Source organism: Microtus oregoni, unplaced genomic scaffold (assembly GCF_018167655.1).
Source record: "Microtus oregoni isolate MIOR12 unplaced genomic scaffold, Mior012 000074F_001, whole genome shotgun sequence".
Lineage (NCBI taxonomy): Eukaryota > Metazoa > Chordata > Mammalia > Rodentia > Cricetidae > Microtus > Microtus oregoni.
The window spans coordinates 356472-418103 of NW_024543988.1; the positions used below are offsets into that span (position 1 = coordinate 356472).

General features: G+C 41.3%; 2 protein-coding genes and 1 pseudogene across 4 annotated transcripts; 2 read left to right on the forward strand and 1 right to left on the reverse strand.

Annotated features, from left to right (window-relative positions):
• Positions 1-799: 799 nt before the first annotated feature.
• Positions 800-1445, reverse strand: LOC121441222 (ubiquitin-conjugating enzyme E2 L3-like). Of its 3 annotated transcripts, XM_041642379.1 has the most exons (3): positions 1419-1445; positions 1078-1322; positions 828-888 (listed from the first exon to the last, which is right to left on the reverse strand). In XM_041642379.1, exons 1-3 carry the CDS (start codon positions 1443-1445, stop codon positions 828-830), a joined length of 333 nt encoding a protein of 110 aa, XP_041498313.1. The 3 variants fall into 3 exon arrangements, with proteins under 3 accessions (XP_041498310.1, XP_041498313.1, XP_041498311.1); XM_041642376.1 differs by having other exon boundaries at positions 800-848; positions 1048-1445; XM_041642377.1 differs by having other exon boundaries at positions 1078-1445.
• Positions 1446-7092: 5647 nt separating this feature from the next.
• LOC121441212 lies at positions 7093-14567 on the forward strand (annotated as a pseudogene).
• A 46149-nt stretch (positions 14568-60716) lies between these two features.
• On the forward strand, positions 60717-61355 carry LOC121441206 (claudin-34-like). Its single transcript, XM_041642343.1, has one exon. The coding sequence runs from the start codon at positions 60717-60719 to the stop codon at positions 61353-61355; it is 639 nt and encodes a 212-aa protein (XP_041498277.1).
• The last annotated feature ends 277 nt before the right edge of the window (positions 61356-61632 follow it).

The window sequence follows — 61632 nt, forward strand, 5'->3', positions numbered from 1 at the left end:
ACTCAGGACCTTTGGAAGAGCAGGCAATGCTCTTAACCGCTGAGCCATCTCTCCAGCCCTGGAGAGAAATTTATCACACAAGTTCAAGGCATTCTCTGCTGGCAGACCCTCCCTTCAACGTCATCACAAACCTGGTATTGCAGGGTTCTCTACAAAGAAAGCCTGACCATGGGTTCAGAGCATGGGATCTGCCCACTGAGTCTGTCACTTGTGGAAACACTTTGCTAAGATTTTACGTAAAAGCAGCTTCCCTCTGCACAGACATTCTTTTGGGGGGGGTTGATATTGTTTTATAATCTTTTGTAAGTACATTACTAAGATGGCATTAGGGGACTTGAGCTATTACCCACAGGCAGTGTGGCACAAAAGGGCTACTGCTTCTATGGGGAGCTGGGGCCTTAGTCTGTGGAAGTGGAATTGAAATAAAAGAAGGCAATGGGGAGAGGGAATCACAGCTCTTTTTTTAAAACCTTCTGGGCTAACTGTACCTTTGAGTCTGGGAAGGAAAAGAAATGGCATTCTTTCAAAGTAGACTAAAGCAGTGATTTTTAAAACAAAGCAAACAGAACTAGAGCGTCTGAATGTTTTAATCCTTCTTTTCAGGTTGCCTAGACCACTTTTGATTAAGAAACTACAGAAAGTTAGTAACTGCCACAAGCGGACGCCAGGCGGTGGCACGCGTCAATTTTCCACAGAGTCCTGCTTTGCAGGGCATCTGAATGCATTGCTCAGGGGCTCTGCTGAAACTTGCTGGAATCAATCACTGATGGCAGATTTTAGTCCACAGGTCGTTTTTCCCCTATTTCTTTGTAAACTCTTCAGCATTCTTACAGAATTTTTTTACGGTCCTTAGAGTATTCAGGGTCAAAAGAATATTCTGGCTTTTGCCTTGACATGGGATAACCAACAGGTCATCTCCCACAGCTGCAGGGAGAGCTGCTGACTGGAGAGAAATTTATCACACAAGTTCAAGGCATTCTCTGCTGGCAGACCCTCCCTCCAACGTCACCACAAACCTGGTATTGCAGGGTTCTCTACAAAGAAAGCCTGACCACGGGTTCAGAGCATGGGGTCTGCCTGTTGAGTGGGTGCTCAGGCTGGGGGTCGTTCACCAGTGCTATGAGGGACTGGATTACTTGGTTGGTTTTGGTGGTTGGCTTCCAGTTTTCAGAGCTAATTACCAGCAGACAGACCTGTCCCTTCTCATCAATGTTAGGGTGGTAGATCTTGGTTTTAAATGTGATCTTGGGTGGTTTGAACGGATACTCTGCTGAAAAGCTGATTTCAATTCTGAAGGCCCCATTATCATATGGAGGGTTGTCAGAAAAAATAAGCCCTTGCCAAGTCAATAAATTAGCTTGATCAAGCTGGATGTTATGGAACTTTTTCATTCCACATTTGCTGATCTCTTCAAGCTTCTTCATCAGTCTCCTGCTGGCCGCCATCTTGGATCTGATCTAAAACTTCTTACATGGAGGAAAATTGCTGGATATTAAACCAGGGTCTTGTCCAGACTCTCCCCTCAGCCTATGAAAAAACTTTGAAACATTTTTCATCCCTTGTAAAACTCCTAAATTTTAGATATGTCATACATATTACCTGGGCATTAATTTTTGTCTGATCTTGAATTCAGCTGTGAGCAAAATGATGCTTAATTCAAGTCTAAAATCAAACAGAATCAGAAATGGCCATGAGGCTAGTTGGAGAGCTCTTGCCCAGAATGTAAAGCCTGGAGTATCATCTCAAGCCCCACAGCTAAAGAGAAAGTTGCTGCAAGCCTAATTGCTCAGCCATCCCTTCACAAGTGATTTATCAGAACGAAGGGATCTGATAAAGGCTAAACCAAAAGGCAAGGCTTTTTGGCATTATTGCTTTGTAAATAAAGTGGCTGTCCTTTGCTGTAGTTTTTTTTGCTATAGCTAACTTTCTTTCTGTTACATATTTGGGAATTAATTCCTTCAGTTCAGAACTGTTTAGTGAAAACAGTTTCCTACTGGTCAGGCCTTTGTTCCTCTCTCCTAGGTAAGTACAAAGATCTGCCTTCCTGCAATTATCTTTATCAGCAGGCATTTGGTCAGTGCTTAGGATTCAGGCAATAGAGAATTTCACTTAAGACATACACAGATCTCCAAGGACATAGAACCTGCCCAAATTGATGTTCTGGTTTTACCCCACTTAAAAGATTCTTAACTCCTTACACTCACTTTCACCTCAGCTTACTGATGATTTTAGTTCCCGACTCTCAAAGACAACAGAAGGGATAATTAACTGCAAACCAGAGAAAGACCCACAACACCCACGATCAGAGCAGCTGATAACAGCGTAGCCCAGAACTGATAATTTGGAGGTCTGGGTCTCTGCTTCACTTACAGCAGGAAGTTTACCTCCAGACATATGTCTGTACAAACTGCAGCATCTGGTGTATGTGCTATCTGATCAAGAGCTATCAGCATCGCCCAGGTTGCCTGGTTACCTCACAGCCTCTGTGCTTGCTGCGAGAAAAGAAGTGGGCGTGTTCATTTAAACAATCAATGCGCTGTTAATAATTTTACTGAAAATAAATCTTTTAGCTCTTACTAACCACCTAAAAATGTAGCATAGCTCACTAGGATTCCCTTCTAGAACTCTCTGATGATTTAATTCATTTCTTAACTAACTTTCTCCATTAAGGAGTTCACTGGATGTATACTAGCTACTCCCACCGATCGATCTCTCTCTCTCTCTCTCTCTCTCTCTCTCTCTCTCTCTCTCTCTCTCTCTCTTTCTCTCTCTCTCTCTCTCTCTCTCTCTCTCTCTCTCTCTCTCTCTCTCTCTCTCTCTCTCTCTCTCTCTCTCTCTCTCTCTCTGTGTGTGTGTGTGTGTGTGTGTGTGTGTGTGTGTGTGTGTGTAAAAACTCTCTTCTGATTTTCTATGGGGCAAAAGAATTCTGGCACTGGAACCTGCTAGGCCTGGGAAATTGCTGGTTTTAAGAATATATATGACTGGGAATGTTTGTAACAGGTGGAACACTGTAGAACAAGGACCAATGAGAAATGACGTATTGAAGAGAGAAGAATAAAAAGCATGGATAGACACAGAACCTGTTGTGAATAGGCTTCTTTACCCTCAGATTTTTGCCCTCTTTAGCTCATCCTGGCATCTTTAATGGAACCCTAAAACGGAGTTCTTAAAGGCTAGAACTTTAAGGCTCCCGTTAGAAAATGACTTTACACTAAATTCTAACTGATTATATACCATACTTAACATCTGAAATGATTGAGAACCTGTGCCTAGGAGAAACAGATACTTCAAAATAAATTATGAAACCATTCATGGAACTTATTAGAAAAAAATCTGCATGCTACATAAGACATTAGCCATGATAACTACAGAACTCCGTGGTTAGAATGATTAAAAACAATTAAAAATAAAAAATTATAAAGGAAGAGACGACTCCGTGGTTAAGAGTAAACTGCTCTTCCAGAGGATATGGTTTCTATCCTCAGCAGCCACATGGTGGCGCACAACTGCCTGGAATGCCAAATTGGAGGGTGTCTGCTGCCATCTCTTGGCCTTCTTGGACACCGGTCATGCCCATGTCCACATGGTACAAAATACCCATATCCATAAAATTTTAAATCAAATCAAAATAAATAAAAAGAAGAAGACCTAGAGTCATACTATGAAAGGAAAATGATTGCAGGGGGAATTTGAGGCTATTTTATCTTATCATATTATAAGGTACATACTCAAAAATCTTTTTACAGCTTAAAAAGGGAATATGTAATATTAGATAGTAAAAACAATAGTGCTTGGGAAAATATCTCAGTGTTAAAGCACTTGATTAGCATGCATACGACTTTGGATTTGATCCCAGTACTGCAGAAAACTCTACAAGAAATGGAAATACAAATTTCATTAAAATGAGACAGAAAAATCTATTTATATCAAATTCATTCATTAAATCAGCATCTTTTAGGTAATGCTAGGGAATAAACTCAGGGAAAACTTATTTCACTCAGATGAGTTATTTGTATTTAGACTTTATTACTCAAAATTCAAATAGTGGACTGGAGAAGTGACCCTGGTGATAATGTTTGTCTGAATCTCAGTAGCAGCACTGCCCCATAACACCTATGTAGGAGGAGGCTGCTTGTTCGTCCTGGTTGCCCAGAACCAAAATAATCACACAGAAACCATATAATTTAAATCACTGCTTGGCCCATTAGCTCTAACTTCTTATTGGCTAACTCTTACACCTCAATTTAACCCATTTCTATTAATCTGTGCATCACCACAAGGTCATGGCCTACCAGCAAAGTTTCAGTGCGTCTGTCTTCAGCAGTGGCGGCTTCATGGCATCCCTCTCTGACTCTGTCCTTCTTCTTCCCAGCATACAGCCTAACTTTCCCCGCCTACCTAAGTTCTGCCCTATCAACAGGCCAAGGCAGTTTCTTTATTCATCAATGGTAATCACAGCACACAGAGGGGACTCTCCCACATCATACCCACACACACATACACACACACACACACACACACACACACACACACACATACACACACATATAACAGGAAGAGAGAATCAATCAATTTCCTGTCTGAAGAAACCAAAACTTCAAAAGCTTAGCCAGGCTAACCTACACTTCCCACCTGTCCAGAAGCAAGGGCATCACTTGTGCCTGGGAAGACAGCCTGACCCTGCATCTACTCTGCTCCTGCCAAAATAATCATTAGTCTTTGGCCCAGCACTCATAGGCTTTGAGACTTCAGGACAAGTTATCAAACTTCAGAAGGATAGTTTCCCCTTCACTAAGGCATGTTGTCTGAATGACCCCAGGTTCTTCCCCAGTGTGGAAGGCCTGGATTTAACTTGGCATTTAACACTCTGCATTAGAGAAGCAATGCATTCTGAGAAGCATAGGCATCAGCATGACTGACATTAGAGGCCAGCTTGTCTACCTGAGAAGACTAAGTGGCATTACTCCTGGGGACTCAGATGCAGGCTCTGTTTTCGTGTAAGTGGCAGGAGTGGTGGCAGTTGTGTTGTCCTCAAGGGAGCCAGAAATCCTGCTGGATGCTTACACACTGGTAGTAGGTGCTGGCTATGCTTGCTCATCTAGGACGCTGTCTTCAGCTTTCTCACCAATCTTTGCAAATCAAAGGTTAAGAAAATAGTAGTGCTCTAGTTAAAAATCATGTACATGGCCGTCAAGAAACTCCAACACATGTACCAGCATTGCCTCTATTTTCCTTCACAAAATAAAATTGAAAGAGAGTGAAGAAACAACTCATAATGTACATTAACACTGAAAAAGACTTTTCTATTATTACATCAATTGAAATTTGGAGTTATATTTATACATTTATGGAATCAGAGTAACTTTCAGCCTGAAAGGAGATAACAAAAATGAAATGATTTCAACAGTTTATAAATATTTTGTAAGGAAAATTAATTCGCCTTAGAAAATATACACAATACCGTTTGGTACCTGTAGCATTCAATGTAAACAATTTTAGCTTACAATTTAATTATGATGCTGAGGTGGTATGTTCAGAAAGTTATTCCTGGGAAGATTTAATTTTCTTTTATTTTCAAGACAGGGTTTCTTTGTGTAGACTTGGCTCTCCTGGAACTAGCTCTGTAGATCAGGATGATCTCAAACTCTGCCTGCCTCTGCTTCCCGAGTCTGGAATAAAGGTGTGTGCTACCACCACCTGGCTTGCTTCACTACTCTCTTCTGTTTGTTCAGAAAGGATGGGAAACTACAGGGGCTAACCCAATCTTCCTCTGGAGATGTTCTGTTGCTTTTGACTTGCCATCTTCATCCAGTTTTATGGTTGAGGTTTGATTAGTTGATTTTATAACCCTCAACTTTCTCATGACACATAAAACTTCTCAGTAAGGCATTGTATGCATTGAAGTTTGCCCCAGAAAGAGACTGGTAGTCTTTGGCTGTTCACTGGATATACAGTCAGAATAAAGTCATACATACATACATACATACATACATATGCATCAAAGGCAGCTGCCATGTTGGTGCCAAAATTGAGCCTAGATTCTCTGGAAGAATAGCTAGTGTTCTTAAGCACTGAGCAATGTGTCCAGCCTCAACAAGCAGGCTTTAAAATCTTATTTTGCAATCAGACCTGATGGCACATACCTTTTTACATGCCTTTAATACCAGGTGGAACTCTGAGAGTTCCAGGCAAGCTTGGTCGGCATAGTGAGTTTCAGGACAGCCAGGGCTATGTAGAAAGACAATATCTCCAAAAAAATAAATAATTTTTTTAAAAAAAATCTTATTTGGAAGTAAAAATGGGATATTTTTGTCCTGACCAATTCTTAACCTCTCTGTTGAATACTTTTATAAAAGAATTTATGAATGTATTTGTGTGAAATTTTTGCCTTTCTTGCATTCAATTAACTCTTCTGCACAAAAGGTCAACATGAAAATTTAAAAAACAAACAAGATTGAGAGACTTCAAGTTATAATTTCTATATGAGCACACCAAAGTTATTATAGCAAAAAACATAAAAGCCTAAGGCTTAGGGAGATATGGAGGGATGAAGCAGACATGAAGCAAAACCATTCTTAAATGTCCTCCTTCTGGAAGGTGAAAGTCAACATTGCCATTAAAGTTTCTGTGGGTACTTGGAACTCAAATGGATTGTTGAGTCTCTTTCCAATCAATAAGAAAGACAATAAGATGGGGGAGGGCTCCTACTTCTATGAGAATTTGTGGTTTGCCTGCTTGTATATCTGTGTGAGGGTGCTAGATCCCTTGGAACTGGAGTTACAGACATTTGTGAGCTGCCATGTGGATCCTGGGAATTGAACCTGGGTCCTCTGGAAGAGCAGCCAGCACTCTTATCTACTGAGCTGTCTTTCTAGTCCTAGACTCCTACTTCTCACTTTCCCACAAAACACTTTTCTCCAACCAAATTTTTAAAAACTGACTGCTTGAGACAGTCTTCTGAAACCAGGGTGTCAACTAAACTATTCAGAATGCAATAGGAGAGGAGAAGAAGGTGGAAAGTGCCATAATGGCAGGCCACACTGGGATGGCAGTAACCAACTCCCTGACTACAGATGTCCTGATATGGTGAGGATGAGAGAAAGGAACGACAGGAAGGTTATGAGATGCGAAGAAGTGAGTGGAAGGAAATAAAATACATAAAGAGGAAGTGGAGCAAATGGTCCAGCAAGGCCCCTCATGGGACCTTGCACCCAGAGACAGAGATGGGTTCTAGGATGTCTAACTACGAGATCTAAAACACTTTTTGAGAGAAGAATCAACTACCTTTTGATTCTTGTTGTTTCTTGTTGGTTTTCCTTTATTTGAACAGCATGTTTGACCTGACCAATGGGAGTCTCACGCCCACCCACAATCCAACAGAAGGGAAAATAAGCTTCCGAAAACCTGGGTTTACTGAAGGGAAGAGCAATGAAATCAATTAAGAGAAAGTTTATGTCTTTTTAGGAGGTATCACATACTGTAATATTCAGTAGCACACGCAGATTGTTTATATTAAAATCCAACAGCTACTTCTGGTGGCTCTACCCGGAATGCTTTAAGTCTTAAAAGAACATTAGCACAGCACAAAATGGTTTCCAATGTTTTTATGTGGCCTTTCTTGATATGAACCTCTGTTTCAACTTTCCTGTCTCATCAATTTCTGTCTCTAGAGCTCAATCTACTAAGATATTCCAGACTGTCTTATCCATGAACTATTTTATTTGGATTTTCCATTCCTCTACTTCTTACACCAACAATTTATTTCTCTCCAACTTTCTTATGAATGAAGGGTAACTTTGAGTTTGAGGCCAGCCTGATTTACAGAGCAAGTTTCATGACAGCCAGAGCTATACAGAGAAACCCTGTCTCAAAACAAAGAATGAAGGATAAAAGAAAGCAAACTTTTTAAAATATTTCTTTTTTTATTAATTTATTTATTTATTAAAGATTTCTGCCTCCTCCCCGCCACCACCTTCCATTTCCCTCCCCCTCCCCCAGTCAAGTCCCCCTCCCTCATCAGCCCAAAGAGCAGTGAGGGTTCCCTGCCCTGTGGGAAGTCCAAGGACCTCCCACCTCCTTCCAGGTCTAGTAAGGTGAGCATCCAAATGGCCTAGGCTCCCACAAAGCCAGTATATGCAGTAGGATCAAAACCCAGTGCCATTGTTCTTGTCCTCATTGTCCACCATGTTCAGCGAGTCCGGTTTTACTCCATGCTTATTCAGACCCAGTCCATCTGGCCAGCAATATATTCTCAGAAGAATGCACAAAAGCACAGATTAAAGCTATTGTGGAGCTGCCTCCCTTCTCCTTCCCCTTCCTCTTCCTCACTCCTCTCTGGATGCCAGGTAGAATACAGTTGAAAGAAATTACAAGCAATGATGGACTCAACATAATTAATCCAATTAAGTGAACAGCTGCACTGGGTAGGATTAAGATACTGTAGACATAGTGTTTGCTCAGTGTGGCTCTTGAGTGTACCAGAGAGGCCTGTTTCAAGGATGTAAGGACTTAACACATGCAGGAGGCATATTTGTCCTGTTTGCTGGATTTAGGGTTAAAGTCACCCAGATGGCTACCACTCAGTGCCTGGGCAAGACTCATCAGTGCTATTTAAAAAGGCTTCTTCTGCTGCCCCGCTGTTCACTTTTTTTCCCATTGTTGCTTAGCTTGTTTTGCATACCATTCTTTGAGCTCAGTGGTTATCAACTTTTCTCATGTTGTGATGACCCCCTAACAATATTATTATTTTCGTTGCTACTTTTTTTTTTTTTTTTTTTTTTTTTTTTTTTTTTTTTTTTAAATATTTATTTATTTATTTATTATGTATACAATATTCTGTCTGTGTGTATGTCTGCAGGCCAGAAGAGGGCACGAGACCTCATTACAGATGGTTGTGAGCCACCATGTGGTTGCTGGGAATTGAACTCAGAACCTTTGGAAGAGCAGGCAATGCTCTTAACCACTGAGCCACCTCTCCAGCCCTTTTCGTTGCTACTTTATAACTGCAATTTTGCTACTATTATGAATCATAATGTAAGTAACTGATATGCAGGGATCTAATGTGCAACACCTAAAGGGGCTGTGACCCCATTTCAAAACAGCTGTTCTAGCTCCTTTGTTGCTTTTTCCTTTGACTTTGCTTCTTACAATCTTAAAGGTAGAGATTACACTACTGAAGACAAGACACACAACTAAAGAGACTGTAGTAAGTCTTAATATTGAAGACTCTCATTCCAGATGTGTTATGAAATATTCCTTTACACTGTGTGAAGATGTGTCACTTTGATTGGTTTAATAAAAAGCTAAATAGCTAATAGCTAGATAGGAGGCATAGCAGGAACTTCTTGGCAGAGAGAGCTCTGGAAGAAGAAAGGGGTATTGTGAGCTGCATGCAGAGGGAGCAAGACAGGTAGGAGGAGAGGTAAAAGCCACGAGGCATGTGGCAATATGCAGATGAATAAATATGAGTTAATTTAAGTTCTAAGAGCTAGTGGGACAAGCCTAAGCTATAGGCCGAGCTTTCATAATTGATAATAAGTCTCCGTTTCATTATTTGTTAACTGGCAGCCCAAAGAAAAAGCCTCCTACACAGGTGTGAAAAGTATCTTCCAGCAATGTAAAAGATACAAACCTGAGCCTTTTGATTATCTTCTATATCAGATTCACAAGCTGGTACCATAGCCTCAAGAACATGAAGAACAAGGAGCCTCCTTCTTAAGTTATCAACTAGATGAGTGTCTGGTGGGCAGTGGACATACTTTTCTTGTTATCAACATGAATCACCTTCAGATTTAAAGTTAAATTCACATAAAAAAATTTCTAAGATTTCTATTGCTGTGATTAAACATTATACTTTGGGAGGGAAGGGTTTATTTTAGCTTATGATACCATATCACAGTTCATCACTGAAGGCAATCGGGACCAGGAACTCATGCAGGGCAGAAACCTGAAGACAGAAGCTGATGCCAAGGTCATGGAGGAGTTCTGCTTACTGGCTTGTTGGCCAAGGCTAGCTCAGCCTGCTTTCTTATAGAACTCAGGACTACCAGCCCAGGGGTTGCTCCACGCAGGAGACTGAGCCCACTCACACCAATAACTAATTTAAAAACTGTCCTGCAGGACTACCTACAGTCCCTTCTTATGGTGGAATTTTCTTAATTGAGGTACCCTCCACTGTGAGAACTGTAGCTTGTGTTAAGTAGACATAAAACTAGCTAGCACATAAGGCTACAAAGCATTTTGTAAACGAAATAAGACTGCATTTTGACCTGTTATCACATGAATTCTAGACCCAATCTATGCCTGTTAGTATATATAACTCATGTTCATATATCAAGTTATATATTTATTGGACAAGCACTGCAACCACCGGTGTCAGTAGTGGAATATGTATTTCATACGCTTTAATCCTGAATCCAGATAACTCAATTTAACACAGAAATGGAGACTCAGAAAGGTTAATAATTTGACCAAAACTCCATACTTCAACTGAAGTAGAATATTTAAAAGGTCTATAAATCTTTAAAGCTCAACAATAAACCAAGCAGTGGTGGCACACGCTTTTAATCCTAGCACTCAGGAGGCAGAAGCAGGCAGATCTCTGTGAGTTCAAGGACAGCCTGGTCTAAGTGAGTTCCAGGACAGGATCCAAAGGAGGGCTGGAGAGATGGCTCAGAGGTTAAGAGCACTGGCTGTTCTTCCAGAGGTCCTGAGTTCAATTCCCAGCAACCACATGGTGGCTCACAACCATCTGTAATGAGATCTCGTGCCCTCTTCTGGCCTGTAGGCAAAATGTGGGCAGAACACTGTATACGTAATAAATAAATAAAATCATGAAAAAAGTATACAGAGAAACTCTGTCTCGAAAAAAAGTTCAAGAATATAGTCTTATTCCCTTGTTCTAGTTCATGTCTTATTCCAGAGCTTGATGGGTTTTTTCTATTTTATTAAGGCTTCATACATCTATATATTATATGTTGAACATAATACCCCTCAATGGATAGTAAGCTATTTTTAGTTTTCTAAAGTTCAAAAAGATAGAAACAAGATATTGGTGCATAGACATAACTGATAAGATCATATAAAAATAAATGATTATCTTTTATGTTATGTTTTAGGAGCATAATATTGACCCTCTCCCATGGGCACCATATCCCAGCCCACACCTCCTGTAGCTTTACTGGAGGCCAGGCCAGATCTAGGGACCCAAGACCAATGCCTAGCCCAAATGTCATCAGAGAAGATTCACTCAGCAACTGATGGAAACAGATGCAGAGACCCACAGTTAAACATTAGTCAGATCTCAGGGAATCCTGTGGAGAATAGGGAGAAAGGATATAGGAGCCAGAGGGGTCAAGGCCACCACAAGAAAACCCACAGCATCAACTAATCTGGCCTCACAGGGTCTCACTGGGACTGAACCTACAATCAGTGAGCCTGCTTATGGGACTGACTTAGGTACTCTTCGTTTATGTTACAACAATGTAACTTGGTCTTTGTGTGAGACTCCTAACAGTGAGAGCAGGGACTATCTCTGACTGTGTTGCCTGTTTGGGGGAGCCTATTCCTCCTACGAGGTTGCCTCATCCAGCCTTAACAGAAAAACAGGAGCCTAGTCCCACAGCAACTTGACACACCCCTGCTGCCTGATATCCATGGGCCCACCTTGAATATGGGCAGCACCATCCCACGTGCTGAGGCCCAGAATGAAACAATAGAGAAAAAGAAAAAGTGAGCTAACACTAGCATTCATCTCTCTCTGCTTCCTAACTGGCCATGCCTTCTCACTATGATGAACTAAAACGTTAAACCAGAACCCCAAATTAGTCTTATTTTAAAAGGTTCTTCTTATTAGGTGTGTGGTGACTAATACCTAGTACAGTGTACAAACACTTATACTTCAGAATTGCTTTTGGCAATATCTCAGTGACAATCAGATTGAAATATATCAGAAAAGAATATCAGCAACTTAATTTAACATCTAATATTTTCTTAAGATTTTATTTCTCTGCCAAGTGATTGTGATTATGGCATACACCTTTAATCCCAGCACTCTGGAGGCAGAGGCAAATGGATCTCTGTGAGTTTGAGGGCAGCATAGTCTACAGAGGCATTTCCAGGACACCCAGGGCTATACCAAGAGACACTGTCTCAAAAAAAACAAAACAAAACAAGAAAAAGATATACATCTCTTCCTGTGAGATGATGCCAGGTTCAAATCAACATTTCATTGACTGATCTATTACAAGAAAAAAATAAAGATTAACTATGAAAGATTTTTAATTAACATTTAATAAGACATTAAAATAAAAAATAATCCATACAGTTAAAAAATGTCCTACTTATTCACTAACCAAGTTAGGCAAACAACAATCTGTTTCTGAATACCTACTGTAAGTGAGTGTGTATACACATAATTTCAGAGACACTAACTCAAGCAAAAAGATAAGGGAGAAAGTGATAGAACAGGAGACTTGGCATCCTCATATGACCTCTGCATGCGTGGAAGCACACACACACACACACACACACACACACTTACATTTATACACCACACACACATGTACTCACAGAGAGTAAGCTGTTTGTAAAATGAAATGTATGATCCTAAACACAGCAATAAATTCTCCAGTGATGACAAAGAATATTCCCAACAGAATTGTTCATAACAGCCATAGACACAGAGTTAAAAGAAACAATATGCTGAAAGGTATTAGAATATGAAAGAATTTTAAAGTCATGGTAAAGGGCCAGAATCAGATATAAATACTACATCTGGTATAGATAAAGGCATATCAAATACCCAGAAAGTGAAATTTAGATATAGAGGAAAACAGTCATCACTTAGGACAGATTTCTTAAACTATGGGGTTATTACTACATGAAGGAGGTCATCAAAAGGTTTCTGAATGCAAAATAACCAGAATTAATTCCAGGCCAAACCTATGAATGAATTCAAGACACCCTTGATAGTGCTCATCTGTGTAGCATGCTGGGCCTTCACCGAGGTCTTAGTTTTTAACATATAATGTGTACTCTAAACAACACATGCCCAGATACAATCAGATCAAAGAACCCTGCCCATAACTACTTGGCTAAAAGTCAAGACTATTTTTGGTCGTGAGCCTAGCCTTTAGTGGTTGAGTCACTTCTCAGGAGGCAGAGGCAGGCAGGTGAATCTTGAAGTTTAAGGCCAGCTTCACCTACAGAGTGAGTTTCAGGATAGCCAGGACTTCACAGAGAAACTCTGTCTCAAAAAAATATTCAAGAGTATTTTATGTTGCTGTGGCTTGGTATGGGGCAGGCTCAGCCTGCATAGGCTGAGACCACTCTCAGGCTTCCAAGGACCAATTTGAGGATTCTGTGGGAACCTGATCCAGCTTGTGCTGTGGGATACTGCTGTTGTACACTGTAAAGATTTGTCACTCATCTTGGCTTAATAAAATGCTGATTGACCAGTAGCCAGGCAGGAAGTATAGGCAGGGTGACCAGACTAGGAGAATTCTGGGAAGAAGAAAGGCAGATATGGAGTAGCAAGTCAGACGTAGAGGAAGCAAGATGAGAATGCCTTATTCAGAAAAGGTACCAAGCCCGGTGGCTAAACATAGATAAGAATTATGGGTTAGGCGGCCACTTCCGGGCCGGGCTTGCCGCCGGCCGCCGCTGTCCTGTTGCGCGCCCTGAAGCGCCTGGCCCCGCGGGGGTGCCAGCCCTCGACCGTGCTGGTCCTGCCCGCGCGCGGCCGCAAAACCCGCCACGACCCGCCTGCCAAGTCCAAGGTCCGGCGCGTGAAGATGCCGCCCGCAGTGGACCCCGCGGAATTCTTCGTGTTGACCGAGCGCTATCGGCAGTACCGGCAGACCGTGGGCGCGCTCAGGCAAGAGTTCGCGTCGGAAGTGCGCAGGAAAGCGTATGAGGCCCGGTCCGGGGTCCTGGCTGAGCGCAGGGTGCGGGAGGCCGCCAAGGAACACCGGGCGCTCATGGCCTGGAACCAGGAGGAGAACAGGCGGCTGCAGCAGCTAAGGATAGCTAGGTTGCAGCTGGAAGCACGGGACCAGGAGCTGCGACAGGCCGAGCACCAGGCCCAGCGGGCCCGGGAAAAATAGGCGTGGGTGCAACTGAAAGAGCAAGAAGTCCTCCAGCTGCAGGAAGAGGCCAAAAACTTCATCACCTGCGAGAACCTGGAGGCACGGATAGAAGAAGCGCTGGACTCCCCGAAGAACTACAACTGGGCCATCACCAGAGAAGGGCAGGTGGTCAGGAACTGAGCACAGAGGCTCCTAAGAGCCCAGAATAGGGACAGTGCTTGCCAAGGAGCCCCGTGTGCGTCCTATGGCAGACGGCTGAGCCTTTCCTAGAGCAGCCCCCACCCACCCCAGATTCTGAGCGAACCACCTGACCGGAAGTTGTTCCGACACTACATACAAACTCAGGACAGCATCAGTCTCTGGGAAGTTCCTGTCACACAAAAGATCAAGCTGGACTACATCCCCTCTAGCAGCCAAGCTATCTTCTGAGTCTCACGGAGGACTGTGAACCAAATGGTCGCTGCTTTTCTAAGTAAAGTTTTACTGGAGAAAAAAAAAAAGAATTATGGGTTAATGTAAATTGTAAGAGCTAGTTAGTAATAACCATGAGCAATAGTCCAAACAGTTTATAATTAATATAAGTCTCTGTGTGTTTATTTGGGACTGAATGACTTTGGGACCTGGCAGAACAGAAACTTCTGTCAACAAGCTTGGTGTCTAGAATTCATGTAACTACAGCACTCAGCAGTTTATTGGGTTGCATGTGGCTGGTGGTGACAGTCTCTAAGGTGTGGCCCATGCAAAGACAGTTCAGAGGCCAGAACTGATGTGAGCATCTGCCTTGGCATGCACAGGGATCCCTGCAAGTGCTCCATATAACACAGCCACAGAGGGCCAAACCTGCCTGCCACGTGAGAAGAAGCATGAAACCATCGGAAGTCTGAGGAGGCAGCAAGGAGCATCATGGCCACCCATGAGATCCTGTACAGCCCAGCATTAATCTGAGCTGTTTCGCTGGAAGCTCAGCTCTGCAGTTGCAAAAGAGCTAGAATCTCTTTTTCTGCCTACCCACCTTGGTGCCTCCACAGTTTACTGCACCCCAGCTTCTCTGGTCACATCCTCTGAGGCCTGAGAACATCACCTCTGCCCCTTTGTAATCACTTTAGAGTAGGAAGATCCCGAAACTATTTAGTGAAATATGACTGGGTGTGACCTCAGTCTCTGCACATTGGGGATGTATTACAGAAACACACATGGGTATAATGCTACAGAAAGATGTTGTAGTAAACCAGGATGCAAGTTCTACTAGGCAAGACCACACATTGTTATACTACTATAATTGTCCACTTGGATGTGCCATTGCAGCCACAAGTATCAATGACAGTACACACTAATTTATCAGAGAGACAGTGGCCATGTCTGTAGTTGCAAAGCAGCATACTTGAATATACTTGCATCACTACACACGGATGTCTCTGTACAGTTTAAAAGATGAATGAATTAGTGCAGAAACAGAGCACTGCATCTGATGTCCTAGAGTCTAGTAGTTACTCTAGTAACTACTTCATTAGCTCTAGTATCCTTATGGGGTGCTCTAGTATCAGTATGGGGTGCACATGGAGTACAGCCATTCTTCCTGTTGTGCCTTTACATCCATCTGCACAATGTTCTCGTCCATTCAGTTGCACTGCTCTACTCCTACAAAGGTATTTAGTCGTTGCTGTTCTAGTTCAAGCGCATGCTGTGCCGAACAAATACAGCTGTCTACTTTGTTTTTAGTGTGCATCAGTTTATGTGGCAGCAGTAGTACATTTGTTTTTCCAAAGTAGTGCTGTAATAATAGATCTGTGTGCTCTGCTCTCCTAGTACATCTGTGTGTCAAGATGTTAAAGTATATCCTGGTGTACTCATGTCTAGTACATCCACATGTCCTGTTGTAGTATCACATTTGAGTGTGTTTTGTAAAAGTTCATCTGTGGATGACTGTCCATGTGTACTGCCACACAAGGACACCCATTTACACTCCTGTTCATGGACATCTATGTCTTCTGATGTACTAGTAAATACATGAACACACTGACTAGGACATCATTGTACACTGCTCTACTTTGGCACTAATACATCTATGTCCATGTGCAGTGCAATAAGAGTAAGTTTATGCAAACCTCTTTACTATTAAATTGATGTGCACTGCTGATCCATCAAGATTATGCACAGAGAAGTAGTCATACATTTCATGTTTGGTGCTGTACACATACGTTCATGTGCACTGCTGTAATAGAACATTGAGACGCATGGAACAATTATTATAAACCTGTGCGCTGCTGTTCTAGTACAGGCTTGTGAACTGATGTGGGAGTATACCTTTGAGCTCTCTTGTATTAGTTTGTGCACATCTGTTTATGTTGCATTAGTAGCAGTCCAGATTTGCTGGCACACTGATGTGCATTGCTTTAGTAAGATACACATGTGTGCTTTTGTACTATTGTATCCATGGAAAGTGCTGTACTTGCACACCCTTGTGTGTTCCTGTCTAGTACTTCCATGGGTGTTGGTTTGCTAGTATATCCATATGTGTGCTGGCTAGTTTCATGTCGACTTGACACAAGTTAAAGCCATCAGAGAGTATGGAACTTCAATTGAGAAATTCCTCCATCAGATTGGGCTGTAAGCACACCTGTAGAGCATTTTCTCCTTCTTTCTTTCTTTATTTTTTTTCTTTCTTTCTTTATTTTGGGAGTGGGGTTTGAGACAAAGTTTCTCTATGTAGCCCTGCCTGTCCTGGAACATTCTCTGCAAACCAGGCTGGCCTCAAACTCACAGAGATTTACCTGCCTCTGCCTGCTGAGTGCTGGGATTAAAGGCATGCACCCTACCACTTGGTAAGCATTTTCTAGTTAGTGACTGATGGGGGAAGGCCCAGCCCATTGAGGGTAGTTCCATCTGTGCTGGCTAGTCTTACGGCAACTTGTCGCACAAACTAGAGCTATCAGAAAGCATGCCATGGACCGTCTCTCGTGGAGCTCGAGAACGGAGGGAGAACAAGGGTGAAGGCTAAGGAGAACCTAGGATTCGGCGAATGACAGACAGACACAACTCAGGTTGAGGTTAGAATCTGCTGCATTTTATTCAAATCAAAGCATAATATTTATATTACTACAGAACAGAAACTAAATGCAATCAAATAAGGAAGTTGGCACACTTCCCTTACAGCAATAGACAGAAATTACATATACACAGGCTATCTCTATACTTAGAATTTTCTTGCGGTTGTGGCTAAGGACATAGCAATCTTCTTCTTAAAAAACTGTCTCAGGCACAGAGGCGCAGCGGCGGCAGCGCCAGACTCACAGAGGCGCAGCGGCGGCGGCGCCAGACGCGGCGCAGCGGCGGCCAGACCCAAGCGGCTGGGACAGGCGTGCAATAAGGAGAGCAGATCGCCCTACTACAATTGAATCAAAGAGGTAGGCCTTTGGTTGGCCAGGTCACTGGCACAAGGGGAGCCTGGTCCTGTCCTGAAGATCCTTCGGAGGGGTGAGAGGGTTCTTGGCCTGCAGCAGGAACCACAAAAGAGAGTGAGGGCATTTTGTAAGCGGAGCCCTTGGCCAGCAGGGAAACCTGATCCGGTTTCTAAAGGATCCATTGGATAGGATCAATAGGAGGAGATGGGCAGGCGCCAAGGCAAGAACTCACCCAATAATCCGAAAAACAACATGAAAACATCAGAACCCAATGATCTTACAACAGAAGTATTTGAACAACCTAACACAGAAGAAGTGGAAAAAATCGACTTTATGAAGATAATAGAGTCCCTTAAACAACATGTAAAAAATGCCCTTATAGAAATGGATGAGAAGTATAACAAAAAGTTTGAAGAAATGAGTAAATACGTACATGATACCCTGGGAAACCAAGAAAAAACCATCAAACAGGTAATGGAAACAGTTCAAGAATTGAAAACTGAAATGAAGGCAAAGAAGAAAATACAAACTGAGGACCAGCTGGATATGGAAAATCTAGGCCAACGAGCAGAGTCTACAGAAACAAGCATAATCAATAGAATACAAGAGCTAGAAGAAAGACTCTCAGATGCTGAGGACACCATAGAGAAAATAAACGAACAGATCAAAGAAAACAGCAAAGCCAACAAATTCTCAACACAAAACATTCAGGAACTATGGGACACAATAAAAAAAACCAAACCTAAGAATAATAGGAATAGAAGAAGGAGAAGAGTCACAGCTCAAAGGCTCAGAAAATATTTTCAACAAAATTATGGAAGAAAACTTTCCCAACTTAAAGAAAGATATTCATTTAAATATTCAAGAAGCATACAGAACACCAAACAGACTGGATCAAAGAAAAACATCTCCTCGCCATATAATAATCAAAACACAAAATATACAGGTTAAAGAAAGAATATTAAGAGCTGCAAAAGAAAAAGGGCAAGTAACTTATAAAGGTAAACCGATCAGACTTACACCTGACTTCTCGATGGAAACTATGAAAGCCAGAAGGTCCTGGATAGAGGTTCTGCAGAAGCTAAGAGACCATGGATGCAAACCCAAACTACTATACCCAGCCAAGCTATCGTTCACTATCAACGGAGAAAACAAGACATTCCAGGATAAGAACAAATTTAAACAATACGTAGCCACAAATCCAGCCCTACAGAAAGTAATAGAAGGAAAATCGCAACCCAAGGAATCCAACACTGCCAACACTGCCTACAATAACCCAGGCATCTAATGACCCTTCACGAGCACATCTCAAAGAAAGGAGACACACAATCTCTACTACCAAAAGCAATAAGAATAACCGGAGTAAACAACCACTGGTCATTAATATCACTTAATATTAATGGGCTCAATTCACCTATAAAAAGGCACAGGCTAAAAGATTGGATACGAAAACAGGATCCAACATTCTGCTGTTTGCAAGAAACACATCTCAACCACAAAGACAGGCACCTACTCAGAGTAAAGGGTTGGGAAAAGGTGTTTCAAGCAAATGGTCCTAAGAAAAAAGCAGGTGTGGCCATACTAATTTCTAACAAAACTGACTTCAAACTAAAATCAATCAGAAGAGACCGAGACGGTCACTTTATACTCATAACAGGAACAATTCATCAGGAGGACGTCTCAATCCTGAATATATACGCCCCCAATATAAAAGCACCTACTTATGTAAAAGAAATATTACTAGAACTCAAGGCAGACATCAAACCACACACACTAGTAGTAGGAGACTTCAACACACCTCTCTCTCCAAGGGACAGGTCAATCAGACAGAAACCTAATAGAGAATTAAGAGAATTATTGGAGGTAATGAAGCAAATGGACTTAACAGACATCTATAGAACATTCCACCCAAATAGGAAAGAATATACCTTCTTCTCTGCAGCTCATGGAACCTTCTCAAAAATTGACCACATACTCGGAAACAAAGGAAACCTCCACAGATACAAAAAAATATCAGTGTCCACCTGTGTCTTATCAGATCATCATGGATTAAAGTTAGAAGGCAACAACCACGCTGCCCCCAAAAAACCGACAAACTCATGGAAACTGAACAGTCAACTACTGAACCACACCTGGGTCAAGGAAGAAATCAAGAACGAAATTAAAGTCTTCCTTGAATTTAATGAAAATAAAGGGACAACATACTCAAACCTATGGGACACAATGAAAGCAGTGCTAAGAGGAAAGTTCATAGCACTAAGTGCCCACTTAAAGAAAACGGAGAATGCATACATTGGGGACTTAAAAACACACCTGAAAGCTCTAGAAAAAAAAGAAGCAGACGAGCCCAGGAGAAGTAGAAGACTGGAAATAATAAAACTGAGGGCTGAAATCAACAAAATAGAAACACAGAAAACAGTCCAAAGAATCAATGAAACAAAAAGCTGGTTCTTGGAGAAAATCAACAAGATCGACAAACCCCTATCCAAACTAATTAAACGACAGAGAGAGAACACGCAAATAAATAAGATCAGAAATGAAAAGGGGGACATAACCACAGACACAGAGGAAATTCAGAGAATCATTAGATCTTACTACAAAAGCCTGTATGCCACAAAACTGGAAAATACAAAAGAAATGGACATTTTTTTAAATAAGTATCATATACCAAAGCTAAACCAAGACCAGGTGAATGATCTAAATAGACCGGTTTCTCGCGAAGAATTAGAAATGGTTATCAAAAATCTCCCTTCGAAAAAAAGCCCAGGACCAGATGGTTTCAATGCAGAATTCTACCAGAACTTCCAAGAAGAATTAATACCTATACTCCTTAAGGTATTTCACAATATAGAATCAGAAGAGTCATTGCCAAATTCCTTTTATGAAGCTACAGTTATTCTGATACCAAAACCACACAAAGACTCAACCAGGAAAGAGAATTACAGGCCAATCTCACTCATGAACATCGACGCAAAAATCTTCAATAAAATACTGGCATACCGAATCCAAGAACACATAAGAAAAATTATCCATTATGATCAAGTAGGCTTCATCCCAGAGATGCAGGGCTGGTTCAACATACGCAAATCTATCAATGTAATCCACCATATAAATAAACTGAAAGAAAAAAACCATATGATCATTTCACTAGATGCGGAAAAAGCATTCGACAAAATTCAACACCCCTTTATGATAAAGGTCTTGGAAAGAATAGGGATACAAGGGTCCTACCTAAATATAATAAAAGCTATTTACAGCAAGCCAACAGCTAACATTAAATTAAACGGAGAAAAACTCAAAGCCATCCCACTAAAATCAGGAACACGACAAGGATGTCCACTCTCGCCATACCTCTTCAATATAGTGCTTGAAATTCTAGCAATAGCAATAAGACAACATAAGGAGATCAAGGGGATTCGTATTGGAAAGGAAGAAGTTAAGCTTTCGTTATTTGCAGATGATATGATAGTGTACATAAGCGACCCCAAAAATTCTACCAAAGAACTCCTACAGCTGATAAACAGCTTTAGTAACGTGGCAGGATACAAGATCAACTCCAAAAAATCAGTTGCCTTCCTATACACCAAGGATAAGGAAGCAGAGAGGGAAATCAGAGAAGCATCACCTTTCACGATAGCCACAAATAGCATAAAATACCTTGGGGTAACCCTGACCAAGGAAGTGAAAGATCTACTTGACAAGAACTATAAGTCTTTGAAGAAAGAAATTGAAGAAGACACCAGAAAATGGAAAGACCTCCCTTGCTCTTGGATTGGGAGGACCAACATAGTAAAAATGGCAATTCTACCAAAAGCAATCTATAGATTCAATGCAATCCCCATCAAAATCCCATCAAAATTCTTCACAGATCTGGAGAAGACAATAATCAACTTTATATGGAAAAACAAAAAACCCAGGATAGCCAAAACAATCTTATACAATAAAGGTTTGTCTGGAGGCATTACCATCCCTGACTTCAAACTCTATTACAGAGCTACAGTATTGAAAACAGCTTGGTATTGGCATAAAAACAGAGAAGTCGACCAATGGAATCGAATAGAAGACCCTGACATTAACCCACAAACCTATGAACACCTGATCTTCGATAAAGGAGCTAAAAGTATACAATGGAAAAAAGAGAGCATCTTCAACAAATGGTGCTGGCAAAACTGGATGTCAATCTGTAGAAGAATGAAAATAGATCCATATCTATCACCATGCACAAAACTCAAATCCAAATGGATTAAAGACCTCAATATCAGTCCGAACACACTGAACCTGATAGAAGAGAAAGTGGGAAGTACTCTACAGCACATGGGCACAGGAGACCACTTCCTATGTATAACCCCAGCAGCACAGACACTAAGGGCATCATTGAATAAATGGGACTTCCTGAGGCTGAGAAGCTTCTGTAAAGCAAAGGACACTGTCACTAAGACAAAAAGACAACCCACTGACTGGGAGAAGATCTTCACCAACCCTGCAACAGACAAAGGTTTGATCTCCAAAATATATAAAGAACTCAAGAAACTAGACCGTAAAAGGCTAATCAACCCAATTATAAAATGGGGCACTGATCTGAACAGAGAATTCTCAACAGAAGAACTTCAAATGGCCAAAAGACACTTAAGGTCATGCTCAACTTCCTTAGCGATCAGGGAAATGCAAATCAAGACAACTTTAAGATACCACCTTACACCTGTCAGAATGGCTAAAATAAAAAACACCAATGATAGCCTTTGCTGGAGAGGTTGTGGAGAAAGGGGTACACTCACCCATTGCTGGTGGGAATGCAAACTTGTGCAACCACTCTGGAAAGCAGTGTTTCGGTTTCTCAGGAAATTCGGGATCAACCTACCCCTGGATCCAGCAATACCACTCTTGGGAATATACCCAAGAGAGGCCCTATCATACAACAAAAGTATATGCTCAACTATGTTCATGGCAGCATTGTTTGTAATAGCCAGAACCTGGAAACAACCTAGATGCCCTTCAACGGAAGAATGGATGAAGAAAGTATGGAATATATACATATTAGAGTATTACTCAGCAGTAAAAAACAAGGACTTCTTGAATTTTGCATACAAATGGATGGAAATAGAAAACACTATCCTGAGTGAGGTAAGCCAGACCCAAAAAGAGGAACATGGGATGTACTCACTCATATTTGGTTTCTAGCCATAAATAAAGGACATTGAGCCTATAATTCATGTTCCTAGAGAAGCTAAATAAGGTGAATCCAAAGACAAACACATAGGCATCCTCAGGAATATTAACCTTCATCAGGCGATGAAAGGAGACAGAGACAGAGACCCACACGGGAGCACCGGACAGAAATCTCAAGGTCCAAATCAGGAGCAGAAGGAGACGGAGCACGAGCAAGGAACTCAGGACCACGAGGGGTGCACCCACACACTAAGACAATGGGGATGTTCTATTGGGATCACACCAAGGCCAGCTGGCCTAGGTCTGAAAAAGCATGGGATAAATCCGGACTAGCTGAACATAGCGGACAATGAGGAATACTGAGAATTCAAGAACAATTGCAGTGGGTTTTTGATCCTACTGCACGTACTGGCTTTGTGGGAGCCTAGGCAGTTTGAATGCTCACCTTACGAGACCTGGATAGAGGTGGGCAGTCCTTGGGCTTCCCACAGGTCAGGGAACCCTGATTGCTCTTCGAGCAGATGAGGCGGGGGGACTTGATCGGGGGAGGGGGAGGGAAATGGGAAGCGGTTGTGGGGACGAGGCAGAAATCCTTAATAAATAAATAAATTAAAAAAAACTGTCTCACACCATAAAACTACTGCAAACATTCTCAGAGGCCAAGGTCCCATTTACCCTTTAAATAATTCCACTAAGCTTCCTTGGGGTCGGTGCCGCAAGGCTTGGACCACTATTGTAAAGCTGGTTTCATGTTATCTAATATTTTCTTTCTTAAGCATCTCTATGTTCACTTTGTCAGGGTCTGTGTCATGAACCTCCTTTTGTTCTAAAGTATCCATAAATTCCCCTAAACTTTTTGGCTGATACTGATTTAAGGCCTGAATTAACGGTGGAGACTAACGCATGAGTTTCTCAGAACTCAGGGAATCATTGGGGACATTTTCCTGTTGAGAAAGTCTATAACCTCTTTGGCACGATGTCTATGATTGTCACGATAGATAAAAGAGAAAGAAAAAGAAACAGGCGTCAACAGCGCCAGCATGGCCAGGTACATTGTGATCGAAAAGATTGCAAAGGCTGCGGTTGGTCAAGCATCATGACTGTAGCCGACTGCCAGGGAACCACCGGGAACACATCTCCAGGAAGCTCAGACCCCTCACCCGACATCGACCTCCACCACCGTACATTCTGTCACACAGGTGTTGTCATCATCGTGGGCGTGGCAAAAGCAGAAAACCTTTATTGAGAAAAATTCTTCCATAAGCTATAAGGCATTTACTTAATTAGGAATGATGAGGATTGTGATCCTGGGATCTGTAAAAAATAAGGCCAAGCAATCCAAGGGAAGCAGGCCAGTAAGCAGCACCCATTCATGGCCTCTGCATCAGCTTCTGTCTCCAGGCTCCTGCCCTGCTTGAGTTCCTGTACTGACTTCGTTTGACAATGAACTGTGATATGAAAGTTTAACTGCAGCCCCTCAGGAGGCAGAGGCAGGTGGATCTCTGAGTTCGAGGTCAGCCTGGTCTACAGAGTGAATTCCAGGACATCCAAGGTGACACAGAGAGACCCTGTCTCCAAAAAAGAAATAGATGATCCTACTGCACGCACTGGCTTTGTGGGAGCCTAGGCAGTTTGGATGCTCAACTTACTAGACGTGGATGGAGGTGGGGGTTCCTTGGACTTCCCACAGGGAGGGAAATGGGAGGCGGTGGCGGGGAAGAGACAGAAATCTTTAATAAATAAATAAATAAATAATAAAAAAATAAAAAGAAAGAAACAGAAAGTGTAAACCAAAATAAAAAGAATAAAACCAAAACATTTTCCTCCCAAATTTGCTTTTGATCACAGAGTTTCATCACAGCAATAGAAACCCTAAGTAAGACAATAAAAAAGTCCCGCTCTAGTAATAAATCCCAACATGCTTCTGTAATAGTATGGGTGTAATATATATCCATGTTTGAATCTGTACAAGTGCATCCATAATTACTGTTCTACTAGTAAATCCATGTGCACATGTTTACTAATACATCCGTGTGGATTGCTATCCTAATTCATTCAACTGAGTGACTGCTATCCTAGTCTGTCAGGGAGCACAGATCTACTACTGAATCCCCGGGAACTGCTATATGAATAAATCCATGTGAGTTACTGTAGTAGAATACTCTATATAGTGTACTATATAAAGATAGCATATGCAGTATAGATATAGACATATAGTGTGGTAGTGTATCTGTGCCTGAGCCCTGCTTTGCTGTGGGACATTCATGTCTGCAGCAGTAAATTTCACTCAGGATTTATGTACCTCAAACCTTTGGACCTATCAGCCTCCCTAACTTTGTTCAAACTGACCAACGTAAATTGCAGGGGAAGGCCCATAAAACCCTTAAAATTCTCAGTCTTCAAGGAAAGGCTGGGCCTTGGTTTTCTAGTGCCCTCTCTGATTTGGAGGGAGGGTCTCTGTCTGTGTGTGCCAGCTGTGTGTGTGCATTTCTTCGTCCCTAATTAAAGCCTTTCTTCAACTGATAATTCTGTCTGTCATGTTGAAGAATTGTCTTGCTGCTGCTTGTATGCCCACCCTATTCTTAGAACTAGGATAGTAACCTTATGTGGGAAAAGAACCACAAGGGGTGGTCAAAGTTCTTGAGGTGTGACTATTGTCTGAGATTATGTATTTGGACCTTATAAAAATGACTAAAGAGGACATGACTACAGGACAGGAAGTTGGAGATGTGACAATGGAAGGAAACAATTTTAGCTTATTTATCTATAATATGACAGAAATAACAATCCTTAAGAAATAAGTCTAGAACTAAAGGAGACGCTGACTGTAAAATACTTAAGATGACACAATAGTATTACTGTACCAGTTCTGTAGGGCACATACGTGGGTATGGTTTCAGTGGCTGTTAAGCCAAATAGCGCCTGTGAAGACCGCGGTCTCATTGAAGGCTTTAGCATTAATATTCCAATCTCATTGAGGGTGTTAGTAGCACTCGATACTCTGCAGGCTGCTGCACTTGTGCTGGCTATTGGCAGCTGGAAACACTTTAATCCTTGCTTTCTGGACTTGTTCATTTGGGAAGTACACAGTATGGCAAATTGCTTCTTCAAAGGGCAGTAGGGAGAGTGGCTTTCACCCAGAACTGTGTTGCAAATTTATATTGCACCATCACATAACATAATCATGTACTAATTCATCATCTTTCCTGTTGTCTAGAAACAAGAGAGAGGTCCCACTGATGGAGAGGGGTGCTATGTCAGAGAGCTGACTGGAGCAGCCATTCCCAGAGTCTGCCATATTTTATGTGTTGCTTGGCACCATAAACATTCCCAATAAACCTTCATAATTTTCTTTTGTAATTTGACTAGTATTTTTACATAGGGAAAAAATAAACTGATATCCTCCTGCACTGTGCTTTTAAATCCCCAAATTCAACCATATTCAAGAACTTATTATCATGGATAAATAGTTCATATAGAATGTGAACTTAATTTGATGTTTCAGGGATCAGAAGAAATACATTGTAAAAATGGAGAGTGGACAGACGCTTCCAAATGCATTGCTTGGCACCATCTTTCCCAAGTTATGTTTCATTAGTGTTGTAATTTGTGCATTTAATAATGTACTTAATTGTGACATTTTCACACACATATATATCACTGTAGCTTGTTCTTAATTCACACCCTGACCCACACTACTCTCCCTACTTGAATAAGTATTTTCTAAAATGCTTACATAGCTCACTAGTCTCTTTCTGTAGATTGAACGTCCCAGAACGTCCCAGAAGAAATGGAGATGACAGCCTGTGGGCAACCACATTCTGCTGAGAACAGTGCAGCAATCTCTGAAATTGACTGCAATCGCAATAAAATGGAATATTAGTGTGAAGCCGTCTGTACTGGCTGATTTTGTGTGTCAACTTGACACAAGCTAGAGTCATCAGAGAGGAAGGAGCCTCAGTTGAGAAGATGCCTCCTAGAGATCCAGCTCTAAGGCATTTTCTCATTCAGTGATCAACAGGGAAGGGGCCCGTCTATGGTGGATTGTGCCATCCCTGGGCTGTTGGTCCTGGGTTCTATTAGAAAGCAGTCTGAACAAGCCACATGAAGCAAGCCAGTAAGCAGCACCCTTCCATGGCCTCTACATCAGCTCTTACTTCTGGGATTCTGCTGTTCGAATTTCTGTCCTGACTTCTTTCAGTGATTAACAACAATGCTGACGTATAAGCCAAATAAAGCCTTCCCTCTCCAAATTGCTTTCTGGTTATGGTATTTCATTGCAGCAATTGAAACCCTAACTAAGACACCATCTCTGGGGAACAAATGTGATGACTTGTAATCCTGACCACTGGATGCTGTCCCTGAGTGTTGGTATGTGCGCTATAGTCAACATTTAAATCTATGACTCAAAAGTTTCTATTTGGCTTAATCTGCCTATTCATACGCAAACACCACTGTTTGCAAAACAGACGTATGGCTGCTGGTTCTACTGTGTGATTTTCTGAATACATCGAAGCATCTGTAGAGTTTCAGCCAACATAAATAATTGAGAACTACAAACATCATTTAAAATACATTAGTGCTAGGCACTGTGAGAGGAGCTCCACTTTAAGTGACAACACCTCTGAGAGTGGCAGCTCTTTAGAGAAGTAAACAGGAGGCATTGTTGGGCTAATGACCATTCTGTGGTGGCAATCTGCTCCCGGAGAGCCATGAACACTCCTTTCATGAGTCTTCAGTTTATCATCAGGCTGATGGTGGCACCAGAAGCTGCACACAGCATGTGCTGAACACTTCTATATACGATTGGCCCATGGCATCTTTTAATGACCTCTGTTGATGGCATTGACCTGACACAAAGCCAGTCCTACTGTGCTTGCTTGGTCCTGTTCACACACGGGAGGAAGGAAGGGATAGTCTGTGGTTGTTTATCCTGAGTTTAAGTGTTAAATGGCACTTAAAATGTCACCCAGGCCAGGTATGGTTGTGCACACCTTTAATCCCAGCACTTGGGAGGCAGAGGCAGACAGATGACTTGAGTTCAAGACCAGATTGTTATACATAGTAAGTCCCAGAGCTGTCAGGGCTGCATAGAGTCACAGAACAGAACAGAACAAAAAAGTCACCTGGGCTGGGGGATGATGATTTTAACCCTAGCATTAGAGAGACAGAGGCACACATAAGTCTTTGAGTTCAAGACCAGACTGTTCTATGTAGTAAATTCCAAACCCACCAGGGATGCATAGCCAAGCCATGTCTTAAAGAAACAAACAAATAAATTACCTAGGTGAGATAAGATGGTTCAAAGGGTAAAGTCACTTGCCAGTGAGCCAACCTAAGTTGTATCCATATGTTAGAAGGAGAGAAAGAACACCTGCATTCAACCTCTGTCCTTCCTTCACATACACACTATGAAACACCCTTTTCACCTCTCATACATACAATCAATTAATTAATAAACTTATAAAGGGGCTTCAGGACAGAAATGTGTTGATCATAGTCCTGTGCTGTGTGTAGAAAAGGTTCCAATTCAATGGGTAAAAAACTAAAGGTGGTGTTTGGGTACCTCTTCTGGCAAATGGTCTTAGTGCATTTATCCCTAGAAATGAGTAAGTGCATAACAGGCCAGGCAGGCCATCCATCTTCTGTTCTTTTTGTCAAATGTCATTGGTCCCTTAAAAGAAAGTCAACCTAGCCAGGCGGTGGCGGTGCACAACTTCAATCCCAGCACTCCGGAGGCAGAGGCAGGCGGATCTCTGAGTTCAAGGCTGGCCTTGTCTATAGAGTAAGTTCCAGGACATCCAGGGCTACACAGAGAAAACCTGTCTCAAAAACCAAACCAAAACAAAACAAAAGATCAACCTAGGTGTGTTGTAGGATGAGGGATGGGCTGTGTCCCGCTGCCCTGCTAGCTTAGCCCCAAAATAATTACACAGAAATTGTATTAATTAAATTACTGCCTGGCCCATTATATCTAGCCTCTTGTTGGCCAACTCTCACATCTTGATTTAACCCATTTCTAATAAATCTGTGTATCACCACGTGACTGTGGCTTACTGGCAAGATTCTAACCTATGTCTGTCTCAGGCCAGAGATTCATGGCATCTGCCACACTTCCCTTCTGCCACACTTTGTGGCAGGCAAGACACCACAAACAAAATAAAACTGAGCAAGGGAGAGAGAGTGCTACCGCACAGAAGAGGTACAGGTCTTTCTTTTAACCAAGTTACAAAAAGATTTACCTAGGCAGAAAATCCAGGATTTCCCTTTACCCAATTAGAGCCACAGAATGTCAAAATTATACAGCCAGTCAGAATTTCCTGCAGCCTGATATCACAGAAATGCCCGCATTTACACAGCAAGAATTGTTTGCTGAGAAATGGTACCACAAAGTTTTTTGCCCTAACCTACACAGGAATCTTCCTGGTGTGGATAACCATGGGTGCACATGTTTTTCTGCCTGTGTGCTAAGATCTTAGTGTTCATGGTCTGAGTGAATAGCAGTGGCCTATGTGAATCTTTCTGAAGCCCTCTTTTATCATACAAATGACACTTGCTTAAGATCGAGAAAAGATAAACCATGATCTATCACCTGCCCTTTCCTGGGTGGAGACAGAAAAGGAGATGTGGGGAAAATAGGGGAGAGGGACAGGAAGAGTGGATGGGGGAAGCAGGGACCTAGATATAAAATTAAAAGATTAATTTTAAAAAATAGGAAAAAAACAGACTAGCAAAATAGAATGTCATAGAGTGGGTAGTATGGGTAAGAACTGGAACATATTCAAACTGTTATTTTTTTCCTAATATTGCAAATCCAGTTAGTGTTCCTTGCAAGCAAAACAGTGTTTGTAGGCTTTAAATTTTTGGACTAATATTTTATTCACTTCTGTTCTTGTGTGCAATAACCCGGTCACTAGGCTTCTGAATGTGTCACAAATGTTCTCTTGGATTGATGACATTTGATATTATTAGACTTTGCACACAGAAAGGACATGACATCTTCATATCACCTCCTAAAAAAGAAGGAGTTTCTGTTTGTGTTTAGTCTGGAGCTATTTATTTTTACTATTTTTTTTATTGTTTTAGTTGAGCTATAAATTTTTCTCTGCTCCCCTCCCTTTCTCCTCCACCCCTTCTACCCTCTCCCATGATCCCCACACTCCAAATTTACTCAGGAGATCTTGTCTTTTTCTACTTTCCATGTAGATTAGGCCCATGTATGTCTCTCTTAAGCTCCTCTTTGTTGAGTAGGTTCTCTGTGATTGTGAGTTGTAGGCTGATTTTTCTTTGTTTTATGTCTAATGTTATTTATGAGTGAGTACATATTGTATTTGTCTTTCTGGGACTGAGTTACCTCACTCAAATGATGTTTTCTAGATCGATCCATTTTTCTACAAATTTCAAGATGTCATTATTTTTACTGCTGTATAGTACTCCATTGTGCAAATGTACCACATCTTTTTATCCATTCTTTGGTTGAAGGGCATTTAGGTTGTTTCCAGATTCTGGCTATGACAAACAATGAACATAGTTGAGCACATGTCTGTTCCCACATCACATGTTCTTGTGGTACTATTGATCATCCTTTGGATATATACCCAAAAGTTGTATTGTTGGATCTTGAGGAAGGTTGTTTCCTAATTTTTTGAGAAATTCCCATACTAATTTTTAAAGCAGTTATACCAGTTTGCACTCCCACCAGGAATGAAGGAGTGTTCCCTTTACCCCACGTCATCTTCAGCATAAGCTGTCATCAGTGTTTTTGATCTTGGCCATTCTTACAGGTGTAAGATGGAACCTCAGGCCCGTTTTGACTTGCAGTTTTCTGATGGCTAAGGATGTAGAGCATTTCCTTAAGTTTCTTTCAGCCATTTTAAAATCATCTGTTGAGAGTCCTCTGTTTTAGGTCTATACCACATTTTTTATTGGATTATTTGTTCTTTTGATGAACAATTTCTAGAGTTCTTTTTATATTTTGGAGATCAGCTCTCTGTCTGATGTGGGGTAAGTGAAGATATTTTCCCAACCTGTAGGTTGTCATTTTGTCTTTTTGACCATGTCCTTTGCTTTACAGGAGCTTCTTAGTTTCAGGAGGCTCCATTTATTAATTGTTGCTCTCAGTATCGGTGCTACTGGGGTTATATTTAGGAAGTGGTCTCCTGTGCCAATGCAGTCAAGTATACTTCCTACTTTCTCATCTACATGGCTCAGTGCATTTTATGTAGAGGTCTTTGATCCATTTGAACTTGAGTTTTGTGCAAGGTCATAGATATAGATCTATTTTCATTCCTCTACATGTTGATATCCAGTTATACCAGCACCATTTGTTGAATATGCTTTTTTCCCCCATTTTATAGTTTTTGATTCCTTGTCAAAAATCAGGTGTTCATAGGTATGTGGATTGATATCCAGGTCTTTAATTCAGTTCCATTGGTCCTCCTGTCTGTTTTTATGCCAATACCAGGCTGTTTTTAACACTATAGCTCTGTAGTAGTGTTTGAAGCCAGGGATTGTGATGCCCCCAGGAGTTCCTTTATTGTATGAGATTGTTTTGGCTATCCTGGGACATTTTGCTTTTCTGTATGAAGTTGAGTATTGTTCTTTCAAGGTCTATAAAGAGTTTTGTGCAATTTTGATGGGCATAGCATTGAATTTGTAGATTTCTTTTGGTAAGATTGCCATTTTTCCTATGTTAATTCTACCTACCAAAAAGCATGGGAGATCTTTTCAATTTTATGTGTCTTTATCAATTTCCCACTTCAAAGATTTAACGTTCTTGTCATACAGGTCTTCCACTTATTCGGTTAGAGTTATTTGGTTATGTTATTTGTGGCTATTGTGAAAGGTAATATTTCTCTGATTTCTTTCTCAGTCTATTTATCATCTGAATAAAGTAGGGATACTTAATAAGCATGGGATAAAACCGGACTCGCTGAACATAGCGGACAATGAGGACTGCTGAGAAGTCAAGAACAATGGCACTGGGTTTTGATCCTACTGCACATACTGGCTTTGTGGGAGCCTAGGCAGTTTGGATGCTCACCTTACTAGACCTGGAAGGAGGTGGGCGGTCCTTGGACTTCCCACAGGGCAGGGAACCCTCACTGCTGATGAGGGAGGGGGACTTGATTGGGGGAGGGAGAGGGAAATGGGAGGCGGTGGCGGGGAGGAGGCAGAAATCTTTAATAAACAAATAAATTAATAAAAAAGAAATAGAGGGGAAAATCCATGTAAAGATGGAATATAAAAAAAATTTCCTTTAGTACTACCTTGCTGTCTTCATAACCTCTCTCTAAACAATAAATGCCTTTCTACAGAGGTAATATTTAGATGGTGCCTGGTGGTGCACACGTTTAATCCCAGCACTGAGAGGCAAAGGCAGACTGATCTCTATGAGTTCAAGGCCAAACTGGTCTGCAAAGAGCATTCAAGGACAGCCAGGGCTATACAGAGAAACCCTGTCTCCAAAAATTTACAAAAAAGAAGTTTTATATATATAATGAGGAAAATTTATGCTTAAGATATTTGTCAGGAGAGAGTAGGTTATAATCAAAATTACGATCACTTTTTTCATACATAATCCGACTCTTTGTCTACATAATAGAATTTATGTGTTTATTTGTATTTAAAAAGCTGGAAGCCATATTTATCATATCTTTCTTCTTGTTACTTATTTTTAAGATACCTCAAGAACAGGAAATCATATATCATCTTTCATTACTAATATTATCTGCACTAATATTATATATGAACTTCATCTTTTTATTAAATAATACTTAATTCAAAGCAAAAAATAAATAAAAAATAAAGTAGGGATACTGATTTTTTTGAGTGAATCTTGTATCCTGCTACATTATTGAAGGTGTTTATGAGTTGTAGAAGTTCCTTGGTAGGTTTCTGGGCTCACTTATGTAGACTACCATATCATCAGCAAATAGTGAGAGTTTGACTTCTTCTTTTCTGATTTGTACCCCCTTGATCTTTTTTGTTATCTTATTGCTCTAGCTGTATTGAATATATATGGAGAGAGTGGCCAACCTTGTCTTGTTCCTGATTTCAGTGGGATCGCTTTGAGTTTCTCACCATTTAGTTTGATGTTGGCTGTTGGCTTGCTGTATGTTGCCTTTATTGTTTAGGTATGTTCCTTGTATCCCTGCTCTCTCCAAGACCTTTGTCATGAAGGGATGTTGTATTTTGTCAAATGCCTTTTCAGCATCTAATGAGATGATCATGTGATTTTTTAATTTCAGTTTGTTTATATGGTGGATTACATTGACAGATTTTTGTATGTTGAACCACCCTGCATCACTGAGATGAAGCCTACATGGTCATGGTGGATGAAGGTTCTGATGTGTTCTTGGACTCAATTTGCCAGTATTTTATTGACTATTTTTGCATCAATGTTCATAAGTAAGATTGGTCTGTAATTCTCTTTCTTAGTAATGTCTTTCTGTGGTTTGGGTATCAGGGTAACTGTAGCCTCATAAAAAGAGTTTGGCAATGTTCCTTCTGTTTATATTGTATGGAATAATTTGAGGAGTATTGGCATTAGTTCTTCTTTGAAAATCTTGTAGAATTCTGAGCTGAAACAATCTGGGCCTGGGATTTTTTTGGTTGGGAGACTTTTGATGACTGTTTCTATTTCTTTAGCGGTTGTAGGTCTATTTAATTTGCTTATCTGGTCTTAATTTAATTTTGGTAAGTGATATTTATTCATTACCTTTATGTTTTCCAATTTGGGGGAATACAGGTTTTCAAAATATGACCTGATGATTCTCTGGATTTCTACCATGTCTGTTATTATGTCCCCGTCTTCATTTCTGATTTTGTTAATTTGTATATTCTCTCTCTGCCTTTTTGATAGTTTAGATAAAGGTTTATCTATTTTGTTGATTTTCTCAAAGAACCAACTCTTTGACTCATTGATTCTTTGGGTTTTTGTTTGTTTGTTTGTTTCTATTTTGTTTATTTCAACTCTTAATTAGATTATTTCCTGTGGTCTAATCCTCTTGAATGAGTTCACTTCTTTTTTTCTACAGTTTTCAGGTGTTCACTAGTGTGGGATTTTTTTTCCAACTTTTTTATGTAGACATTTAGTGCTATGAACTTTTCTCTTAACACTGCTTTTATTGTATCCATTAATTTGGGTATGTTGTGCAGTCATTTTGTTGAATTTTAGGAAGTCTTTAATTTCTTTATTTCTTCCTTGACCCATTGATGATTCAGGTATTGCTTAATTTCCATGTGTTTGTGAAATTTCTGAAATTAGTGTTGCTGTTGAATTCTAATTTTAAGCCATGGTGATCCAATAAGATACATGGGGTTATTCCATTTTTTTAATCTGTTGAGGTTTGCTTTGTTACCTAGTATATGATCAATTTTTGAGAAGGTTCCATGAGGTGCTGAGAAAAAGGTATATACTTTTCTGTTTGTGTGGAAACAGAATATAGCTATATGTTGAGTCCATTTGGGTCATAACATCTGTTAGTTCTCTTATTTCTCTATTTAGTTTCCATCTGGCAAACCTGTCCACTGGTGAGAGTGCAGTGTTGAGGTTTCCCACTATTAGTGTGTGGGCTTTAATGTGTGATTTAAGCTTTAGAAGTGTTTCTTATGCATATGAGAGTGCCCTTGTATTTGGGGTGTAGATGTTCAGTATTGAGATTTCCTCTTGATAGATTTTTTTTCCTGTGACAAATATGAAATGTCCTTCTTTGTCTCTTTTGATTGATTTTAGTTTGAAGTCTATTTTGTTAAATATTAGAATAGCTACACCAGCTTGTTTCTTAGGTCTATTTGATTGAAAAAAAAATTCCCAACCTTTTACTCTGAGGTGATATCTGTCTTTGATGTTGAGGCATGGTCTTTTTATGCAGAAAAAAGGGTGGATTCTGTTTTTGTATCCACACTGTTAGCCTGTGTCTTTTTATAGGTGAGTTGGGTCCATTTATATTAAGGGATATTAATGATCAGTGATTGCTAGTTCCTGTTATGTTACTTTTCATTGTTGGTGATGTTATTGTGTATTTTGATAGTCTTCTTTGGGATTTGCTGCTGTGAGATCATGTATTGTCTCTGTTTTTGTGGATGTAGCTAATTTCCTTGGGTTGGAGTTTTCCTTCTAGTACTTTGCGTAGGGTTGGTTTGCTAGCTAGGTATTGGTTAAATCTAGTTCTGTCATGGAATATCTTGTTTTCTCCATCTATGGTGATTCGAAGCTTTGTTGGGTATAGTAGTCTGGGATGGCAACTGTGGTCTCTTAATGTCTGCAATAACACTTGGCCAGCACCTTCTGGCTTTCATTGTTCCCATTAGAAGTCAGGTGTAATTCTGATAGGTCTGCCTTTATCTGTTACTTGGCCTTTTTCCTTTTCAGCTATTAATATTCTTTTCTTATTCTGTATGTTTAGTGTTTTGATTGTATTTTGATTATTATGTGGCAAGGGGACTCATTTTGATTCAGTCTATTTAGTGTTCTGTAAGCTTCTTTTATCTTTGTGTATGTATCGTTCTTTAGGTTGTGAAAGTTTTCTTCTATAATTTTGTTGAATATATTTTCTGTGCTTTTGAGTTGAATTTCTCCTTCTTCTATCCCTGTTATTCTTAGCTTTGGTCTTTTCATGGTGTCCCATATTTCCTAAATATTTTGTGTTAAGCTTTTGTTAGATTTAACGTTTTCTTTACTGATGAGTCTATTTCCTCTATCATATCTTCAAGGCTTGAGATTCTCTCCTCCACCTCTTGTATTCTGCTGTTTATGCTTGCTGTTTGTGGTTCCTGATTGCTTTCTCATATTTTCTATTTCCAGAATTCCCTCGTTTTGTGTTTTCTTTATTGTCTCTATTTTGGTTTTCAAATCTTGAATCATTACTTTAACCTGTTTGATTGCTTTTTTGTTGTTGTTGTTGTTGTTTTCTTTACGGGATTTGTTGATTTCTTCCAATTTTTTTTTGTCTTTTTTTCCAATTCTTTGAGAGAATTTTTCATTTCCTCTTTAAGGGTATCAAACATTCTTCTAAAGTTATTTTCCAGGTCATTTTCTTCTGCTTCATCTGTATTGGTGTGTTCAAGTCTTGCTGTTGTTGGGCCACTAGTTTTTGTTGGTATCATGTTGCACTTTGTGGTGTTTAGTGTGTTCTTATCTTGTCTACCCATCTTTTCCTCTGATTGGTGTAGTTGGGGTCATGTCTCTGGTGATCACGCTTCCTGGTGTCAGTAGATCCAAGGTTCAGGTAGTTGCTCCTCATGGTGAAGTCAGGGCCATGGTTCCAATCACTCCAGAGGTCACTCAGTGTTCCCAAAAGCTGCTTGGTGCTCCCAGAAGTCACTCTGCAATCTCGGAAGTCATTCATACATGCTCCCACAAAGATAACTTGCTTGGACCTGCTCCCGTGGAGGTTGCTGGCTTGGGCCTGCTTCGGTGGAGGTCACTGGCTCAGGCCTAGTCCCATTGAGGTGGTTGACTCAGGCCTGCTCCTGTGGAGGTCACTGGCTTGGACCTGCTCCAGTGAAGGTGGCTGGCTCGGGCCTGCTCCCTCAGATATCCCTGGCTCAGGCCTGCTCCTGTGGAGGTTGCTGGCTTGGGCCTGGTCCTTGGAGATCACTGCCTTAATCCTGGTCCCACAGAGGTGGCTGGTTCAGGCCTGTTGCCTAAGAGTGGCTTCCTTGTACCGGCACCTCGGAGGTCTGCTCCAGAGGAAGTCACTGGCTCGGGCCTACTTTTGCCGATGTCCCTGGCTTGGGCCTGCTCCCATGGAGCTTGATTGCTAAGGCCGGTGGAGCTATTTATTTAAACTAGGCTGCTCTCCTATTCCTAGAGACTTACCTGACCCTCCCCTCCCCCATTTAGTTCTGGGACTAATAGCTTGCATCATCTTGTCAGGCAGCTTCTTCTTGGTGTCCCACAACCCACAAACACTAAAATTCTTATTAGCTCATTATAAAATATGCCATTCATTTATGGGATTCAGGATGATGACTGAATTCTATTATGACATCTGACATGGATTATTGAGTGAGAACTTTTAGTTTGGTATTTGGAAGTCAGTGAATGTCTTATTGGACTAGGCAGAAATCACTGACTGGCCTGAATTGTCCACTGAAATTTGATTTCATAGCTATATCATGGATCTGGAAAACTTTTGGACCTTTGCCAGGCTGAGAGACAAGCTGGAGAGCAAGTGTGCCTTTCCTTCCTGACAACGGTGGGATTTTTGTTTGAGAGAAAGATAATGTAATTGTGGGGAGGATGACTCAGCTCTACCCCTACTGTAGCTTTGGAGCTGACCAAGGTAGTTATGGCAGACACTGCTCAGATGCATAAATTCTTACTTCCATAAGAGGGCACCACATGCCTTGTGTGCAAGTCCGCATTTCCTCAGGATAAGCACTTGAAGACCTTTTGCCATAAGGGATCCCTCTGTTGAGCGGAGGCACCACTTCTGGCTATGTGGGAACCATCATTATACACAGCACAGAGCTGTAGTTAGAATGAGGAATGTGATATTTTAATGCAATGATTATTACTTATTGAGGAGACCTCATTGTGAACAAGGAAAGTGGTCATCTTTCACACGTTTTCTTGGTTAGGAAAGAGAACACAATGAATTTATTTTAGTAGTGTGCTTGTATTTTTATAATATTATTTAAGTAGCAGAATTGCAATATTCTAGTAACAGGAGCTACTTTAGCTTTTTTTTTTTTTTGCCCACTGGTTTTATTGTGGGGAAATACACATACCATGTAATTGGTCTTTTTAGCTAAGCTATAGTTAATGTACAATTCAACAATACTATTAATACTTGAACTTTAATGGTCACTGCCTTTTTGTCCTGTGTTCCTCCTAGCTGCAAATTTCCCCTTACTGCTATCCTCATTGTCTCTGCTCACAGAGCCCTCAGATTGCTCTTTGGAGCGGCAGGTGACCAAGCCAGATCTTTCCTCAGCATAGTACATTGCTGATGATGTCTACATAGCCACTTAATCACCCAATGGGGCACCTTTGTCAAATCTTTTAATTTTGCTTGAAACAGCTGTTTTTGATGACTTAGCTCACACACAACACAATGATGTCCTGCTTAAAAACATGCACACATTGCAAAAGTGCTGCTACAGTGCATATCAAATGTCAACATGGTTTAATGTGTTCATGTGTGCTTAGAGTTCCATAATGTTAGCGTGCCATCATCAATTTGAATAATCACTTTCTGCTGATGTATGCTTAGTGTCTAACATTTTTCCCTTTAAGAATATTTAATTTTTAGTCTGGTGGTGGTGGTGGCTCACATATTGAATCTCAGCACTTGATAAGTAAAAGCAGGCAGATCTCTGAGTTTGAGGCCAGCCTGGTCTGCTGACTGAGTTCCAGCACAGCCAAGGCTACACAAAGAAACCCTGTCTCAAAAAAAAAAAAAAAATTAGCTTTCGCAAGACCCAGCACCCCCAGCACCCCTCCCCAACCCTGCCCTGCTGTATGCTAGGACCAGTGCCCAACTTTAGTTTTAAGCTCCTAAACTAAGGCGACCCACCCAGAACGGTGAGTGCCTGCCTGCCAGGCAGGCCTCAGTGTCCCCTGTAAGGGAGCCGGGCACCTTCAGCTCTGGCGCCAGGCTTCCTGCGCGCTCCTGGATACCACCCCCCCCCCCCCTTACTCCATTCATCCTGTTGGCCCTGGATCATTGGGCTACCGGCGGCCCTGTTTAGTTGCTGAGGAATCCCATCAGGACGGGTGAGTGTGTGCTATCCAGGGGCGGACTGTCCCGGAAGAGAGCACAAACCCCCTCCCCCAGCTCCTTCTGCAGGGCTGTCTTTCTTTCGCACGACCCAGCACCCCCAGCACCCCTCCCCAACCCTGCCCTGCTGTATGCTAGGACCAGTGCTCAACTACAGTCTTAAGCTCCTAAACTAAGGCGACCCACCCAGAGCGGTGAGTGCCTGCCTACCGGGCAGGCCTCAGGGTCCCCTGTAAGGGAGCCGGGCATCTTCAGCTCCAGCGCCAGGCTTCCTGCGCGCTCCTGGATACCACCCCCCCACACTTGCTCCATTCATCCTGTTGGCCCTGGATCATTGGGCTACCGGCGGCCCTGTTTAGTTGCTGAGGAATCCCATCAGGACGGTTGCTGAGGAATCCCATCTGGACGGGAACGGTTCCTGCTTCTACACTGAAGAGATATACCCTGAGAGTCAATCACAGCAAAGACTGGACCAAGAGACCAGGCCTCTCCTGGCTCCATTTGAAGGAAGAGATGGGAAGGCGCCAATACAAGAATTCCTCCAACAATCTGAAAGGCAACATGACACCACCAGAAACCAGGGGTCCCGAAACAAGAATTCTACACCCTACTCCTGAAGAAATAGAAGAAATCGACTCAAAAGTGAACTATATGAAAATAATAGAGGACCTTAAACAGGAGGTGAAAAACTGCCATAAACAATTAGAGATTACAAGCAAAAAGGTAGAGGAAATGAATAAATCGCTCAAAGACACGCAAGAAAACCAAGAGAAACAAGAAAAAGCAATCAAACAGGTTAGGGAAGCGGTTCAAGACATGAAGAATGAAATGGAAGCAATGAAGAAAGCACAAACCGAGGGAAGATGGAAAATCTGGGTAAACGAACAGGAATGACAGAAACAAGTACTAACAACAGATTACAAGAGATAGAAGAGAGAATATCAGACACTGAAGATACCATAGAAAAAATAAACACACTGATCAAAGAAAACAGCAAAACCAACAAATTCTCATCACAAAACATTCAGGAAATTTGGGACACAATAAAAAGACCAAACCTAAGAATAATTGGAGTAGAAGAAGGAGAAGAAGTGCAGCTCAACGGTACAGAAAATATACTTAATAAAATTATAGAAGAAAACTTTCCCAACCTGAAGAAAGAGGTACCTATGAAGGTTCAAGAAGCATACAGAACACCAAATAGGCTGAATCAAAAAAACACATCCCCTCGCCATATAATAATCAAAACACAAAATATACAGAATAAAGAAAGAATATTAAGAGCCGCAAAGGAAAAAGGCCAAGTTACTTACAAAGGTAAACCTATCAGACTTACACCTGACTTCTCTATGGAAACCATGAAAGCCAGAAGGTCCTGGATAGATGTACTGCAAAAACTAAGAGATCATGGATGCAAGCCCAGACTACTATATCCAGCCAAGCTTTCGTTCACTATAAATGGAGAAAACAAAATTTTCCAGGATAAAAACAAATTCAAACAATACGTAGCCACAAATCCAGCCTTACAGAAAATTATAGAAGGAAAATCACTAACCAAGGAGTCCAACAATGCCCACAATAACTCAGTCATCTAGAGACCTTTCACCAGCGCAACTCAAAGAAGGGAAACACACAAACCCTACTACTAAAAAAGTGACCGGAGTTAACAACCACTGGTCATTAATATCACTTAATGTCAATGGGCTCAACTCACCTATAAAAAGGCACAGGCTAAGGGATTGGATACAAAAACAGGATCCAACGTTCTGCTGTCTACAAGAAACACACCTCAACCACAAAGACAGGCACCTACTCAGAGTAAAGGGCTGGGAAAAGGCTTATCAAGCAAATGGTCCTAAGAAACAAGCAGGTGTGGCCATACTAATTTCTAACAAAGTTGACTTCAAACTTAAATCAATCAGAAGAGATGGAGAGGGACATTTTATACTCATAACAGGAACAATTCATCAGGATGAAGTCGCAATCCTGAATATCTATGCCCCGAATATAAAAGCGCCCACGTATGTAAAAGAAACATTACTAAAACTCAAGGCAGCCATCAAACCACACACACTAATAGTAGGAGACTTCAACACTCCTCTCTCACCAATGGACAGGTCAATCAAACAGAAACCTAACAGAGAAATTAGAGAATTAATGGAGGTAATGAAGCAAATGGACTTAACAGACATCTATAGATTATTCCACCCGAAGAGGAAAGAATATACCTTCTTCTCTGCAGCTCATGGAACCTTCTCAAAAATTGACCACATACTCGGTAACAAAGCTAACTTACACAGTTACAAAAAAATATTAGTAACCACCTGTGTCTTATCAGATCACCATGGGTTAAAGTTAGAATTCAACAACAATGCTACCCCCAGAAAGCCTACAAACTCATGGAAACTGAACAGTCAACTTCTGAACCATACCTGGATTAAGGAAGAAATAAAGAAAGAAATTAAAGTCTTCCTTGAATTCAATGAAAATAAAGAAACAACATACTCGAACTTATGGGACACTATGAAAGCAGTGCTAAGAGGAAAGTTCATCGCACTAAGTGCCCACTTAAAGAAAACAGAGAAAGCACATATTGAAGACTTAACAGCCCACCTGAAAGCTCTAGAAAAAAAAGAAGCAGACTCACCTAGGAGGAGTAGAAGATTGGAAATAATCAAACTGAGGGCTGAAATCAACAAAATAGAAACACAGAAAACAATCCAAAGAATCAATGAAACAAAAAGCTGGTTCTTGGAGAAAATCAACAAGATTGATAAACCCCTATCCAAACTAATCAAACGGCAGAGAGAGAATACGCAAATTAATAAGATCAGAAATGAAAAGGGGGACATAACCACAGACACAGAGGAAATTCAGAGAATCATCAGATCATATTACAAAAGCCTGTATAACACAAAACTGGAAAATGTAAAAGAAATGGACACTTTTTTAGATAAATACCATATACCAAAGTTACACCAGGACCAGGTGAACAATCTAAACAGACCTGTTAGTCGCGAAGAATTAGAAGCTGTTATCAAAAACCTCCCTACCAAAAAAAGCCCAGGACCAGATGGTTTCAATGTGGAATTCTACCAGAACTTCCAAGAAGAGCTAATACCTATACTCCTTAATGTATTCCACAATATAGAAACAGAAGGGTCATTACCTAATTCCTTTTATGAAGCTACAGTTATTCTGATACCAAAACCACACAAAGACTCAACCAGGAAAGAGAATTACAGGCCAATCTCACTCATGAACATCGACGCAAAAATCCTCAACAAAATACTGGCAAACCGAATCCAAGAACACATTAGAAAAATTATCCATTATGATCAAGTAGGCTTCATTCCTGAGATGCAGGGCTGGTTCAACATACAAAAATCTATCAATGTAATCCAGCATATAAATAAACTGAAAGAAAATAACCATATGATCATCTCATTAGATGCTGAAAAAGCATTCGACAAAATTCAACATCCATTTATGTTAAAAGTCTTGGAGAGATTAGGGATACAAGGGTCATATCTAAATATAATAAAAGCTATATACAGCAAGCCGACAGCTAACATCAAATTAAACGGAGAGAAACTCAAAGCCATCCCGCTTAACTCAGGAACACGACAAGGATGTCCACTCTCTCCATACCTCTTCAATATAGTACTTGAAGTTCTAGCAATAGCAATAAGACAACATAATGGGATCAAGGGGATTCGAATTGGAAAGGAAGAAGTTAAACTTTCGTTATTCCCAGATGATATGATAGTGTACTTAAGCGACTCCCAAAACTCCACCAAAGAACTTTTACAGCTGATAAACAGCTTTAGTAATGTGGCAGGATACAAGATCAACTCCAAAAAATCAGTCGCCTTCTTATACACAAAGGATAGGGAAGCAGAGAGGGAAATCAGAGAAGCTTCACCATTCACGATAGCCACAAACAGCATTAAATATCTTGGGGTAAATCTAACCAAGGAAGTGAAAGATCTATTTGACAAGAACTTTAAGGCATTGAAGAAAGAAATTGAAGAGGATACCAAAAAATGGATGGATCTACCTTGCTCTTGGATTGGGAGGATCAACATAGTAAAAATGGCAATTCTACCTAAGGCAATTTATAGATTCAATGCAATCCCCATCAAGATCCCATCAAAATTCTTCACAGATCTGGAGAGGACAATAATCAACTTTATATGGAAAAACAAAAAACCCAAGATAGCCAAAACAATCCTATACAATAAAGGATCTTCTGGAGGCATTACCATCCCTGACTTCATACTCTATTACAGAGCTACAGTAATGAAAACAGTGTGGTACTGGCATAAAAACAGAGAAGTCGACCAATGGAATCGTATAGAAGACCCGGATTATAACCCACAAACCTATGAACACCTCATTTTTGATAAAGGAGCTAAAAGTATACAATGGAAGAAAGAAAGCATCTTCAACAAATGGTGCTGGCACAACTGGATGTCAACCTGTAGAAGAATGAAAATAGACCCACATCTTTCACCGTGCACAAAACTCAAGTCCAAATGGATTAAAGACCTCAATATCAGCCCGAACACACTGAAAAGGATAGAAGAGAAAGTGGGAAATACCCTACAACAGATGGGCACAGGAGATCGCTTCCTATGTATAACCCCAGAAGCACAGACATTAAGAGCAACATTGAATAAATGGGACCTACTAAAACTGAGAAGCTTCTGCAAAGCAAAGGACACTGTCACTAAGACAAAAAGGCAACCTACTGACTGGGAGAAGATCTTCATCAACCGCGCAACAGACAAAGGTCTGATCTCCAAAATATATAGAGAACTCAAGAAACTAGACTTTAAAATGCTAATTAACCCAATTAAAAAATGGGGCACTGATCTGAACAGAGAATTCTCAACAGAAGAAGTTCAAATGGCCAAAAGACACTTAAGGTCATGCTCAACCTCCTTTGCAATCAGGGAAATGCAAATCAAAACAACTTTGAGATATCATCTTACACCTGTGAGAATGGCTAAAGTCAAAAACACCAACGATAACCTTTGCTGGAGAGGTTGTGGAGGAAGGGGTACCCTCATCCATTGCTGGTGGGAATGCAATCTTGTGCAACCACTATGGAAGTCAGTGTTTCGGTTTCTTAGGAAATTCGGGATCAACCTACCCCTGGACCCAGCAATACCACTCTTGGGAATATACCCAAGAAATGCCCTATCATATGACAAAAGCATTTGTTCAACTATGTTCATAGCAGTATTATTTGTAATAGCCAGAACCTGGAAACAACCTAGATGCCCTTCATTGGAAGAATGGATGAAGAAAGTATGGAATATCTACTCATTAGAGTACTACTCAGCGGTAAAAAACAATGACTTCTCGAATTTTGCATGCAAATGGATGGAAATAGAAAACACTATCCTGAGTGAGGTATCCCAGACCCAAAAAGATGAACATGGGATGTACTCACTCATAATTGGTTTCTAGCCATAAATAAGGGTCACGGAGTCTACAATAGGTGAATCTAAAGAAGCTAAGTAAGAAGGGGAACCCAAGGAAAAACATATAGTTATCCTCTTGGCTAAGGGAAGTAGACAAAATTGCCGGGGAGAAAATTGGGATCTTGGGGTGGGGTGGGTTGGGGGTAAGGGGAGATGGGGAGAGAAAAGTTAGAAGGGAAGGAGGTCGGGCCTTGGGAAAGCAGGAGGATTGGGATAAAGGAAGGTTGGACAGGGGAGCACGGAACCACAATTCTTAGTTAAGGGAACCACTTTAGGGTTGGCAAGAGACCTGACCCTAGAGGGGCTCCCAGGTGCCCAAGCTGAGGTCCCCAGTTAGTTCCTTGGGCAGTTGAGAATAGGGAACCTGAAATGACCCTATCCTTGAGCAATACTGACGAATATCTTGCATATCATCATAGAACCTTCATCTGGTGATGGATGGAGATAGAGACAGAGACCCACAGTGGAGCACTGGACTGAGCTCCCAAAGTCCCAATGAGGAGCAGAAGGAGGGAGAACATGAGCAAAGAAGTCGGGACCACGAGGGATGCACCCACCCACTGAGACAGTGGAGCTGATCTATTGAGAGCTCACCAAGACCAGCTGGACTGGGACTGAAAAAGCATGGGATAAAACTGGTCTCTCTGAACATGGCGAACAATGAGGGCTGATGAGACGCAAAGGACAATGGCATGGGGGTTTGATCCTACGTAATGTGATGGCTTTGTGGGAGCCCAGCCAGTTTGGATGTTCACCTTCCTAGATATGGACGGAGGTGGGAGGTCCTAGGTCTTACCACAGGGCAGGGAACCCTGACTGCTCTTTGGACTGGAGAGGAAGGGGGAGAGGAGTGGGGGGAGGGGGAGAAGGGGGGAGGAGGGGGCGTAGGGGGGGAGGAGGGGGAGGGAAATGGGAGGCTGGGAGGAGGTGGAAACTTGTTTTTTTTCTCCTTTTCTCAATAAAAAAGAAAAAAAATTAAATAATAATTATATTTATTTTGCCCTGGTTTTATTTTCTTGTTATTTTTTTCAGATTTCCTAAATTAGAATTTCCAGGCTAAAAACATCTGAAATTTTAATTTTTTCTTACATATAAAATTGTCCTTCTAATATTTTATTCTGGATTACAGCTCTACCATCACAGAATTAAAGTTTCAGTTTTCTTAGCTTTCTCAACTATACTAAACATTTTTAACTATCGCTTTATTATTAATAAGCAAATTATTTGAATTTGATTTGTTTAAATATAATTATTTATGCATCTTTCAACTTTCTAGTGTCCACATTTTTGTCTTGTTTTGTTTCGTTTGGGGTTTTTTTGTTTTGTTTTGTTTAAGACAGTTTCTTTGTGTATGGCTAGCTGTTCTGAAACTAGCTTTGTAGACCAAGCTAGCCTCTAACACAGAGATCAGCCTGCCTCTGCCTCCTGAGAACTGGAATTAAAAGGTGTGTAACACCACTGCCTGACAGGGGCCTGACTATTCTTGATGTTTTAAATGAATTAGTTTTTTATATTTACATTTATTTAATGTACATTGGGTTTTTGCCTGCATGTATGTCTGTATGATGGTGTACAGATTCCCTGGAACTGGAATTACAGACAGTTGTGAACTGCCATGTGGGTGCTGGAAATTGAACCTGGGTCCTTTGGAAGAGCGGCCAGTGCTCTTAGCTTCTGAGCAATTTCTCCAGCTCCAATGAATTAGTTTTAATCTGTGATATAATGAAAGTAAGAAACATATAAATTAATTTGGTAGTGATAAAGTATATATTTGATTATCCATATTGTTAGATCATGGGCCTGTGCTTTAAGACCAGGTGTAGCAACTTACGTGGACTGTCCGTTAAGACAAAGAATACGTAATGGGCCATTGTGTGGGGAAGGGAAATCATGCCCCCTCACCACAAAGGAGATATATTCATGCTTTCCCCCATGGTTTGGTCTCTATCTCCTACAGGAGGAACATGTAAAACAATGTTCTTTCTTATTCTTTCCCTCTCAGTGAGCAGCTCTGCTGCCCAAATTGATTTTGAGTTGTGGCCAAGCTCCCTACCTACCTAAGTGCCTCCACATCAGCATCCTCAGTAGTAACCTTAGAGCACTCACCCTCTAGGCAAAGATATGAAATACCCTCTGTGTTAGAAGAGGTAAAGGAATACTGCTGTTAAACAATGAGTTACTTCTTAATACCTCGCCCTCATCTGATGACCAAAGTGGGAAATAATCCATCTTCCAGCTGCCAGACAACAAACGAACTTGCATAGGATGATCATGCGGATTTCTTTCCACCTCAGAGAGGAATTTATGAAGAGAAAGTTGAGAGGTTTCCTAAACATCCCTGGACTGTTTGATTGCCTGATTGATTATCTTCATGCAGCAGCATTGGAAAGCATCACTTTAGTAAGGATTTGCTGGGAACCAGTGTTTCAAGAAAGGGTTTAGGGCCATGATTTCTTGGGGCTCGAAGGACCCTTTCACAGGGGTCACATATCAGATGTCCTGCTTATCAGGTATTTACATTATGATCCATAACAGTAGCAAAATTACAGTTATGAAATAGCAAAGAAACAATTTTATGTTTGGAGGAGTCACTACAATGTGAGAAAATGTATTAAAGCGCCGCAGCTTTAGGAAGGTTGAGAACCACTGCTCTAGATCCCATCATGCCTGTTATGCCTGCTTTCTCTCACCTCTCAGAGAAAGGCCTCTCCTGACCTGGGCCAACCATTTTTCCTGTATCCTGCTGAAAATTGGGGGAAGATGTGAACTACTGGACAGACAGACATGTGAAGACTTTTCTGAGGATCAAGGCTTAGTTCTTCATTTTATTATGCTTTCTATTGTTTGTTCTACTCTATTCCTTTTTTGCTCTGTTTTTATACCCTGACATTTCCCTTCTGTCTCTCTTGATTTCTTCCTTCTAGCTTCTCTTCTACATCTTTCCTGGTGTTTTCCTTCTCTCATATCTTTTTTTCCTTTACAGCATATATACCCCAATAGAATCTTTCAAACAATATAAAAATTACAATATGGTTACATTCTCTTTTTCAAGTGAATGATTACAATAAATACAAGTTTGAAAAAAGACATGTTTTCCATATCCCTTACATGGTTAAACATTTTGAGGATTACAGGTGAAAGACAAATTGTCCCAAGAACCCATATACATTCATACCTAAACAACTTGTTATAGATTAACAGAGTGTAAGCAAGCAAGGTTTATTTCTCAGCCTGTTCTTTTGCTGGCAGGCACATTTTGCAGTTACAAAGAAAGGACCTTATTACTTATTTCAAAAGTAATCTTATTAGGAACCTTAAAAAAATCACAAACATAAACTTTTATGTATAAAAACAGTCATCTTTACTTTAAATCCTCAGGGTGTATACCCATTCATAAATGGTGTTTTTATATCAGGAAGCTGAGGGCAGAAATGGGTACAAGGAATCAATCATCATCTTTGATCGCCAACCAATTCTAGAAAGAAAGGCACATCAGCTAATTATAAATGGGCTGCTTTGTTCTTATTCCCTGCCCTCAACGAGTCCTTACTCAACTATGTGCCTTTTTAAACTTTAAATTCTTTCCTTGGGTTTTTTAACTGAAAGCTAGTAACAAAAAACATCTTAATCTAACCTTAAGTTATTTTTAAGGCTTTACTTTAGCACAGCGAAACCTGAGAATACATCTCTCAACATTAAGATTTTAAAAACACAAGCTAACTGGGCTTCTGGAACTCAGTTGTTTTTCTTAAAACTAACAGTGTGACATTTCCTTATTCTATTTTTTTCTATTCTCTATAGCCATTATTTTAACAGTACATCTTAAAAGCAAATCATGTTCATAATAATCCACAGATAAAAATGCCCAGTAGAACAGGATATTTCAATTAAATAATCACACTACATTAAAGGCAGTGGGGAATCTCCCCACACCCATTCGCACCATGCCGGATACCAGAGAAAAATGGCAGCAGCCAACATGTAAAGACACAGCAGTAAGGAGAGACATTCTGGGGCTAAAGCCCTCAGGGCCTTGCCTATCTGAGATTCACTCATCAGTACCTTGCATGCTTGTGGGCCAATCACCTGATGTCAATTACCACCCGCTGCTCCTCTGACATGGCCACTGGTAGGGATGGATCTAAGAGTTTGGGGACAGATGAGGGGACCCTCCTTTGCCCCTGCTGCCCTACCTTTGCAAACAGCTAGATACAACAGTTAGGGGATGCCAGCCTTGCTTATGGGCACTAGCAGCAGCCTCCCTACTGGCCCAGGGAGTTTTAAGCTCACTCTTGGTAGCCCTTTCTCTGTCCTCTCACCACAGCGGCTCAAAGATCTCCTATTATACAAGAGTCTCTCCACTCTGTCCCCTTCTAAGCTTTAGCCTTTTCACATCACCTTCCTAGGAAACCCTATCTCATTTGGTTCCTGCCTTCCACTTACCCTTGCTATACCCCTTCCCAGGGCCACTACCCTCACAGTTCTTGCCTAGAGTCACTTGAGACCCTTACCCACAGAAATCCACAACTTGCCGGGTGGTGGCAGCACACACCATTAATCCCAGAACTCGGGAGGCAGAAGCAGGTGGATCTCTGTGAGTTCAGAGCCAGCCTGATCTACAGGACAAGTTCCAGGACAGCCAAGGCTATATTACACAGAGAAACCCTGTCTTGAAAAAGAAAGAGAGAAAGAAAAATGAAAAGAAAGAAAGAAAGAAATCCACAACTTTCTATTTCCCCTTTGCCACATTTCTGACTATACTTGGTTTATAGATGGAAGCTCATCTCTAAGCTCCAATGACCCCATCAAATAGGCTATGCCATAATCTCCTCTGCCCAGGTTGTAGAATCTGCCCCTTTACCACCAGTGTCTACTTAGAAGGCAGAGTTCGGAGCCCTCACTAGAGTCCTTACCTTAGCATGAGACAAAACTGTCAACATATACATAGATTCTAAGTATGCTTTTCACATTCTATTCAACCATACTTTCATTTGGCAAGAAGGTGGTTTTTCTCATCCTCAGAGGCACATCTATTACCAATGGGCCTCTGATCCTAAAGCTTTTAGAAACTTCTTAGCTTCCCAGGCAGGCAGCAGTTATTCACCATTGAGGTCACCAAGCCCGTACTAGTGATACAGCCTTAGGAAATGCTTTCACTGGCAAGAATGGAAGAGGCAAGCCAACATTCCTATCCTTCTTCCTCTGTTCTCCCCCTGGCCCCTCTGAGCCTAATACCTACCCAAGACCAGACCATCCAGGCTATGAGAGCTGTGATGGGTCCTTAGAGCTGGCTCCTTCTGCAGGACAGGTACTGTCTCTCCGACCCACAAGCAAAGTCCTTCCAAGTGGCTGTTCGCAAAACTTTCACATTGGAGCTTTACCTGTCTTCCAATTCCTCCAACCCCTCTTCTTCTACCCCAGTCTCTATGTCCTCCTTAAGGTTGTCACCCGAGAATGTCCCATCTACACTTGAGCACTCAAACAGGGGGCCTTGTGAACTCCTCCTTCCTTTACCGAGCATCAGTTTCAGGGTAGTCTTCAGGGGAGGACTGGCAGATAGATTTCACACACATGCCTCCTAATAAAAATAAATAAATAAATTGGGGTCTGGAAAGATGGCCCAGTGATTAAGAGCACTGACCACTCTTCCAGAGGACCTTGGTTCAATTCCCAGCACCTACATGGCAGCAGACAACTGTCTGTAACTCCAGTTCCAGGGGAACCAAATCCCATGGCAAAAGACTAATGGACATAAAATTTAAATAGATAGATAGATAGATAGATAGATAGATAGATAGATAGATAGATAGATAGATAGATAGATAGATAGATAGATAGATAGATAGATAGATAGATGGATAGAAAACAAAACCATAAATATACTTTCTCAGGATGGGTAGTTTTCCCCACTACAGGTGAAAAGGCATAAGCGGTCTGTTTCTACTTCATGAGTGATAGCTTACCCAGATTTAGGCTTCTTAAATTTATACAGTCAGATGATGATCCTGCATTCATTTCTAAAGTCTAGAGAGGACTAGGGGTAGAGCGTAACCTCCACATTCCCTATTGACCCCAGTCTTCCGGAAAGGTAGAAAGGTGGAAAGGTAGAGAAAATGGACTTCTTCAGACTCATTTATCAAAACTGTCCTCTGAACTTCAACTTCTTTGGACTCAACTTCTACCTCTTGCCCTCACTCAAATCAGGATCCCTCCTCCCTCAGTCCTTTTGAGTTAATGTACCATCATCCTTTCTTCTAGGAAATTGACCTCCTTTAGAACCAGTCTCACTCTGTGTAGTCTGGTCATCCTTGCCACCCCAACAGAATTCCTAAACCTCAAGAAATTAAAACCCGTATTCAACATCCCATCTCAAATGCTCTCCTAATCTCTTTTCTGATAAATACAGTTACCAGTCTATAATTGCTCTCAATCCTGCCCCTCATCCGCTCATATTAGCATGTCAGTTTCAGGAACCTTACTAGCCCTGGAAAGAACCCTTTCCTGGTGCCAATTCAAGCTTTACCAGTGTATAGACAAATCCATTCATGGTCCCCATTTCCCCATCCTGTTACTTCCCCAGCACACCCTATACATGAAAAGAGAATTTTATACTCTTCTCCAAGTCTCACATAGAGATCAACAGGTCATAGTCCTCTCAGTAGTAGTTGGAATTAGCCTGGCAGCCTTGGTAGCTGCTATGAGTTTGGTCATAGGTTTCTTGGCTCACAGTCTGTATCTATCTCGGCAGCTATCCACCCAGATAGCAGATACTATACAGGAATCAACCCTGGCTCTGCAATTCCTCCAAAACAAGCTCACTTTTCTGGCCTTGGTTGTCCTATAAACCACTGAAAGGAGAGGCACCTGACTCTTCCTCAAAGAAGAATGCTGCCACTATTTAACCAATCTGGCCAGGTGGAAGAATGAATTAAAAACTTACGGAGTTGGGGGTGGGGCATGGGGTACAGGAACAGGGATGGAGATGGGATGACGAAAGAGGAAGACCAATACTTTTGCAGAAATCTCATTTGATCTCCCTTTGTCCCTTGCTCCTATACTTTTTCGGTAGACTAATTTCCATATTTCTTTTAAAAGCCATCATTCCCTGTCTCTTCAGATTCTTTCAGGAAAGAACTAGTAAAATTACCCAGCAGTCAGTAAACCAGATGCTTCTGACAGAGTTTTCCCAGGACTCCTACCGTTGCCCACCAGCCTGAGCCTTACTTTGGAATGGTAATTCAGACTACTTCAAAGTGCCTATACTTTGCTAGCCCCAGATAGCCCCATAGAACCTGGGCAGTGAGGAAAAAGAAAACAGATGTTTCTGTCCATTGCCTGACTCCCTCCTTTCCTAGCTTCCTGATTGGCATTTTGACTTTCCTGGGCCCCAACAATGATATACAAATTTCAATAGTAAGTAGTTACAGAAGAGACTATATTGCCCCCATTTTCCTATCAACGAATGGCTGAAATGTCAGATCTTTCAAGAAATTCCTTTGCCTAAATTCAGGCATTTAGACAAAAGCCAGTGTTTGCTTAGGACCTTGAAGAAAGTTACTACTTACTAAAGGAGTCATTTTCCTTTTCTCTAGCAAAAGGGACATGCAGCATGTCAAGGTTGTTGCTAGCCTCTGGGCTCCCTCAGTCCCTACTCAAGAGCCCTACCCTAGCTCACAGGCTCCCTTCTTCCTAAGTACTCATTCCTATATAACCCAGGAGATTCCCTGCTCCCCATAACTTCTCTCTGATATATATGCAGAAATCTCATTATTTATATGAATGACTTACAGGCTGCTAATTCAACTGTCAAGGGAAAGTTAAAGAATCTAGTAGTTGCTCAGTCTACAAGGCTGAATGTCTTAACTGGTCTTCAGTATATACTGAAATCCCAAAGAAGTAGGTTCTAATGCTAGTGAGGGAATGGATGTGCTAACAAGGTGAAGGCAAGCAGGCAACGAATAAAAGCTTCCTTCTTCCATGTCCTTATATAGGCTTCCAGCAGAAGATGTGGCCCAGGTTAAAAGTGTGTCTTCCTACCTCACAATCTGGACTAGAAGTGAATCCACCCACTTTAAATCAATCAAAATTAATCTCTCATAGGTGCACCCTCTATTTCTGGACCATAGTTCATTCCAGATGTAGCCAAGCTGACAGCCATGAAGGGCCATCACAGCCACTGAGGCCAGGCATGTTGCAAAGCAATCCTTGCATAGAGGTCCAGACAAGCCTTTGCATGAAACTGTGGAGGTGAAGCTTAGATTGCCTTGGAGAACCTAAATGCTGGAGATGCCAGAACCATGGGATACCCACCAAGGGCAGCTGCAGACAGGGAGTGGAACCAGTTTAAACGAGAGAAGCGTGTTGCAGTCAGCAAAGTTGCAAGTGTAGAACCATCTAATCATACTGGACATGGAGCTACAGGATTTGGATTTGCCCTGATGGATTTTGGTCTTGCTTTGGTTCAGCATTTGGTTAATACACCGTAATGAATCCCTTTTGGAATGGCAATGTATACTCAGAAGCATTGTATGCTGGAAATATATGATCTGCTTTTTCATTTTACAGGAGGTTACAATAAAGAGATTGCCCTGAATCTCAGAAGCAGCTTTGGATTTTTAAACTGTGCTGTAATTGTAAAAGACTCTGAGAACTTTTGAACTTAGACTAAATGCATTGTGCAGATATGGCCATGAGCCTTGGGGGCCAGGGAGTAGAATGTGGTGATTTGAATGAGAACGGCTCTGGCTCCCGTGGGATCATATCTTTGAATGCTTGTAGCAAACTTTCTTGTCAGACTATCTTTGGACCATTGGCCCACAGATAATGATCCAGAGGCATACTATTATGAAAGTTTGGCCTTAGCTTAGGCTTTTTTCCAACTAGCTCTTATAACTTAATTAACCCATTTCTTAAATCTACTTTTTGTCATGTGACTTGGTTACCTCTTCTTCGTAGAGCACATCTAACTTGCTCTGAGTCTGCCCAGGAGTCCTACCTATACCTCCTGCCTAACTATTGACTGTTCCATTTTTATTGCACCAATAACAGCAATATGTCTTCACACAGTGTACAAATATCCCACAAAAAATGCTTTGTCCCCAGTTGGTGCAACTGTTTGAGAAGGATTAGAAGGTGTGGCCTTATTGGAGGATGTGTATCACTGGGGGTAGTCTTTAAGGTTCCCAAAGTTCACCTCATTCTCAGTTAGCTCTCACTCTCTCTTTCTCTCTCTCTCTCTGCCTCCTACTTATGGATATGGATTTAAGTTCACCCTCTGAAACTGTAAGCCCCTAATAAACTCTATCTTTTAGAAGTTGTCTTGGTCATGCTCCTTCATCAGAACAGTAGAAAAGTAATTAAAACATAATGGCACATACCTACAATCCTAGCATTTAAGTTAAGGAAAAAGGATCACAAAAATCACCCCTCATAAAAAAGCACAATAAATTTAGTACTTTGGGCCTGGGGATGTGGCTCAGTATAAAGCATATGCCTAGTATGTGAGAGGCCTGTCTTGATCAGTGTTCTGTTACTATGAAGAGACACCATGATCACAGCAACTCAAATAAAGGAAAGCATTTAATTGGGGCAGGCTTACACTTTTAGAGGTTTAGTCCATTATCCTGAAGGCAGGGGAACATGGTGGCATGCAGTCAGACAGGTAGCTGAGAGTTCTACATCAGGATCTGAAGGAAACAGAAAGAGAGAGACACTGGGCCTGGCTTGAACCCTTGAAACCTCAAAGCTCACCCTCAGTGACACACTTCCTCCAACAAAGCCACACTTCTTAATCCTGTCAAGTAACATCACTCCCTGGCAACTAAGCATTCAAATACATGAGCCTATGCAGCCATTCTTATGCAAAATACCACAAGGCCTTAGATTTGTTTTTTTTCAATTGAACAATTACAGAAATATGTACAGAGAGCATAAAATTTACCATCTCAACTTTCACTTCTTCTTTTGCAGTGCTGGGAATGGAACTCCAGGCTTTGCTCAGGCTCCACAGGCATTGTACCGCTGAACTACCTCTTTGCACATTTTTATGTGTGTAGTACTGTGGAATTATACACATTTCCACCACTGTGGAGTCATCACCAGGTTTCATCTCCAGAATGCCTTCAGATGAACTGGTAAACACTAACCCTATAAACCACTTTAAAAGTCAACTTTTATTTCATGTATTACTTTTTATAAATTTAGTACTTTGAGCCCGAGGATGTAATGCAGTTCAGTAATAAAACATATGCCTAGCATGTGAGAGGCCTTAGATATATGTTATGTACATTTTTGTTAATGGAAAAGTTATTTATTTGTATTTTTGATCCAGTTGCAGAAAGTAGTAATCCACTGAAAGAATGTCTTTGAAGTTCACTGACTCACACTCCCACACAGTGGTCTTAAAGGAACCACATCCATACTTCCTGGACCAGAGGAGCCAAAGTTTGCTCCAAAGCCTCTGGTAGAGACATTAGAGTTCTGTAGAGCTAAGACTAAATTGGCAAGCCTCAGTAGTGTGGACCATGGATGGCCTTGTTAGCAGCTTTCACTGTTGGGTTGATGAAAACTTTTACAAATAGGTGGACTCCTGTTAAGTGAGTTACTCCTTACAAAGTACATGCTTGACTACTGCAGCCTCCTCTTCTTTTCAACTGACCAGCCTTTGCTGTCAATATGAGGCATATCAGAAAATGTGAAGATGGGTTTACACCAAGCTATTCTTTTCTCCCAAATATAGTGTTGTGATTCTTTTAATGTTATATATGAATAAAGTAAATTTGTTTGTCTGTATCTGGACTTTCTAAAATGTTTTAGGACTTTCTTTTATGCAGTAAACAATGCTCTAACATGCTTTTAGTGAAATACACATGTTAGAATCTGCCTGCCCATTCCCATCTTTCCTGTTTTATGTCTGATTAACAGATAGCAAGAATCTACACACATAAAAGTCTCCTGGGCACGATTTCTTTAACATGAGCACAACAAGGTCTACAATAATAGGCATGACCAAGTGGATGGGGAAGCCGACCAAGCTCAACCCTACACAGAAAATTACAGACAACTAAGGAATGCAGAGAGCTAGAAAATAGTTTTCCCCAGGGAGGCACACACCAATTGGTGATCCAGTTGGTGAAATGGCCAGCACAAAAACATACATGCAAGCAACATTATATAGACTGAGCCAGTTATAGTTAACAATATGTATGTACATACATATACACATACACAAATACATGCAATGACAATTAGTGGAAAGGGGGCCTTGAATTAGAAAGAGAACAAGGAAGGGTATATGGGACAATTTGGAGAAATTAAAGGGAAGTGAGAAATGCTGTAATTTTACTATTACCTTAAAAAGAAGAAAAGAAGCAATTTGGTAGTAACTGTCAGTTGTAGGCATTCTGAGGTTATAGCTTAGCTGAGAACTCTATATGCAGCAGACTGGTTTGTGGTTTCACCCTGCACGCCACCTTGACAATTGGGTGCAGATTTCATGCTTGACACTTACTACTTATCAACATCTCTTTCTGCTTGAGCTTTTTTGATGCCACAAAATTGTTTTGACTCTACAAAATAATTAGTGTAAAGTAAAATCAACAGAGAATGGCTTTACTTCATATATCATAGCTTTTAAAAAATAATCAAAACAGCAGCACTGCATGGGTAGCTCAGGGGAATATATGAGCGTGGCTTGCTGGGTACAAGTACTAGCAACAGCCTCCAGCACAAAAGAGAATATCTTAAAATAGTCATTGTACCACACAGTTGCCTTGGGAGACTGAGAGAAGAGCATGGCTGAAAATTCAATGCCAATCTGATATACACAGCAAGACACTATGCAAAAAGAGGAGGAGGAGTGGGGACAACAGAGGAAAAAGGAAGAGGAAGAGGAACAAGAAAAGAAGGAAAATAGAGGGAAAGAAAGAGCCACCTAATCGTGTATGACTGATTGTTAAATCATTTGAATAAATGTTACTACTGATTATAAGTTTTGAACTTAGTAACTGTGAGAGACACAGGTTATATTGGTTAACTGTCACAAAAACTGTGATGTGTAAGAGCACTAAAATCTCAGCAGACCATCATTTAAACTATTGACTTAACCCAGAAGTTTGCAGGTGGCTGGGAAAATAGAGCACAAACTTAATTATAAACATTACTGTCATAGCTTTGGACATGTCCCACTAGGGTCTACAGTGGTTTACTAAAGGAACTTTTTCATTGTGTTTAAGAAGGTTTCCTCTTTCCTCGCAGCTATAATCTCACTGACTGGTCCACACACCTGAATCTTTGTACACAATTCTAACAAATTTTGTCTTCTTTCAATTTTTTGAGACAAGGTTTCTCTTTGTTGACAGCCTTGACTGTCCTTGAACTTGCTTTGTAGACCAGGCTGGTCTCAAACTCACAGAGATCCACCTGTGTCTGCCTCCTGAGTGCTGGGATTAAAAGCATGTGCCACCATGCCTGGCCATCTCTGATGAATTAACTAAGACCTTTCTTAGTGTATTGATGCCACCTCTGCTACCAACTGTATCTATACAGGCAATGACTCTTCTAAAATATCACTATCTGCAATGACAGGGTTAGAAACTAGGCCTCAAAGAGAAGGAACAAAAGGAAAAACAACAGAGTGGTCTGAATTAGCAAAACTGTGGGTCTTGACCATAAGCAGGGAGTCACACTGGCAGACACAGCCCATCTTACAAAGGCTGCACAGAAAAAGTACATAACAAAAGACACTGAAACCTTGCAGGGTTAGCCTCCAATGGCCACTGCACTCATCCATTCATGACTGACACTTGAAAGGTGATGTCATTAAGAGAATTTGATGACACAATAAAGGCCTCAGAAGTCTGAAGCCTCCAGTAGTGTGCCAAGGACTCAGAGGTGAGTGTGAAGCCAACCACAAGCCTGGGAGGACACGTGAGGGGAGCTGTGTTCTCGCTGGCCCAGTTGGCACAGCTGGCTGCACCTTCTGCCACATTGCTGATCACCGGTTGAAGGCAACACTGCAGGTTAGGAGAAGCTCTATCCATCTTTGTTGTATACTCTGTGTAACCTAATAGAGTTAAGTATTCATATCAAAATTCACTATTCACTATTTTAGTTGTGGAGTTCTGTGGTTCACAGAGTTGTGGAAAGGACTCCACTGTCCATCTTCTCCCAACTTAAATGCTGTCCTCATTGAATGTTATCTCTCCCTGGCCCCTAGCCACTACCACTGTGCTACCTGCATCTGGAGTTGACTGCCCCGGGGACACCCTTAGTGCAGTCACAGAACATTTAATCTTCTGTGATAGTATTATGATTTGGATATGATCTGTCTGGGCAAAAATCTCATGTGTCTCTTGGTCCCTAGCCAATAGTGCTTTTGTGGAAGGTTCTGGACACTTGAGAGTTGGGTCATAGCTGAAGGAAGTAGATACCAGTGACGGTGCCTTTGAAGGTTTTATTTCATCCCTGGTACCCCTCTCTCTATTTCCTGTCATCATGAGCTGAGTAGCCTCTCATCACAGTGATATCCTGCCTAATCACACATTTGACTCAACACAGCCAAGGACTATGGACTTCTGAAACCGAGCCAAACCAAATAATTCATCCCTTAAATTTGTTCTCCCAGGTATTTGGCCACACAGAGACTTTGAACTGTGACATTTCAACTTAATGTTTGTTTTTCAAAATTACCATGGTGGAAAAGGTACAAGTTCCCATCTTGGTGATCAGATCAGTCTGGTTTCTGTACCCCTGTATCCTGTCTCCTAGATTCTCTGCCTTAAAACCAGGATACCTGTGTAACTTGGACATCTTCATCACTTGGGATAAACCTCTTTCTGGAAAAGGTTTGTTAACTACATTAAACCCTCCCCCCTCCCTGGATTTCACTATTTTTGTGATATTCTTTGTGACATCACAAAGCAGCCCTCCTGGTTCTTCTGGCCTCAAGTGTCATACATGGCCCTTCCACTACTGCACTGTGATCTGCCTGAATTTTCTCACTGTCCTTTCCCATCTCACTGGATCCAAGGCCCTTAGAACACTTGATTCCTTTGAAGTTTTGGGCAAGAAAAGCAGACCTGGAATGCACAACTAGTTTGTTAAATCTGTACTGATGTCAGTTGAACACAATGTTACCTTTCTGATGGGTAAAAGGAAAACCGGTTCAAGTCCACTCTGGACTATATAGAACATTTGAAGCCAGCGTAGTTGTCTTAGTTGGGGCTACTATTGCTGCAATAAAACACCATGACCAAAAAGCTAGTTGGGAAGGAAAGGGTTTATTTGGCTTACACTTCAGCACCTGAAGGAAGTCAGGACACGAATTCAAGCAGGGCAAGAACCTGGATGCAGGAACTGATACAGAGGCCACAGAGGGGTGCTGCTTACTGGCTTACTTCCCACGGCTTGCTCAGCCCACCTTCTTTTTTGTTGTTGTTGTTTTTTGTTTTTCGAGACAGGGTTTCTCTGTGGTTTTGGAGCCTGTCCTGGAACTAGCTCTTCTAGACCAGGCTGGTCTTGAATTCACAGAAATCTGCCTGCCTCTGCCTCCTGAGTGCTGGGATTAAAGGTGTGCGCCACCACCGCCCGGCTCATCCCACCTCCTTATAGGAACCAGGATCTGCAGCCTAGGCATAGCCCCACGTACAATGGGCTTGGCCCTTCCCCATTGTTCACTAATTTAAAAAATGCCTTACGGCTGGCTCTTATAGAGGCATTTTCTCAATTGAGGTTCCTTCCTCCCTGATGACTCTAGCTTGTGAAAAGTTGACATAAAAATAGCCAATATAATGGTCTACATAATTAGGTCATATATCTAATCAGACAAACAACTGCAAAGACAATTTCCTGAACCACTTAAGGAAATATAGACCCAGCCTGAGTACCTTTCAAGACCCCATCTCAAAGTGAAAATTTAAAAAAGGTTGGGAATATGATTCAGTGGTAAAGGGCATGCTCCATTCATGGTCTTTCTTTCTTTCTTTCTTTCCTTCTTTCTTTCTTCTCCTTCTCCTTCTTCTTCTTCTTCTTCTGTTTGGCTTTTTGAGGCAAGGTTTCTCTGTGTAACAGTCCTGGCTGTCCTAGAACTCACTTTGCAGGGTTTCTCTATGTAACAGTCCTGGCTATCCTGGAACTCACTTTGTAGATCAGGCTGGCCTTGAACTCACAGAGATCTGCTACCTCTACCTCCCGAGTACTGGGATTAAAGGCACTTGCAACCATTTTTCAGCCCATTCATGTTATTTCTAATAAAATCTTCAGACGCCTCTCAGATTGAATTGGAGGTCTTCTCATGATCAGCCTTCATTCATCTGAACCTTCACCTCCAATTCTCCTGTCTCCAAGGTTAAGCTGTGCATTTTGATCTTGCTATTCAGCACAGGTCTCAGGCACATGGTGGCATCCCCTCTCGTCATTTCTAAAACTTGGGCTCTTTCTTTTGGTTGAGTTAGGAGTTAGTTCCTTAAAGAACTTTGTTCACCTTCATTGCCCCCACCAACCATGTGACTTCATCTTTCAAAAATATTTAAAAATTTTTAAATTAAAAAAAAAAGAGGGCTGGAAAATGGCTCAGTGTATAAGCGTACTTGACTGCTTTTCCAAAGGATTCCACTTCAATTCCTATCACCCACATGGCAGCTTACAACTGTCTGGAACTCTAGTTCCAGGGGATCCGATATCCTCACACAGACATACATAGAGGCAAAACATCAATGCAGATAAAATAAATCAATCTTTAAAAAAAAAAGCAACAACAGACCAAGCCAAAAAAAAAAACAAAAAACAAAAAAAAAAACCCAAAAAACAAAAAACCTCAGGCCAGGTATGGTGCTGCCTGCTTACAGTCTTAGTACTCAGGAGTCTGATGCTTGCAAACGGCCTTGAAATGTGAAACCAAACTGGGCCACATGGTAAGTTTGAGAGAATGCTAATCAGACCACCATGCTAGTCAGACCCTGTCCCCCCAAAACAAAAGCACCAAGCAAAGAACAAAAATGTGATAGAATTTGAACCTAAAAGGGTGTGGGGGGGGCGTCACCAGTAATCCCAGCATCCAGATACATTTTATCTTGTATCTTCGCAACAGGTTTCATGATAGACAAAACAAAATCATACTATAGTATGTACTTACTATTCTCTCTCCATTTTAGATTATTACCTTGGTTCCCAATGGTCCTCTGTTTGACATGTAATAAGTGAAGAAGTTTGCTTCAGGTAATGTACAACAGAGAATTGTATATATTTTCCAGAATTGCATAATCTATTATGTTTAAAATTAGCAATTTACTTATTATTCATTTGTCTATTCATTTAATAGTAGGTATATTGGTTTTGTAGAGACAGGATCTCATTATGTAGCTTTGCTGCCCATGAACATCACCACTATTACAAATAGTGCTTTGATGAGCATCATGATGGGCAAATATTTGTGGTCAAAGGTCATTGTGTGTGTAGACACACAGAAGCAGAACTGTTAATGCCAAGTGTAATGGTGCACATCTTTAATCCCAGCACTCAGGAGGCAGAGGCAGGCAGATCTTTGTGAATTCAAGGCCAGCTTGGCATACGAAGTGGATTCTGGGACAGCCAGAGCCACAGACAACCCCTGTCTTGAATAAACGAAAAAAAAAGTGGAACTGTTAGGGAGTGTGCGTACTGTCAAGCTGTCAGTAAATCAGCCAAACTCATAATAGCACATCCTCACTTTCTCAAGCCTAACCAATTCTTCCCTCCTGGTAGTGGTCTCCCCGGGAATACCGTCCTAGGCCTAGGGAAGACCTAAGCCCACTCTTATGCTTTATTCTATTTGTTTACAGTTATCCCGTGTTTGCTGTCACCATGTTGTTGCTCAGCAGAAGTGCCAACTGTCAAGTCGGGGGATTTGCTTTGGCCTGCATAGCATGGCTCCTCTGCAGCATCTCCACAGGCCTCCCACAATGGCGAGTCTGGTACTTTAATGAAACAGTTTTCTCTGAGCCTACCACAGCCTTCATAGGGATGTGGAGAGTCTGTTTTTACCACCAAAACATCAAGCCCAGCAATGCCAGAGGGTGTCATGAATATACCTACCTTGACAACTTCATTCCCTTGGATATTCGTATCGTTCAACATTTGTTACTGGGCTCCAACATTCTCGGGTTATTTGGAACAGTTGCCACCATTCTTGCTGTTCGAAATATGTACACAGGGAAAGTGCAGAAGAATACCACCTACAATCCATTCGTCATTTCAGCCATTCTCAACATCATTGCCAGTACCTTTGTTCTCCTGGCTGTCTTATGCAATTATTTCTCTGTCATTCACAAAGCAGCAATTACATTTCCACCATCTTTCCATATTCCTTTATATCCATCTTATCAGAGAATTGGAATTGCTAATGTAGTGGCAAGTCTAGCTGCCCTCATGTTTTTAGGCAGCAGCATTATTTTTCTGTCATACACTTCTGTGGTGGAAAACCAAGTGTATCCTGAAGTTTGAAAATAAATTCACAGTTTACATCATCCTTTAATTCCCAGGGATTATAGGAAGAATTCTTTGCTTGTTGCATGTTATTTGTTTTTACATTTCAACCACGGCCCCCCCCTCCTCCTAGTCCCTCCCTTCATCTCCCCTCTTCCCCCACCACCCGCCCTTCTCTCCTCCCAGTCCCTGCCATCCAACCTCCCATCTCTCCACCCCCATCCACTCCCCTTCCTTCGTTTCTCTTTGGAAAAGGGGTAGGCCTCCTACGGGCAGCAACCAGCCATGGAATGTC

Excerpts from the sequence above, each read along its gene's own strand:
- LOC121441222 (XM_041642376.1), bottom strand. The coding sequence starts at position 1,445 with ATGGCGGCCAGCAGGAGACTGATGAAGAAGCTTGAAGAGATCAGCAAA. Across the intron at positions 849-1,047 it reads TGCTCTGAACCCGTGGTCAG|GACCGTAAAAAAATTCTGTA; the intron begins GCTTTCTTTGTA and ends GAATACTCTAAG.
- LOC121441206 (XM_041642343.1), top strand. The coding sequence starts at position 60,717 with ATGTTGTTGCTCAGCAGAAGTGCCAACTGTCAAGTCGGGGGATTTGCT.